Genomic DNA, 72089 nt, shown 5'->3' with positions numbered 1-72089 from the left:
AAGAGGAGACTAGGGAAGTGAATCCGCCTCCATCCCTATACATATGCTAGATTAGACCTAAATTGGGGGAAAAACAACATATGATGGTCAAGACTTACATAGCAACACATGGTTGCCATGTAAGTAATCAAGAGGTACATTAGGTCTCAAACAAGTATAATCCATCAAAAGACAAACATGCTTAGACTACCTAACTAAGGTGTAGCTTATACACATTTACTTAAATGAGAGACTATCAAGTTCTTGACAAAATGATAAAGCACATGGAGTTAGAGATTAAGCATACACCATCAAAGGATTTCCTAAGCAATGGTCTATCAAAGTCACCTATCAACATGCCATGAAACCATTTCATAACCTAGCTTCCACTCTCACCATGAAAACTCAAGCAATATGATTACTCTAAGACATCATCTAAAACAAGATAATCAACTTAAAGGAATCATCCATACATGTATCAACATTCATTACAACAAATGAGGTGCTCTTGGTTATGAAAAGACCATAAAATATACATGGCAAATCCCCAAAATAGACTATCCTAGGACGTGCTTACAAGGGAGGGACTTCATCACCTCCCTAGAGAAAGAGTTAGTTACCCATTGCTAAGCTAGAAGATGGAAGAAGTTCCATCCAAGACTCCATTTTCGTGCTCCTACTGTAGCACTCAAGAACACCCTCTTCCTTGCTCTCTTCTCTCTCCTCTATCCTCTATCTTGCTAGAATATAGGATCCTGTAAAGTGTGTGGCCTCCCTCTCTCTTATCAAGCTCAAGTCAAGGCTCTCTCTCCTCCAAGGAACACCTCCAACCACTTCATAAAGAAGGAAGATGGCATTGAGGAAACCAATGTGCAAGTGGCTGAAATTGAGCCATTACCGAGTGCAATCTGCCAGAATTTTGAGCACTCGAAGGGTGGTCTCGAGCACTCTAAATTAGTGTAATGTGCAACATGCTCTTTTTGTTCAGCACTGACCTACTTTGGTAAAATGGCTATAACTTTTTTCCCCGAACTCCGAATGATGATATGTTTAAAGATTTGGAGAGCTGATTCAGTGTTTTAAAAACTTCATGTTTTAATGAAGACCCAATTCTCAAGTTTGGTTGGTCGAAAATGGGGAGAAAGGCAGTACTTCAGTGCTGCCAGGCAGTTCTGCGCACCTCTGTTAAGAAGATCATAGCTCTCTGCTCCGAACTCCGAATGACAAACCGCTTGAAGATTTGGAAAGTTGATTCAGAGTTCTAAATCTTTCATGTTAAGATGGAAGTCCAGTTCTTGAGTTTGCTAGGTCGAAAATGGCAACAAAAGTCAGGTTCTGCTGCTGCCAGAAATTCAGAATTGGCACCCTTTTTGTTCAAAATTCCACAAGGCATCATTTTTGCTTCCTTTTTGCACTTTAACCTAAAAATGTACAAAAACATGCAAATGGATTTAATCTACATAAAATAATCAATTAATGGACTTTGTTAATGTAATTTAGGGCGCTTGAATATACAGTATTCAGCGCTTATCAGTACACAACTCGACGAAATGTGAAAATGAATCTTGTACAAGGATCCAGGCTCAAAACAAGACATTTTGCAATAACTTTCATTAATTGCACAATGGCCCCTCCAAAAAGTGAAAACTGCACTTATGGCCCAAAATAAAAATATCTTCCAAAAATATTTTCTTAAAAACCCCTGAAATAAAATATCTTTAAAATATATTTATGAAAAACACCCCAAGAAAAGAAAATAATTTCAAAGAACTTTGCATCCATGCCCCTATGGACACCGGGAGTAACCAAAGTACTTTCTTGCAAAAGTAAAGACGCGTATTTCGAGGAAACCACTCAAGATGAAGGCACGTGAAGTCAAAAACCAACTCCGAGCATGAGAAGTGAGGTTGTGCCAAAAACTGACAAACGGAGATAAGACGAAATAGGAAAAATGACAGAATAGGGAAAAGGCGAAATAGCGTATAGAGTCTGAAAAATGAAAAATGCGAAAATGATTCGATCCTCAAAGGAAGTTGTCAATTCACATGAAAGAGTCTCATAAACCAATTCTGAGCACTCGAGATGACACTAAGCGACACGAAACAGAGCTCAGAAAAGAAAATTAAACGAAAAAAATTCATTCGTAAAATTTCAAGAAAAAGGAAAGGGAGGCAAATAATCGGGTCGTTACACTTAACGTACTAACACTAGGAACCATCACTGCACGTTGGATACCGCGTCCCATCCTACTCAATAATCTCCCAATGAGAAACTCTATGAAATACAACGACACATGATCACCTATTCCACCTCTACCTTTAAAGGCGACACTGCCTCTATCATCGTGCACATAAGACCCGTAACCTCAATCACAACGACTCACTGACTCTTCAAAAGAAAAAGATGCCTATTTGGCAACACTGCTCTCACTGGCTCTAAGGACTAAACTGTCCATAATCACCTCAATTGGCACACAATCCCATCACCAACCTAACAACATACAATAACCAACTCATAATCTCTACGTCACATTCGAATCACACCTTAAACTGTTCTACTTCTTAACACTAATTAACACACTATAACACCTTTACTGCCGCTCATTTAAGACAACGGCTCAAACCTATCATCCCATGAGACCATCAAGCCACTGCCAAACGATTCTTCTTTCAATATCCTTAAGATAACACCATCATAACAATAGAATGAGTACCACACTCAGTACTTCCCACAATGACCACTATTTACCTCTTGAAAAGAATATCCATACGGTAAGGCCATGCCGACAAATCCTTAAAATAAAAATGAGCAAAAAAAATCCAAAATGCTCAACACCCAACTATCTCCTTAAAACAATCAACGATGCAATTAATCACCACTTTCTTCCTAAATATTGAGGTCACCCCAAAACTGACTTACTCTCCAATACAGGAACCTTAAGTACTAATACCTCCATGATCATTCTTCCTAAAATAACTACACAACTCCAATCCCCTGGAAACAACGAGCCTCTATTAATCAATCGTTCATTCAAAAGTGATACCAACCCAACACGAAACACACACATTACTCATGATAGCCGACACCATAGTCAACAACCTGTTACAAGAAAATAAAAATCCTACACGGATGCTACAAGAACAATCCCTAAGAGGGATAATAGACACCATGCCAAACGGTCAACCATACAAACTACACTCTACGAAAACGACAAAACAATGGTCTCTCATTGGTATCTAACTGGACACTCAAGTCATACCTACAACTGACCTATCCGACCAAACAAAAGGGTTATACAACTCCTACGCCCTTAACACTATCATTTTCCAACCAATCACTACAATTACTATACAACTCAACGGAATGTCCACATCGATTTCATCTGAGTTATGTGCCTGCAACTAGCCCAGTATGGTAGCCTTCTGGTGCCACCTGCACATGCTCATGCATACCCGCCCACAGGGCCACAAAATAAAGAAATCAAATAGAATAGGCCACCAAGCTCAAGTGGTCACTCCTTATCCTGGCTCAACACAATCTGTGACCAACACTCTATGGTCACCAAACAACATCACATTAAGCTTCTGCCTTCCTCACTGGAAATTAAAACAAAAGGTGCAACCTACTCATCTCGTTACCAACTCAAAGTCAACCTCAACTCTTACTCCCAAAACGGCAATCTAAAAGACAAACTCTCAACCTTAATATTAGTAAACTTCTAAATAAAAATCCAAATACAAACCTTGTTCAACCCGTACAACACCTGAACCTTACAAGCCATACACTACATATCACCTCACGTCCTATGACATGTAATCAACTTTGCTTGCATGAAAGGGTCCCATGACTCACACACCATACCCTACTAACCCATTATCCTAAGAGTTCACTCACTACACTGAGAAAACACAACACAAACTCTCGCTCGTTCACGAATATGAGAACTTTCGTCCCGGAAGACACCTAAGATCAAACCCTATCACCGTTACCAGTCTCTAGGGAAAGGACTCCTAATAGAACCTTGTCATTTTAGCATGCCTTAAAAATTTAACCATGGAATTAATCTCATGAATATTGTCACTTATCATTAAATACTTAAGCATGCTTTAATTCAATAAGTAATTAACACCTAAGCAGATAAGCAAATAAGCAATTAGGTATGCTTTTCAAAAAAAAATTAAACACTGAGCACATAAGCATATAAACATGCAATTCAACTTCCCATACAATCCTAGGTAGGCCTCTACCTGTCATCCTAATGGTATTCGAACCATTGCTCTAATACCAAATTTATAACGACCTTAAACTGATACCATTTACAAAAAAATTCGGCATGACCTCTGCTAAAAAGGGGCCTACAACAACCTGCTTAATTAAAAAAAATGCAATGACCTTTCTTAGCCTTTCAAGACTTATCCAACTTGTCCCAACACACAATACAAAAAAAAATATAATACATTCCCCAATACTTCCGCATCAACAATTTGCTCGAGTTGGCCCATCATCGTCATCCCATTCAACCTAAGCATTTACATAGTCTCAATTTACATCCAAAAATAGTCAAGTACTTTAGTTATGTTACATGGCCATGATAAAATAAATTAATACTCTTTTCCATAATTTGAGACTTTAAAAAAAATGAACCAAACACAAAAGGTATCAAAATAGATCTTTAGTTCTCTTCATGCTTGAGAGGGATCAGCATCCACTATTTCCTTTCCCGGCCTTGAAAAATGTTAAATAATGGGGTGAGTGTAAAGCTTAGTAGGTAGTGCCTAAGACGCACCTCTTGTGACCCCGTGAACCCAAATAATGAATAGGACAATAGGGAGAGGGGTCATGCTAAATCGAGGAAAATACAATGTAAATCTGCAAGTTCAAAACAAATGAATGTCGTGCCATGAATGCAATGTCATGCATGTCACTCCCCATTTTCAGAAAACTTCCATCACTTCATAAACTATTAATATAACCCACCCTTTGGTGACTCCGCAGCGACATGAGAGAAGGATTGGCTACTGTCCTTGACCTTTGGTACCTCCGCAAAGTCATTTGGGGCCCAGATAGCTCAACCACGCTAGGGCAATCTCCCTAATTCCCTCTAGGCTATATTAACACACCGACCCTTTGGAGACTCCAAAGCGACCAGGTTTTCTCAAAACCATTTCATTAAATTCTCCCCAAAAATCCCCTTTTTCATTCTTATCAAATCATTGTACCCTTTTTCATGCCCATGCCATGAATGCATATTACATGTCTTTTTAATACTATGAAAATTGAGAGAATTATTATCACACAATTAACATACTTCCACATAAAATTTTCAACAAATTATTAAGCATCATAGGTATGGAAAAATTAACATGTTAAGCATACTTTACAATAATTCTAAGAAAATTTTCATAAGCTTCCATGTATCATTTTTAGCAATTTTGTCAACACAATAACGTAAAGAAATTAATAATGAAGCATGCTTTTTATACAAATCAACAATTACACATATAGTCATGAACTTTAAACCCACAAGAAAATCATTCTAGAAGTAATTAATTTCAATTAAGCATGTTGGCATCAAATAACAAGAATTGACTCACAAAGGAACAAGAAAATGCAAATTAGAGATCCTTACCTCAATTTTATGCAAAACTCTCAATTTTTTGTCATCTCAAACCTTATGATTTCAAATTTCCCGTAGTGCACCAACTATGGAATTGTTCCTATCAACTTGTAGGTCTTGCCGTGAGCTTCAATTTGCCGTAAACAGTACTTAAAAATACTAAGAATTGAGAGAGGAATCAATGATTGAAGTCTTGAAGTGAAAAAAAAAGGAAAATGAAAGCTGAGAGTAACAAAGAGAGAGCAGCGGGAGAGAAAGAGAGAAATGAGGCTAGAGATGGTCTCTTGACCATTAAAAATAAAGGAAGAGTGGGCCCCACCATTTTCTTTTTATTTTCCCTTTTTCTTTTACTTTAATTTACACCATACATAAACATATATACACATACACATATAATAATTTACAAGCACATAAAATACATTAAATAAAATGCCTGGAATGCTAATGAACCCGATAAAAATCCCCGTATGCAAAAATTTCGGTAGCGGGTTCCACACGGGAACGTCCAGTCCGAAAAACTGAAAAATGCCAAAATGATCACCCTTACATTTAGAATCCTGGACTCAATGACATGTCCCAAACAACTCTAGGACATAACCAGCACACTCCATGGTGTTCGGCAGACAAAATGACAAAAGACAAAAATGCCCTTGCGACTATAAAAATCTGGAAAAATAGAAAATTGTGAAAATCGGAAACATCACATTTTAGGACAATGAAAAGAGGTGACGGACGACGATCCACCACAAGTTTAGACGAGATTGGAGACATGTTTTATTTTGCTATCTTTTGTATTAGAATTCTAATATTTTGTAAATATAATCTTAACTATTTTGTGAAACTTTAATTTAATTGGTATAATGTTGTAAGTTATGGAATTTTAAATTTTAGTTATATTTTATGGACTATAACTTGATGTAACTAAAGTGTATTTCTTGTTTGGATGAGATGGAGGAACGAGACTTTTTATATGTATGTAATTATTTTGGAAATGTGGTACATTATTTATACTATGCATTGGGACATGATAGATTAGTCTTAAGGCCAAGTGAGGTCATTTCATTTTTATGTATTTCAACAAGTTGTATAGGAATTTTTTTTGCGGAGGTCATGCCGAAATTTTATATATTTTATTATTATTATTATTATTATTATTATTATTTTGGTATCTTTTGAGTCGTTACAATAAAAGTCAACTTTTTCTTGATATTCCCTCCTCAATTTCCAAATATACATAAAAAATATATATATTTACGCATTTATATATATATATATATATATATATATATATATATATATTTATTTGGTTTACATATATATACATTAGTTTTTCTTTTTAAATCATGCATAACCAAACTAGAGAATGGGAATGGTCATTTCATTCTCTGGTTCATTCCATTTCTATCTTATTTCATTCCTTCATACCAAACTAGCCCTAAGTACATTTATCCATTAATTCTCTTTAGATATATCTCTCTCTCACACACGCGCGCGCGTAAAGAAAAAAAAAATTAGTTAAGAATATTGGGATGGATTGGGTCTTCACATAAACCCCTTTGCACACCACTCCATACTGTAGGGATAATTTGCAAATTTCTTATAGTTTAAAGGAGTTTGCACACGAAAGTAATTTGGAAACTTTTTGTGCACATCTGACCGGTCCCTAAAAACAATTAAGCCATTGATCTTATATCCAAGCAATTTTGTATATTCTTCATATGTTCTATTAGTTAAAACTGTCTTTCGTACTTTCTTCAAAGTTTTCTCTTAGAGGGTGTTAGTTACTCTATGAATATACAATTTGTTAAATCTAACTTTGATGTTTCGATTGCACTCGGGAGAAACATCAACTATTATCTTAAAAAGTCATTACGCGCCTTAAAGCTATGATTTGAAATTATATGTAATTTTTTTAATTATTTTGTTTCAGGATATCATTATTTATTAGCACATCTATATTTATAATGTGAACATTTGTTGCAACAATTTGACGATATTATTATTGTCTTAATCCATTCTAACAATTTCTTTCTTACACAATAACGACATATATATGATCTACTTTTCATACACAAACTTGGGATTTACGATCACAAATAAGAACAATTCAGCAGTCAAGGGATCTTCATCTATCAGACAGAAAGGGTTGTTGCAGAGCATCCTCAGGACTCCTTTATTCATGAGATGCCATAACGTTTGATGCATGAGATGAAGGTACAATCATTTTAGCTGCAGCCCCCAGCAGCAAACCCAATCCTTGAATTGGAGACATCATAAGCCACGATATATGTCTGCAGTTGAATGTTCCCAATAATGGTCGTGCCACCATTGTCCGAGTAATCTGCGAAGGCCAAGCACAATGTGCCCTCCTCATTCCCTTCTACAAGAACGTTTTGAGGCGCAAGAGTGAGTTCAGCCTCTCCTTGAAACACCATCCGAAACTCAGGCACATCTGATGACATCTCCTTCAAACTACCTTTATAACATGTATCTAGAAAATCAGAAGGCGAGGTAGTTAGGATAGTCTTGTTCTTTGACGACATGATGCTCCTGAACTCCTCACGGAGAATTGCATACACTGAAGTAGGCAAGCTCGTGACCACCGTCCCAGAATCTATAATTGCTGGATCCTTATTGTAATCCACTCCCAGTGTCCTGCCTGCCACTACAATCGCGGTCAAATTCAAACCATAAAAGCTGCTATCTTTGGAATTAGTAAGCAATGGAGTGAACTTGTAGGATGTTCCCATCAATGAATCCTTTCCTATGGACAATGAGCCTACACTGCCTCTCCGTGCTGTTGGGAGGCAGTAGGAGAAGTCCTGTCCATATTTGGCTGACAGCTGAGAGATCATGGAGAGCTTGTTACGAGCCATGCCAACCAGGCCAGCAGACTCACCGAAGAAGTCCATCCGGTTTTCATTGTCCTGCCCACACCCGTACACAAAACCAGGCAATGTTTCTGATTGTGTTAGGGTCAGTGAATCCCGACTCAAGTAGCCAACGGAGAAAGATTCATCCACATAGCCAGCATTGTACTTGCACTCGCTAGGACAAGTGCAATCACGGCCATCTGGAATGGCTTCCCCGAGTAAATTGCACTCGGTTGTTGAGCAGGGTAACTTTTTGTAGGTGCTGGATGTAGAGGGATCGAAATTGGGAAGGTCAGATCCGTTGCAGTGCCAGCAAGGCTGGCATTGCACCCAGGAGAAGGAGCTGTCAGTGTCGATGATCACCGGATAGAATTTGGGTGGAGTGCCAAGGCCAATGTTGACATAGTAATTGCCCTTATTCAGAGGAACAGTTTTAAAGAGTGTGCTGATGAAGTCTGATCCAAAGGGGTGTTTTGATTTGTGAGTCATGTCTGTGCACATGATACAAGGGCACGTGCAAAGTTGAATGGTTGAATCCTTGCTCTGCTTCTGCCCAAATAAGTGAAATACAAGAAAGTTAATTAATGTCCCTTCTCAGCTATCAATATTGTTATGCACGACATATAATACTTATATGGTCATTCCCAATAATAAAAACTATATACATCTCATATGTGAACAAAGAAATTAAATGTTACATATATATATATAGGTAGATATATGATATGATGCAAACAACACTGAACCAAATGAGATTAACCACATATATCACATACCTTGATGCCTAGCAAATGATTTGCCTTGATGCCTTGCAAATGAAGATGTTGTAAGCAGAAGAAAAGAAGCCAGGAACCAAACCAACCCCATTTCTCCTACACCTTTTGTAATGCTACAAGTAAATTTTATGTACGCAATTCTTTATATATATATATATATATATATGCATATATATATCACACATGAAGAAAAGCAAAAGTTTGGATAACAATTTTAGGACGACTTGAGTGTTCACATTACTTTATGAACGCGTTTGCGACGACTTCAGCTTTCACATGAGTCACATGACTACGAACAATTTTGGGACAACTTGGGTCTCAACCAGTCTACCAGTTCTAAATTGAGAGGGGTCCATTCCACGATAAGAAAGAGTGAGTATAGAAAAGTGCAGGAGTGTTCTTTAAGAAGAAAGTTCCAAGAAAATCATATGCAAACAAATTTTTTAACAAAAATTTCCGCCCCAACAGTAATAGCATTACAAATTTTTATTTATTTATTTATTTTTATCTAATGTTTCAAACGCTTCACAGAATGAAAGAAATAAAAAGATAATTACCAATCCTGAAAACTTTTAGTACCTAAATTCATTGAAATAAGAATAGAATGCTTTACATTTTTCTTTTCATAATATGTAAGGTCCACAAGGGCAGCTTTGTCCTTGCTCATCTTTTCTCTTTTCAAAGTGAGACCGACCCCCCGTGAGCTCCAATAATTTATAAAGGGCAATGATCTGTTTCGGAGACGCTACCATTTTTCATTAATCATTTATGTGAAAATCATAATATGATGCAAGGACTATGCTGCAAGGACTACGTCAAGTCAATGATCCTAGAGAAACCTTTAAAATGATATTTTCAATTCAATTATTAGTTCCTTGAGTCTCTATAGTCTTAGGATTGAGCTTTCATCAAAATGTATCACAAATTATTATACATTGAATCTAGTTTTCACCAAGTGCCTGTAATACCCATAGTCTTAAACTTAATTGTCTTCAATAGCTTTGGGTTCCTTTATTTCCATCACCGCGGGCTAAGATTCAATTGAGGTTTACCTTTTTGTTCATCATATTCTTTGAATTTAAGATTAAAACTTGATTATCACACAAGTAAAAGAATATTAACATCACACTTTAATAGTTTGTTAAAATTATCTAGATGCCCTAGTGGAAACCTTTGGGTGAACAAGTTATTATTGTGGGAGAGGACAAATAATATACGGCGGTGACATTATACTTGTATTAGTATTTCATTTTTTGTTTTTTTTAAGATAATTCGGGATATCTAAGGCTTTACCCCTGACTATTTCCCGAGGACCCAGAAAAGGCGTCTCCCTATTCCAGGCCAGGTAAGTCGCTGAGTATGGCAACGAATGCGTGGCCCCAAGTTATGGTAAGTTCTTAGTGAAAATCGAATCACAAATCTTAGTGCTAGTAAGCACCCAATCCCAAATAATTTTACCAGTAGACCAACCCCTTAGAGTTTAGTATACTTGTTTTAGTAGATTAAAGGAAAAATTCTTTATTAACACATCTAATTTGAGTGTCGCTCAAATTTATTAGCAACATCAATTTTTACGAAATTATGGGAATTTAGCACATCAATTCGTATGAATGGGGATGTTGGCTATGTTGCATAACTTCTATTTAAATAATGAAATATATGGTTTGATGTTAGTTAAATCAAACAAATAATTTTTTTCTTTTTTTATAGAATAGAGTTTTAAAGTTATACAAAGAGGATTTTTTTTTTTTTTTTTGTTCCTCTTAGTTGGGACTCACACACACTTAAACGGGTCCTAACCCTCCCCAAAAACATCCAAGGGTAAAACAGTAATTTCACGTTAAAATTAAATATTATGGTCCAAAAAGGGTAAGATGGTAATTTACCACAATTCAATAAATTGAGACTCAAGGGTACAATGGTCATTAACTTGTATCACATAGTAAATAAAATAAGATTTGGGGCAATATAGTCCTTTCGGGGGTTAAAATATAATTATGGCATTTTATTGGGTCATAATATAATTACTTGCAACATCAATTGGGTGCCAAATGTAATTTAAGAACTTAAATTGGCAATTACATAAAAGGACAGAACCGGTCGACGTATACACCTTATACGTCGACTGGTTTGGGTTATGAACAGTGGGAAAACCTACTGCCATGATACTGGTCGACGTATGGGGAGCCATACGTCGACTGGTTTGGGACGTCAACTACTCAAACATACACTGTGAAGATACCAGTCGACTGGTTTGGGTAACTGTACGTCGACCGGTTCTAGAAAATCTTTACTCCCACCTTCCACTGTCGCCCTATACACCAACTTTTGGTCGTTAAGCCACCCACATCACTATACTTACGTGCAAAATTAATACATTTCAATAATAAATTCCAGTACAACAATCACGTTATTATCGTAATTTACCACACGTCACTAAAATACACTAGAGGATTTAGTGTAATTAAAAGTTAATTACATTTTAACATCAAATAAAATTACAACAACCATAAATAACATGAATCACCACACGTTACTTAATTACACAAAAGGCTTATGATTGAATAAAACTTAATTACGTTATCCAATGGCCTACATTGCAAACTTATTTACATTCTCCAAAAAACTATGATTATACGTGAAATGGCCGAATACAAAATAGCAAAAAACTCATCTTCAAACAACTTTCAAACTTGCGGAGGATTCTCATCCGCCATTTCCTTGCCATGACCTAAGAAATATAATATATAGTGGGGTGAGCAGATTGCTCAGTAGGTGACACTTAAACACACGTCTTGCGTCCTCGTGAATCCATACAAAGAATAGACCAATAGGAAATGGGGATCATACAATGTCGGGACAATTTAACATTTCGACCAACTCAATTACAAACGATGCAATGCCATGAAATGCAAATGCATGTTGATGTCACTCCCCATATTCATTTCTCAAAACCATCACTTTCAAACGGTTAATATAACCCGCCCTTTGGTGACCCTGCAACGATAAAGAGGAGGATTGGCTAGTGTCCCTGACCCTTGGTACCCCCGCGGCGTCATTATGGGGCCCAATTAGCTCAACCACGCTAGGATGACTCCCTAGTCCCCTCTAGGCTATATTAACCCTCCGGCCCTTTGGTACCCCCGCGACGACCGATTTTTTTCAAAACACTTTTAATCAAAACATTCTCTCCCAAAACTCCCCTTTTTCATTTCAAAAACAATTTCTTCTCATTTCCTTGCCCAATGTAATGCATAGATGCATTTATGTTATGTCAATATTCACCATTTCACAATTAGTTCAAGTTGTCTAACAAAGCATGGTTCACAAGAGTTGCTAGAGAATCCACAACATGCTCTCATAGAATAACATCTAACATTTTAAGCATTCAAAAGTCACCACATAGACATGTTTTTCACATAATTTGAATTAATACATCTACTCATGTATTTATACATATTCAACCAAATCAAAGTAAGCTATAATCAACACAATTGGGCTTGCTAGAATACAAATCAAGTGAATTGACTCACTAAAGTACAAGACATCATGGATTAAGGGCCCCTACCTTAAAATTGGACAAAACCCTTGAAATGGGTTCTCAAATTCGAACTCCAAAGGAATGCTCAAAGCTGAGATTGATGGTACTCACGCGTAAAGCTCGTCGTGCTCTCCGTTTCGCCTGAAACGTCACTCAAAAACTCCAAGAAGTGAAAAAGTTATCAAGATTCAAAGATTTGAAACCAAAAATGAAAAAGAAAAGCTAGGACCAAGAGGGAGGGAGAGAACTTACGGGAGAATGAAAAATGTGAGAGCAAAGATATGGTCTCAAGACCACATTTGAGGTAGTGGTGGGTCCCACCTTAATTTTCTTTTCTTTTTCCTTTTTCTTTTACTTCAATTCTTACACCACACACATAAATGTACCACATCAAGATGTTACATTATTCACATAATTAAGATGCACAAAAAAATGCAACTAGACCCAACCATAATCCCGTACGCAAAATGTGAAAAGACGAAAATACCCTTGCGGCGACAACATTCCGGAAAAAAGAAAAATGCAAAAAATCGGAAACGTTACAATCTCCCCAACTTAAAAGGATTTCATCCCCGAAATCAAGCCATACTTGGGGAAGAGAACAATTCTGGGTACATGGAGCGAACCTGCTTTTCCAGCTCCCAAGTAGCCTCTTCGACTCCATGGTGTCTCCAAAAAACTTTCACTAGCGATATCTTTTTACCCCTTAACACCTTCTGCAGTGTGTCAAGGATCTGAACTGGTCCCTCTTCATAGGAGACATCTTCATCAATGTCCACATCAACCCCATCCAAAATGTGAGAAGGATCCGGTTCGTACTTCCGTAACATCGATACATGAAAAACATTGTGGACTCTGTCCATCTGTGGTGGTAAAACAAGTCTGTAGGCAATCTCTCCTACACGGTCCAAAATCTCAAACGGTCCTATAAATCGTGGCGACAACTTGCCACTTTTCCCAAATCTCATCAAACCTTTCCGTGGGGAAACCCGTAGAAAAACATGGTCTCCTACTTCAAAAGCTAGCGGTCGTCTCCGCCTATCTACATAGCTCTTCTGTCGACTCTGAGCCATGAGCAACCTCTGTCTAATCAATTTAATTTTCTCAGTAGTCTCGAGTACAATGTCGGGTCCTAAAGCAACTGTCTCGCCTACCTCAGTCCAACAAACTGGAGACCTACAAGGTCTACCATACAACGCCTCAAATGGAGTCATCTCAATGCTCACTTGATAACTATTGTTGTAAGCAAACTCAATGAGTGGTAGATGATATTCCCAACTGCCACCCAAGTCAAGCACACATGCCCGGAGCATATCCTCCAAGATCTGGATAGTACGCTCCAACTGGTCGTCCATCTACGGATGGAATGCCGTACTGAGGTGCAACGCTGAGCCAAACGCTGCTTGAAGTCCTTCCCAAAACTTCGAAGTGAATTTAGCATCCCTGTCCGAAACAATGGTTACTAGAACTCCAAAAAACCTTACAATCTTCTTCACGTAAAGAACGCCAAGCACCTCTGCATCATCTGTTACCTTAATAGGCAAAATGTGAGCCGTCTTGGTCAATCTGTCAATGATGACCCATACGGCCTCGTTGCCTCTTCGTGACCTTGGAAGACCTGTCACAAAATCCATCGCAATCTGTTCCCATTTCCACTGCGCTGCAGGCAATGGTTGCAACAACCTTGCCGGTTTCTGGTGCTCGGCCTTTACCTGCTGATAGGTAAGACATTTAGCCACAAACTGTGCAACATCTTTCTTCATCACATTCCACCAATACTAACGTCTTAAATTGTGATACATTTTGGTACCACCTGGATGTACTGCAAAGCGGGAAGTGTGAAACTCCTGAAGAACATCCTCACGACAAACCGTGGGGACAACCAACAAATCTCTAAACCGTAGACCCCCATCTGCATGCAAGGTCCAATCTTTCACTGTCTCACCACTGGAGATCAAGGTGTGAATGGCATCCAAATCCGAATCATGTCTCTGTGACTCAATCACTCTTCCGACTAGAGTAGGCTGAGCCACAAGACTAAACAAGAAAGCTGGTTCACTGTTACCATCATCGTCAAAACATTGCAATCCCATTTCTGCCAAACTTTCAAGCATCCTCCACTTCCGGATAGCCAAACTGGCCAAAATGCCACGAGATTTCCAGCTTAAGGCATCAGCTACAACATTTGCCTTGCCTGGATGATATTGTAAATCAAAGTTGTAATCTTCCAAGTACTCAACCCACCGTCTCTGTCTATTGTTCAAGTCCTTTTGGGAGAAAAGGTACTTGAGGCTCTTGTGATCCGAGAACACTTCGAATCGCTCACCATACAAATAATGTCTCCAACACTTTAAAGCAAACACGACTGCCACCAACTCCAGATCATGAGTAGGGTAGTTGTACTCATGAGTCTTCAACTGTCGAGACCCATAAGCCACTACTCTACCATCCTGCATTAACACACAACCCAGACCATCACGCGAAGCATCACAATAAATCATATAACCCAAGCCACGCTCAGGTATCACCAACACTGGAGCTGTAGTCAATCTTGTCTTCAATTCCTGAAAAGATGACTCACAGGCTTCATTCTACGTAAACTTGATCCCTTTCCGGGTTAAACGAGTCATAGGCGCTGCCAATCGTGAGAAATCTTTCACAAATCTCCGATAGTAACCCACTAGACCAAGAAAACTACGGATCTTAAACACATTCTTTGGTTGCTCCCAAGTCAAAACAGCTTCAATCTTCGATGGATCAACCGACACTCCACCTTCCGAAACAACATGCCCCAAAAACTTTACCTCTTGTAACCAAAACTCACACTTCTCATATTTGGCATACAATCGATGTTCTAGCAAAATCTGCAACACGATACTCAAATGGTCCTCGTGCTCTTCCCGAGTCCACGAGTACACAAGAATGTCATCCACGAAAACTACCACAAACTAGTCCAAGTAATCATAGAAGACGCGGTTCATTAAATCCATGAATGCCGCTGGAGTATTAGTCAAGCCAAATGGCATAATAAGGAACTCATAGTGTCCATACCGTGTACGGAACGCTGTCTTTAGGATATCCTCATCCCTAACCCTCAACTGATAGTAGCTAGATCTTTAATCAATCTTTGAGAAACAACTAGCTCCCTTCAACTGATCAAACAAATCATCTATCCTTGGCAAAGGATACTTGTTCTTAATGGTGGCATGATTCAACTTCTGGTAATCAATGCATAACCTCAAGGAACCATCTTTCTTCTTAGCAAATAAAACCGGTGCGCCTCACGGTGATACATTCGGTCAGATGAAACCCTTTATCCTCAAGTCATCAAGCTGCCTCTTCAATTCTTCCAATTTAACTGGTGCTATACGATATGGTGCCATAGAAATCGGTGCGGTACCGGGCATCAAATCAATAGTGAACTCCACTTCTCGGTGTGGAGGCAACTTCGTCAAATCCATTGGGAACACATCCAAAAAATTACAAACAACTGCCGGATAACTTTCTTCCACAACATCATCTTCCTCAGCTAGAAGACTAGCCAAGAAATAATCGCCATGACACCATCCATGAATCCCATACAACGATAGAGGCTGGGAATCACTCTGATCTCCCATGAAAAAGAAACAGTCTCCTTCTGGAGTGCAAACTGCAATTCTTCCTTTGAAACAATCAATCGTTGCCCAGAAGAAAGCTAACCAATCCATCCCGAGAATGACATCAAAGCTAGTCATCTCTAGGAGGATAAAGTCAAACACGAAAGTCCGTCCGACTATTATAATGGGATAATCCCGCACAACTCGGCTCAAAGACACTGAAGCCCCAGCTGGCGTATCAACATACAACGCCTGATCCATAAAACTGACCTCCAACCTTGATACAAGTGCAAATGATGATGAAATGAAAGAATGAGATGCACCAGAGTCAAATAAAATACGGGCCCAAGAACCAAACACTGGAAATATACCTCGGAGAACTAACGGTCCAAGAGATGGATCAGTCGGTGCAAGTGTAAAGATACGTCCCTGCTGTACCTATCCTTGAGAACCACCAATCTGAACACCAGATTGCTGTGCCGACACAGTAGGAGTATCCCTTCTAGCTGGTCGAGAACCTTGAGAAGACATGGCAGGTTGTGGTGGTAGCGGTGGTCTAAAACCTGACTGAATTGTAGCCGACTGTGACGGCCTCTGTCGTGACCCTCTGCCACTACCTGCGCCCGCTCCCTGACTAGGACAATCCCGAATCAAGTGACCCTACTGGCTACACCTATAACAAGCCCTTGGAGCTGAAGAAACTGAGGACGATCTCATAGGACAACTGGACTTGTAATGTCCAGGCTGTTGACACTGAAAGCAAACAACTCCACTTTTGTCAGACCCAGCTAGCATAGGAGTGGTAGGAGCAGATCGTGCATACTATTGCCCTTGAAAGTGAAACGGACCACCTTTATTCCTCTTCCAAGAAGATCCCTCTGAAGATGGCCCTACACCTCTCTTTTGCCTCTCTTCTTGCATCCTTCTCTCTATTGTCAGCCTCCAACATCAAAGCCCTTTCTACTGCTTCAGAGTAAGCCTTAATGAACTGTGCCGTGATCAATGGCCTCATCCGATTATTAAGACTGAAAACAAACTTTCGAGTCTTGTTAGCTTCATCTCTCACCATTTCTGGAGCAAAACGGGAGAGTGAGGTGAACTTGTTCTCATATTCTGCCACTGACATGTTCCCTTGAATAAGGTTATGAAACTGGTCTTGAAACTCCCATCTTTTGGAAAGCGAAAAGTACTTCTCATAAAACAGCTCCTTAAACCTGTCCTAACTCATCTCTTCAATCTTGTACTGGTTGGTGACCGACTTCCACCAAACTTTGGCATCCTTAGTAAACTTGTAAGTAGCTAGGATGATCCTTAAGTGATCCTCTGTCACATCCATTGAGGTTAGTTGAGTCTCAACTTGATCCAGGTAGTCGTCTGCTACCATTGGATCCGCTCCGCTTTCAAACATTACTGGTATCAACTGAGAAAAACCTTTGATGATTTTGAGACGCTTCTGAGCTGGCATCTCATCAACTTGAACTGTAGGTTGTGGTGCCGATTGCGACTGAGTAGCAATCGTTGCCCTCACGGCACTTTGCAACAAACGATTCAACTCCAGTGCTACAGAACCTTCACCCACTTCTACGGGTGCTTCAACATTATCCCTCCTCGGGGGGACAACTCTTGGGGGAATCAAGTCCCTAAGAAGTGTGTCCTCATCATTTAGCTCCTCCGGATTAAAGCTGGAGCTTTCGCCAACGTCACCCCTTGTTGGCCTAGGGCCAACTTCCCTTAACACTTCACGTCGTGACATCGTGCTATAAAATGAAAGAACGGTTCAAAAACATGATGTTAAAGTCCACCGTGGACGACTCAACAGGAAATGATAATGTACCAACATTTAACATGCACAATTATGCAAAAAAACGCTAAACATTTAGGCACGTAAGCACATAGACAATTAAACATACTTGTTCAAATAAATAAACACGTAGCAAGGAATCACGTAAACAATGCAAACAACACCCCACGCAACTCTATGTAGGACTCTACCCATCGCCCCAAAGGTTTTCGAAGCCACGCTCTGATACCATTCTGTAATGACCCAGCTCCTCATGGATTCGAATCATTATACGGGTCCTAACCCGGCCCAAAAACATCCAAAGGTAAACCGGTAATTTCACGTTAGAATTAAATATTATAGTCCAAAAAGGACAAGATGGTAATTTACCACAATTCAATAAATTGAGACTCAAGGGTACAATGGTCATTAACTTGTATCACATAGTAAATAAAATAAGATTCGGGGCAATATAGTCCTTTCGGGGATTAAAATATAATTAAGGCATTTTATTGGGTCATAATATAATTACTTGCAACATCAATTGGGTGCCAAATGTAATTTAAGAACTGAAATTGGCAATTATGTAAAAAGACAGAACCGGTCGACGTATACACCTTATATGTCGACTGGTTTGGGTTATGAACAGTGGGAAAACCTACTGCCATGATACCGGTCGATGTATGGGGAGCCATACGTCGACTGGTTTGGGGTCAGGATACCGGTCGACGTATGGGATGCCATACATCGACTGGTTTGGGACGTGAACTACTCAAACATACACTGTGAAGATACCGGTCGACTGGTTTGGGTAACTGTATGTCGACCTGTTCTAGAAAATCTTCACTCCCACCTTCCACTGTCCTGTGTAGCCTCTATACACCAACTTTTGGCCGTTCAACCACCCACGTCACTACACTTACGTGCAAAATTAATACATTTCAACAATAAATTCAAGTACAACAATCACGTTATTAACGTCATTTACCACATCACTAAAATACACTAGAGGATTTAGTGTAATCAAAAGTTAATTACATTTTAACATCAAATAAAGCTACAACAACCATCAACAACATGAATCACCACACCTTACTTAATTACACAAAAGGCTTATGATTGAATAAAACTTAATTACGTTATCCAATAGCCTACATTGAAAACTTATTTACATTCTCCAAAAAACTATGATTATATGTGAAATGGCCGAATACAAAATAGCAAAAAAATCATCTTCAAACAACTTTCAAACTTGCGGAGGATTCTCATCCGCCGTTTCCTTGCCATGACCTGAGAAATATAATATATAGTGGGGTGAGCAGATTGCTCAGTAGGTGACACTTAAGACACATGTCTTGTATCCCCGTGAATCCATACAAATAATAGACCAATAAGAAATGGGGATCATACAATGTCGGGACAACTTAACATTTCAACCAACTCAATTATAAACGATGCAATGCCATGAAATGCAAATGCATGTTGATGTCACTCCCCATATTCATTTCTCAAAACCATCACTTTCAAACGGTTAATATAACCCGCCTTTTGGTGACCCCGTAGAGATACGAGAGGAGGATTGGCTAGTGTCCCTGACCCTTGGTACCCCCGCGGCGTCATTATGGGGCCCAGCTAGCTCAACCACGCTAGGACGACTCCCTTTGGTACCCCTCGACAATCGATTTTTTTCAAAACGCTTTCATCAAAACATTCTTTCCCAAAACTCCCCACTTTCATTTCAAAAACAATTTCTTCCCATTTCCTTGCCCAATGTACATGCATAGATGCATTTATGTCATGTCAATATTCACCATTTCACAATTAGTTCAAGTTGTCTAACAAAGCATGGTTCACAAGAGTTGCTAGAGAATCCACAACATGCTCTCATATAATAGCATCTAACATTTTAAGCATTCAAAAGTCACCACATAGACATGTTCTTCACATAATTTGAACTAATACATCTACTCATGTATTCATACATATTCAACCAAATCAAAGTAAACTATAATCAACACAATTGAGCTTGCTAGAATACAAATCAAGTGAATTAACTCACTAAAGTACAAGACATCATGGATTAAGGGCCCCTACCTTAAAATTGGACAAAACCCTTGAAATGGGTTCTCAAATTCGAACTCCAAAGGAAGGCTCAAAGCTGAGATTGATGGTACTCACTCGTAAAGCTCGTCGTGCTCTCTGTTTCGCCTCAAACGTCACTCAAAAACTCCAAGAAGTGAAGAAGTTATCAAGATTCAAAGATTTGAAACCAAAAATGAAAAAAAAAAAGCTAGGAGCAAGAGGGAGGGAGAGAACTTACGGGAGAATGAAAAATGTGAGAACAAAGATATGGTCTCAAGACCACATTTGAGGTAGTGGTGGGTCTCACCTTAATTTTCTTTTCTTTTTCCTTTTTCTTTTACTTCAATTCTTACACCATACACATAAATGTACCACATCAAGATGCTACATAATTCACATAATTAAGATGCACAAAAAAATGCAACTAGACCCAACCATAATCCCGTACGCAAAATGTGAAAAGATGAAAATGCCCTTGCGGCGACAACATTCCGGAAAAAAGAAAAATGCAGAAAATCAGAAACATTACACACATTGTCTCCACTGAGGTTCGAACCCCTGACCTCCCTTTCGGAAGTAGGAGCCTTAAACTAATATAAAGAGGATTTTTATTTACTATTCTTATTTTTTAAAAGTATGCTAATTAAAATTCAATAGGTGACAAAAAAAAAAAAAAAATCAAAGAACTGGGATCTTCTATTGGCACAAACAATATTTGCAGATAACAATATGATTAATCGGTCAACTGAAAAATGCTATTGTTTACTATCATCCGCCAAGGCATGCACTTGATTTTGTTTCGCTACTGAAACAACTTGGAAAAAATGTTGTTACAGAACTTATGATCGATCGCATCTAAGCAATCTAGGATGAAGTTTAGAAGCACCTTGAAAAAGCTAATGTGAAATACAAAGAAGCAGCTGATCACAAAAAAAAAAAAAAAAAAAAAAAAAAAAAAAAAAACAAGAAAGTTTTTCAAGAAGGGGATTTAGTGATGGTGTCTTTGTACGGAATAAGTTGTTGATCTTCCTGAAGACGTGACTATTTTTCCTACATTTAATGTTACTAATTGCCAGATGAGACGTCATATTTTAGTTTTAACTCAAGGATGAGTTCTTAAACTGACGTACAATTGATTACTGAAACCTATATGACCCGTGAGATTGCCGAAGCCTATATAGTCGCCAAATTGCCAAACTAGCATGCTGACACTTTTTTTTTTTTGGTAGTTTCAATTAAGCCTTTTTACCCAAAAAGACCCAAATTTGATTGGAAATGAGCCAATACCAATACTCATAGCCACATCGTGAAGTACAAATTTTTTGGGCCAAATTTTATTGTTAAGGGCCTCAAAACTCCATTTTTTTTGTTACGCAAGAGGCTTGTTGATTATTTTAAAATTTTTGTTCATGGCCTAAATGATCTCGGATTGTTCTAAGTTTTTATATTTTGTAGCTTTTAGTGATTACATTTCTTATCATGTTTTAATTTTTGAAGAAAGTTGAATGTTAGGCTTATTTTTAATGTTAATTTTATATATTAGATTTTCTTATGTTGTAAGATTTTTGATGGTGTTAGTTTGCTTATGATTTTTTATTTTTTTTTATTTTTTATTTTCATTATAAATGTATGTATGTACTATAATTTTTTTCTTAACAAAGTTGTTCTTTGTTCATGCGTGAACGTATCATACTTTCACTACATCAGCTTCCTAGTTGAAGTTTCATTAATAATTTGTTTCCTTGATGAGCTATATGATCAACAGATCAAGTGATTTTAGAAGTTGGAGCTCATGTATTTGATGCATTTCTTGATTAGTTACTTGTTGGGCCATCTAAATCAATATGGCGGGTGATAGGTGTATTGTAACTCGGGTAACGAATTAACGGCCTTGGGCTCCACAACTAAATATATATATAAACTAAATCACACATGAACGAAGGGCCTGTAAAAAGGCCTATGGTGAGCTCATGTACACAATGTTAAGAAGTTGAGGTTAGTTCAAAACAACTGTAAACTAATCACCCATTAACAAAGGCCTGTTAAAAGGCCTACGGTGAGCTCACACAATGCGAAGAAGTTGTGGTTAGTTCAAAATATAGCAAGTGAGATGATCAAGTTTAATTCATAGAAATTCTGGTGAAGCTTCAATGAAATCTCTGGTGAAATGTCCATAATTCGGAGAACTTTCGGTGAAGTTTTCAGTGACAAAACCTATTCTGGCGAGGTTTCGACAACGGAACTAGAACTCTAACCAAGTTTTGATAACTAAAATATGAAAATTTTAGGAATTCTAATTTGGCGGTGTTTCTAAGTTCTACACTCACTATATAATTGATATATTTAATTTTAACATATAATTTCTTGAAAAATATTTTATTTCGGAAAGATGAATACATGGGTCACAAAGGTGCTAATATGTGAAGATAAAAATTTTAAAAGTGGCTTAGTTGAATATTAGAAGATGGGAATGTCATTTTGATGTTTTAATTGCATTTTTAAAAGGTTTCAACTATTTTCAAGAAAATATAATTAGTGCAGCTAGTGCTACACATCTCATTCATGTGATCTTGAATTTGATGTGGCGATAATTAAAAAGATATTAATGTCCTCTAACTTCATACATATTACACTATAGTCTTTTGTGCATTTGTATTTTCCACAAACTAAACTAAATTGTCAATTGAAGGAAAAGGAAAGAACAAATAATCACACTAGGTTTTCTCTCTCTATTGTTAATTTATTTTCCTCTACTAATCTTTTTCAATATATATACAAGTGTATGTATATATTCTCTTCTACACTTTCTATGTTTTTCAACAACTCTATATCTTTGTTGGTATATATTCTCTTCTACACTTTCTATATTTTTTAACAACTCTATATCTTTGTTGGGTATGTTTTTAAAATTTAATCGTAATTAGAAAATATCAAATTAGAATACAATTATAAAAAACTTTTAAGTAAATTATGTAAATTAAAATTCTTATTCACTAGAAAGAGATTACTAGAAAGAGATTAATCATTCATCGTAAAAATTTGTAACTTCTAATTTTAATTATTTAAAGATTTAATAGACAGTCTCCCAAACAAAGATATAATCGCAAGATTGAATTCAAGTTATTAAGTTGTACTAAGGTTTGGATTCCATAATTGTAAGTTTTGTTATTTTTTCTCTCCTTTCTATATTAAGATCTTTCCTATATTAAAACTTACTTTTAAAACAAACACATCAGCAAATAAGTTGACAAAAAAGCAGTCAGTTAATTCAAGATAAATTCACAAATTAAAATTTGTGAAGTATATAACATTTTCCTTTCAATTATGTTATTCCAAAACATTACTGTTTATTGCATATATATATATATATATAGGTGATCAATATTTGTTCCAACAATTTGAAGTTGTTGGTACTTTTCTTAATTCATTCTAATATTTCTTTCTTATACAATAACATAATATGATACACTCTTCATACATGAAGTTGGGATTTACAATCCCAAATAAGAAAAATTCAAGATCATGGATCTTCATCTATCATATAGAGAGGGTGGTTGTATATGAGATGCATTATTGATCGATATATGAGATATATAAAAAGCACTATATGTCATTTTAATACCTAGCTGCAGCCTCCAGCAGTAAACCCGATTCTTGAATTGGAGGCATCATAAGCCACACTATATGTCTGCTGTTGAGTGTTTCCAATAACGATGATTCCGTGACTGACTGAATTTTCCGCGAAGGCCAAGCACGAAATGCCCTTCTCAGCCACATCACACAGAACGTTTTGAGGCGCAAGAGTGAGGTCAGCCTCTCCTTCAAACACCATTCGAACCTCGGGCACATCTGACATATCCTTCAAACTCCCTTTAAAACACGTGTCGAGAGTGCTAAAAGCCGGGGCAGTCTCGTGCTTTGAGGACATAATCTTTGTGAATTCATCACGGAGAATTGCATAGACTAACACAGGCAGCCGCGTGATCACCGTTCCAGAATCTATCATTGTTCGAGCCGCGTACTCCGCCTCTGCCACAGCCAGTGTCCTGCCTGCAACTGTAATAGCAGACAAACTCAAAAAGTACCAGCTGCTATATTGGTAATTAGCTAGAAAGCATTGGAGTGAACTTATAGGTTGGTCCCATCAATGAATCCCTTCCTACGGACAATGAGCCTCCACTGCCTCCATCTGCAGTTGGGAGGCAGTAGGAGAAGCCATTTCTGTAGTTGGCTGACAGCTGAGAGACCATGGACAGCTCAGTACGACCCAGGCCAAAAAGACCAGCAGACCTACGGAACGTCCCTGAATTGTTCTGCCCACACCCGAACACAAAACCAGACAGTGTATCTGATTGGGTTAAGCTCACTGAATCCTGACTCAAGTAGCCACTAGAGAAAGATTTGTCCCCGTAGCTAGCCAAGTAAACACACTTATTAGAATAAGTGGAACCAGGGTCATTCATAGTGGCTTCCTTGAGTGAATTGCACTCGAGTGTTGTGCACGAGAACTTTTTGTTGGTGCCGGATGCAGAGGGATTGAAATAGGGAACGAACTGTGGGTAGCAGTATCCGGCACAAGGCTGGCATTGCAGCCAGGATAAGGAGCTGCCTGTGTCAACAAGCACGGGATAGTAACTCAGCGGAGTGCCAAGATCAATCTTGACATAGTAATCGCACCAATAGACAGACCAGGGTTCAGGGGTGTGGTGATGAACTTTGGTCCAAAAAGGTGCTTAACTCGTGCTTGATCATGAGAGAGTAACTCGGAAAAGGATGTCAGACTGGGAGGTTAGAGGTGAGCCATGTCCAAGCACATGATACAATGTCAAGTGCAAAGCTGAATGGTTTGAGTCCTTGCTCTGCATCTGCCCAAAAAAGAGAAATAGAAGAAAATTAATGTCCTTTTTCAGCTATGAATATTATAATGCACAACATGCATATAATACTTATATGGCCATCCCCAATCCGTAACATCCATGGAATCAGAAGAACATGTTATATATATATATATACATATATATATATATATATATATATATATGATGCAAACAATACATTGAACCAAATGAGATATCAACATCACATGCCTCGATGCACTGCAAATGAAGATTCTGTTGAAAGCAGAAAAAAAGAAGCGAGGAATAAAACCAACCCCATTTCTCCTACACCTTTTGAAATGGCTATGTTGATTTTATATATATACATCTCTCACACACACATGTATAAAATGTTTTAGTTTGGTGGGCCAATTACCCAGGCACGTCATTCGTGACTTTGTGTCACAGAATTTATTTAGAGAAGTTAAGGGCCTGTTTGAGCATTGTTCTACCATGTTCTACTCCCTTCCCAACAATGCAAAATTCTACTGTTTTGGACCAAAACGTGTTTGGCATGGTTTGTATTGTTTTAAACAGTGCTGGAACATTTGGCAAAAATGGGCCAATTGTTGGAACAAAAAATAGGTGTTCTTGCTTGTTCCCAAACTGTATCGGCCCACATAATACTGTAGCGGGAAGAACAAAATACTCACTTTTGACCACAGCTATAAAAAATCGCAGAACACTTTCTAGGGTTCACGAAGCAAGCCGTTCCAGAGGCGAGTCATAGTGCTCTTCTTGTCACTACAGTGGGGTTGAATCAGATCTGAAGGTCGTCTTCTTCATTCTTTGGTGAGTTCCTCTGCTTCTTCTTCTGGTTTTCCTTGTGCTCTGTCTAACGTGGATTCCGTTGTTTAAAGATCGGGCTTCAAATCGACCATGTTTGTATGAAGATCTGACCTCTGTCTGTCTCACCTCTGTATTTTCCGACGAAACCAAGCTTCGCTGCTGCTCTCTGCACTCTCGGTTTACCCAAGCTCTCTCTCTATTTCCTCTTCTCTCTCATCTTGGTATGTTGAGATTTCTTACAATTTTTTATGTTATTTCAGTTAATATTGATGAGAAAATTCTCAGAACAAAGAATGCAGAAGTGGATAATCTTTGTTAATATTTCAATAGTATTGCTCATTCTCAACTTGTCTCTCTCTAACTTTTTTATGTTTTGGCATTATTTCTTTTCAATTGTTTTCGTCTTCTTTAGGGGTCTTTCATTTGTCACTGCCTATTTTAGCATTGTTCCAGAGGCGAGTAACAGTGCTCTTCTTGTCACTACAGTGGGGTTGAATCAGATCTGAAGGTCCTCTTCTTCATTCTTTGGTGAGTTCCTCTGCTTCTTCTTCTGGTTTTCCTTGTGCTCTGTCTAACGTGGATTCCGTTGTTTGAAGATCGGGCTTCAAATCGACCATGTTTGTATGAAGATCTGACCTCCGTCTGTCTCACCTCTGCATTTTCCGGCGAAACCAAGCTTCGCTGCTGCTCTCTGCACTCTCGGTTTACCCAAGCTCTCTCTCTATTTCCTCTTCTCTCTCATCTTGGTATGTTGAGATTTCTTACAATTTTTTATGTTATTTCAGTTAATATTGATGAGAAAATTCTCAGAGCAAAGAATGTAGAAGTGGATAATCTTTGTTAATATTTCAGTTAGTATGTTATTTCAGTTTTGATTATTTTGATTACTTCTTGTCATACAAGGTATGATAATCTTTGTTTGATAAAAAATGGTTTGAATACTATATAAATAGAGGTGGAGTTGGGTTAAAAAATGGTAGAGAACAAATTTTATGTATAGAAGAACATGGGTGAAACTCAGAGGGTGTGGAAAAGAATATGAAATTTAGACTTTTAAATGTCAAAATAGTCGTTTAAGAACATGAAAAATACATCTCTGTATATAATTTATACATCTATGAGGTGATTATATCTCTATATATGTATGTTAGATGGTTTTGTGATGATATGATTCAGTTGCGCTTGAATGAAAGGAAATTTTTTAATAATCACCAAAAATTGCTATAAAAAGAAATTGCTATAAAAAAAAAATTTCTCGTAATATTTGTAACACAAGTTTGGGAAGGAGAGAAAAAACCCCACCCCGTTCTAAATTGTCTCAATTATTAATAAAACATATACTTCATTATTAAATTTATTTTGAAAATTATTAAATTGGTATTATTATTTTCTTTCATTAGTTTTCCTATTTTTAAAAATATGGAGTGATTATTAAGCATTTGTCTATACTCTGTCTATCTTTTAGTTTCTAATTTTTTTTGAAAAAATGTGCCTTTTCTAATTACCAAGTTATCTATTAATAATTATATAGATATATATGAAAAGAGAGAGCCAAAAAGACAGAGTTAAAAAAAAAAAAAAAAAAAAATTTAAAAAGTGTAATAATCACACAACACAGGAAATTATAAACTCTCTTAAATTTGAAGGGTGAGAGTAAAAGAAAATAATCACAAACTTGTTTCCATGTTCCATAAATCTAAATTTATAAAGTTAAAATTCCTAAAACTATACAGTTTGAATATATCAAATCATTTTAATATGAAAAACTTCCCTAATTACTTATTTTAACAAAACAAATACACTATTATCTATATATCTCTTATGTATTGCGATTTAAGATTTTGGTAATGGGGAAGATGGAGAGTTTTAGAGCATGTATGACCCTTTTAACACATTTTTATTAAAACTATGTAATTAGATGGATATCAATGCTGACAATGTCATGGGAGAAGAAATAGAGGACCTTACAGACAATACCGATGATGGAAAACTAGTACGAGATGATTCTCAAGTTGAAGCTTTCATCATCTGTATGGAGGAAGAAGTGAAGGCTGGTAATCGGAGTAACACAACTTTTAGTGCAATTGGTTGGAAAAATATACTAAAAGGCATGATGGTCCGTATAGGCAACAATCTTGTACTGAAATAACTTAAGAGTAAATTCAACCACTTGATAACAGACTACAAAGCGTTTGTGAGTCTGTTAGGAGAAACAGGTGTGGGATTCAATGCTGAGACAGGCATGGTTATAGTTGAAAAAGAAAGATGGAGTAGATTGATCAAGGTTAGTTATTAAAATAAATGTCTGTTGATTTTACAAAAAAGTATACTTATCTTAATATTAATAGTAATTTAACAATTTGTAGGTGAATGCCCAATATAGTAAGTATCGAAAGAAGCCATGCAATCATTTTGACAAGCTCACCACCGTATTTGGAGGCACACACGCTACAGGTGCATATGTCCATACTTCGTATAGTCCACCCATTATGAACCAAGCCCCCGCACACCATGCAGACATACATACCTCATTTGACCTTAATGATGATTTTGCTGAGTTAGGCGGTCATGATTTTAGTCCTTCTCCTGAACCTCGTGGTAAGAAACCAAAAAGAGAGAGTTTTGCCTCCACAATGAGCGAGCTCATGCACTATATGAAAGAGAGAGATAGAGAGAAAGCAGATCGAATTGAAAGAGCTATAGTCGCTTCTTCATCATCTAATATGATTACAGTTAATGAAGGAAATGTGGAGGTTGAAGTCAATTCTCCCGACAAGACAAAAAGTGATTTTAAGTTATGTTGTTATATTTTGAATAACTTGGAAGGTGTTAATATGAAACAATATAGTAAGGTCACGCAGATGTTACGTAATGATGAAATTTGGAGGGATTTCTTTCTTAATAACTGTCCTGATGATAAGAGGGTTAGTTGGATCAATGGACTTTAATTTGGTATGTTGCTTTTATTATGATTTTGGATGACTGTACTATTAAGTATACTTTAGTTGATGTGTTGCTTTTATTTCTTATTTGGTGTTGTTATGACTTTAATTGATTGTAATATTAAGTACACTCGTATTTATGTTATTTAGTTTGAAGCTCATGACAATATAACTATTTAATGAACTGATTTGACTTTATTTGTTGTCTTGCTTTTATTTATTATTTGTAATTTCGCTTGGGATGATTGTAATTAATCTCATTTATTAAATTTTGACTTATACAGATGGATATTAGGACAATAATTGATTTGTATGACGATGGTGATGAAGAGAATGATTGTGTCATCGTAATGGCATGCATGTTGGAGTATTATAGGAAACATTACGATAAACAACCTTGTAGGGATTCTCTTTTAACTGGGGAAGCATATATAATGGAGATCTTGCAGGGGCATGAAAATAGATGTTTTGAAAATTTCAGGATGTCCACCCCTGTTTTTTTGAAGTTATGTGGAGAGCTTAAGTCATTAGGGTTGAAAGACTCTACAGGTGTAAGTGTTTATGAACAAGTTGGCATATTCTTGCTTACTTTAGGTCATAATGAAAGAAATTGTGTGGTCGCAGAAAGATTTCAACACTCCACCTATACAATTTCAAAATACTTCTATGCAGTTTTACAAAAAGTCTGTGATTTAGGGAAACAGATTATTGTCGCCCCAGATTTTAGCGAAGTTCCTAACCATATAAAGAAGAACAAAAAGTACCACCCTTTTTTTAGGCATTGCGTAGGGGCAATTGATGGAACTCATGTCCATGCGAACGTGCCTGTGGACCAGCAAATACCATTTCGTGGTAGGAAGGGAGATACCACACAAAATGTAATGGCTGTTTGTGATTTTAATATGATGTTCACATACGTCGTAGTAGGATGGGAAGGGTCTGCTAATGATTCTAAGATATTGAACGAGACCATTAATAATGAGGATTTGCATTTCCCAATGCCTCCAGATGGTAAATGTCATACATGCTATAATTTTGCAATACTTATTTAAAATATCATGGTAAAAAAATGTGGCTTATAGTTTGTAAAATGGCAGGGAAATATTATTTGGTGGACTCCGGGTATGCCAATCAACCGGGTTTCTTGGCCCCCTACAGGGGCCAACGGTACCACTTCCAAGAGTACCGTAGAGCTTCTCACCAACCCCAAGGTAGAGAGGAAATATATAATCACAGGCACTCGTCATTACGAAATATAATTGAGCGTTGTTTTGGGTTGCTTAAGATGAGATTCCCCATCTTGAAGCAAATGCCCCCATAGAAGTTTGAAACTCAAGTTGCTATTGTGTTAGCCTGCTGCACACTTCATAACTTTATAAGAAAGGAGGCGCATGTAGATCCAATATTTAATAATGCAACTGTGGAGGCGATGATAGATGAAATTTTTGGAGATGATGAAGTTGATGTTCCGCCTAATGCATCGCAGTCTCGCTCGCGACCAATGGATATTTTACGCGATAATATTGCTGACACTATATGGAATGCAAGTCAGCACCATTGAACAAGGATTTACATGTTTATCATGTTTGGATAACTGTAAGAACTACTTTATACTTGTTCCATTTGTTAGTATTTGGATAACTGTAATAACTACTTTATTTTAACTATTTGTATGGATTTGGATAACTATAATAATATATTTATTTTAACATTAATTTACGATTTCGATAAATGTAAAAGTTGTGGTAACTATATGATTATCTTTTTTATTTTATTTTAATTTTTTGTTTTAACTTTTTTGGATCAGTTTAATAACTTGTATATGTAGTCATGTATAAGATACAGGGTGACGGGCCACCGTGTGCATGTGGAAGGGGTCGAATGAATCTTTATACGACTGCAACTTCAAAGAATTATGGATGTTCATCCTATAGATGTCCAGCTTGGGAGGTATACATTTTTTTTTTAATTAATAATTTTTTTTTTTAACTACATGTGTGTGTCACAAGTGCACTCTAATAATATACAAGTCTTTGTTCTGATTTAGTCACATGCTCGTGCATTTATATGGGTGGATGACATGCACCAACATCTACAAGTGGGTGGTCATGTAGAGGAAGAGTTGGAGGATGTAGTTGCTGTTATGCAAGCTCAACAAAATCGGCAAAATTACATTATCTATGGTTGTTGTTGTTGTCTTACTATAACTATATTCTTTATGTTATTTCTCATGTTGTTGTTGTTGTTGATTATTGTGGTTGTTGATGAATGATGTAATATATTAGTTTAATTTTATTTTGTACTCGCTTTTATTGTGCATGTTGACAAATGATGTAATATTTATGAAACTCATGTTTGTAATATATACAATTTCATGTAATGTGTAATATATTGAAAGTTTATTTCAGTTCGATATTGAAATAATGCTGTCAAAATAATATGCAACATTAATAAGTTTTAAAATTTAGAATATATTTTATTGGTTTTTATAATAAATTAAGAAAATTTTTTAACAATATATATATATATATATATATATATAGATAAATATATAAAATGTTATATTAATTGTATATTAAAATAATGCAATAATTAATTTTTACTATATATTTAATTTTTAATAATATTTTTTTTATTGATTTTGGTTACATTTTAACTTTGCCAAACATGTTTTGTTCTCATAATTCTTAGAACGAAACACATTGCCAAACATGTTCTACCATATTTTTGTTCCAAAATTCTCAAAGCAATTGTAACGCGCCAAACATGTTTTGTTCTCGTTTCAAAACACCACACTACAAAACACTTATTCTGTTCTAGGCTAAAGCACTACACCACACCACACTACAAACTCCAAACAGGCCCTAACATTTTATCTTCACTAATATTTTGTTTCAAATGTCATATTTTCACTTTTAACCGTAATCAACAGCAGTTAGATGTTTGATCTCAATGTGTTTAGATGTGTTAATTGATTAATCATCCTATAAAAAGGCCTATGGTGGCTCATACAACGTTGAGTCCAAGAACACAACGCACAAAATTGGTATTTACGATCCCAAATTAGAACAATTGAGGATCGTGAGACGTTCATCTGTCATATATACAAAGGGTTATTATATATTCATTAATACATATGAGATAAAGTTACTATCATTTTAATAACTAGCTGCAACCCCCAGCAGCAAACCCAATTCTTAAATTGGAGACATCATAAGCCACATTGTATGTTTGCTGCTGAACGCTTCCAATAATGGCAGTTTTATCATCGCCCGACATTCTTGCAAAGGCCAAGCAGCACACGGTGGTGCCCTCCTCGTCCCCATCTACAATAATGCTTTGAGGCGCCAGAGTGAGGTCGGCCTCGCCCTGAAACACCATCCGAACCTCAGGCACATCTGATGACATCTCCTTCAAACTACTTTTATAACATGTATCGAGATAAGAAGAAGTCGTGATAATAGTCTTGTACTTTGAGGACATAGACTGACAGAGGCAGACTCGTGAATGTTGTCCCAGAATCTATAATTGTTGGAACCTGGTAGTACTCGGCCGCTGCCACTCCTAATGTCCTGCCTGCCACCACAATTGCGGTCAAATTCAAACCGTACAAGCTGCTATCATTGGGATTAGTAAGCATTGGAGTGAACTTGTAGGATGATCCCATCAATGAATCACGTCCTATGGACAATGAGCCACCACTGACTCCGCTCGCTGTTGGGAGGCAGTAGGAGAAGGCATATCCATATTTGGAGGACAGCTGAGAGATCATGGAGACATTGTTACGAGCCAGGCCAAATAGACCAGCAGACTGATTGAACGACCCAGAATTGTTCTGCCCACACCCGAACACAAAACCAGGCAGTGTTTCTGATGGTGTTAGGCTCAGTGAATCCTGACTTAAGTAGCCACTACAGTAAGAGTTGTAGGCATAGCTAGCCGTGTACACACACTCGTTAAAATAAGTGCAATTAGAGGGATTTAGAGTGTCTTCCTGAAGTGAATTGCACTCTGGTGTTTTGCACGATAACCTTTTGTAGGTGCCGGATGCAGAGGTATTGAAAATGGGAATGACCTGTTTGTCGCAATCCCTGTCGCAAGGCAGACATTGCACCCAGGAGAAGGAGCTGCCAGTGTCCACAAACACGGGATAGTAACTGGGTGGAGTGCCAAGGCCAACGTAGACATAGTAATTTCCAGGACCAATAGACAGGGCAAGGTTGACACTGCTTGTTCTATTCTCAGTGAGTCTGGAGTTGAGACGCTTAACTCGTGCTTGATCCAGAGATACTAACTCAGAGATGGATGGTGGAGAGTGGGAGGTCAGAGGTGAGCCATGTCCAAGCACATGATACAATGTCAAGTGCAAAGTTGAATGGTTGAGTCCTTGCTCATATTCTGCCAAAAAAAAAATGAGAAATAGAAGAATGTTAATGTCCCTTTTCAACTATTAAATCCATGGAATCAGAGAAAATGTTACATATAAGAAATGACACGCGCAAACCGTATAGGGAACCAAATGAGATAATCACATCACATGCCTTGTTGCCCTGCAAATGAAGATGTTGTTGCAAGCAGGCAAAAAAAAGCAAGGAACCAAACCAACCGCATTTCTCCTACACCTTGTGAAATGCTTGAAGCGCCCGTTCACTATCAGGAAATGATTCCCACTTCTGCTATCGCCCCAAAGTAAAATCGTGATTTTGATTATTGGAGCTGAAATAGAAAGTAAAACAAGTATAGTTAATGTCAATTCTTTTTAAAATTTTGAAAGAAAAAAAATAGAATGCATGTTCAGTAATTTTGTTTCATTTTTCTGTTTTCTGAATTAGAAGTACATGTAGACTTGTAATCACTACTAGGGATTGTCTATTACATCACTACATTCTCTATACTTTATGAAAAAAGATAAAATGCTCAGATAAAGGTATATTGGCTTCATTGAATATATATGATAGGATCAGAATGCATAGACAGCAAATATATATCTATGTGCGTTTATGTATATATGAGATTAGATTCAAATGTCAATGCAAATCATGGGATTATCTAATTCCTACTTCTAGTAGGTACAGATCTGAGCGAGCAAACACACAGACCTCTCAAAGTTCTAGTTGTTGCAGATTTGAGAAGAGAGAGAAAGTGTGATGAGACACACAAAGAGCCCTCTCATAGTTCTATACTTCTATATAGTTGTTACAAATCTTTGAAGAGAGAAGAGTGATATGAGCAAAAACACACAGAGCCCTCATTAAAATTTTAAAATAAAATAAATGTAATAAATTTTTTATTTCAATTCATTTTAAGTAAATATTTTTAATAATACTCGCAGCATTTTTATAAATGATATGAGAAGAAAAAATACTGAAAGAGTAATAATTGACATAGGATAAATGAGATTGTCAAAGTGTCCATAGCATGCTTTTTCTTTTCTGTTAATTCATAACAAATAATTTATAGTAGATAATAGATGTATGAATGGATATATATATATATAATATAATATAATATGGTTTAGACTTTAGATGGCAAAGATTTCAACAATTATTAATACGTTTTTCACTAGATTTAAATTTTTGAAAGCAGAAGTAAAAAGGGCCGTTCAAATAACCTTTAATAAATTACCTTCAATGGCCATAAATGGTAACTATAAAATGATTTTTAAAAACAAAATTGAGGGGCAACTTTAAATTTTTTTTGGGTCCAGTAAGTACGCATGTATCCGACTTTAAGAAGCAAAGTCATAATTAATGGCCATAAATAAGAAGCATTAATGATGTTTTGAGAAAATTTTGGGGGGCCACCCCTCCCTCCACCCCTGAAGTCCTCTCATAGTTCTAGGTGTTACAGATCTGAGTGGAGAAAGAAAGTGAGATAAGCCAACACACTGAGAACTCTCAAAAACCCTAGTTTTTTCAGAAGTGAGAGGAGAGAGAAAGTGAGATGAGCAAACATACAAAGAGCCCTCTCTCAGAGTTCTAGTTGTTGCAGATCTGAAAGGAGATAGAGAGAGTTAGATGAGCAAACACACAGAGCCCTCTCATAGTTATAGTTGTAGAACTGCGAGGAGAGAGAAGGTGGGATGAACAAACATACAAAGCCGTCTCATAATTCAAATTCTTATATAAATGAGAGGAGAGAAAAAGTGAGACAGTAAATTCACAAAGCTCCCTCATAGTTCTAATTGTTAGAGATCAGAGAGGAGAGAGGAAGTGAGATGAGGATGAGAGAGAAAACTAACCCGTCGGCAGTGGTGTCGCCAGTCTGTTACTGTGTGTGAGAGAGAGAGGTTGCTGTCCAGAAATTTATGAGGGGGAAATTTCAGTAAAGGCAATTTTAAAATTTTGTAGGTATTTTAATACCCAAAAAAAAAAGAAATAGATATTTAATAAGAGAGATGTTATTGACGCACTACAAAACTCCTATCAGGCTACAGCTTTATTCTCAACAAAATTGTAAATGACACAACAGACCCTATACCCATTTTTACAGATCCTATTCTTTAACATCATATTTTCTTCTCATTCTTCCTCCTTTTCTTTTCCCTCCTCCTTCCATGGCCAACTCCACACCACTTCCCTCTCTTTTAATTTTCCTAGCTTCGTTAGACTAAATTTTGATTGGAAATTTTTTAAAAAACAAAACACAGGGTTTATATTAAATCTGTATATTTGGGTTGTTAGCTCTTTTAGATTTGGGATTCCTTTCAATATATTTCTTCATCCTGTGAATAAAGTACTTAAAAAGAAAAAGAAAAAAAAAGTGAAATAAACATAGCTCAATTCTAATCAATATTTTTAACTTTTCAATTGATTTAGTTGGTACTTTTCAAAAAAAACAATTGGGTGTTGTCCAAAAAAAAAAAAAGGTACTGAAGGAGAATAAGGAGTTCCATGCAAACTGGGATCAAGCTGCAAAGTTAGCAGCAAAGAGAAAGCTGGAGGAGAATACATCTATTACGTTACTTTTCGGATCACTATGAACAAAGGAAGGAAAACAACCACAGATATAGACCGGTATATATATTAATATATTTAAGAATATATAAGGGTTCTTTTGTTATTTAAATTACCTGAAATAAGGGTGAGGTGGAGCGTCAAAGTACATTTGTGGTGTCGAATAAGAGTTCCTTTAATAATAGGGCATACATATATATATATATATATATAATACTCCCTCTTACCTATATAAAAATATATATTCATCTTTTTTTTTGGACTGTTCCAAAATAAATGTTTACTTTCCTTTTTCAAATAATATATTTTATATCTTTCCACATATATTCTTAAAATTTAAAATTTTAAACTTGAATATTCAAAACTCAAAGAGAAAGTCAATAACTTTGCAAGTGACATGGCCCACATGTCCCCTTAAAAATTTTCTCTTCAAAACGGACATTTTTTTTGGGACAGAAGGAATATATATTTAGGGGGGTTGCGTAGGGAAATTGCCCCCACTACCTATGTCCATCTCTATATATGGAGAAAGTCTATAACAATTTCGGGCGGGTATTTATCATGTGGTGTTCCCAGTTAATGAGCAACCACACTTCTTATTGAAAACTCACTTTCTCTTGCATCAAGGCAAAATGAGAGTTTTTATGGCTGTCCATGTCCATTCCTGAAGACAAAATGAGAGTTTCATGACTATGCATGCGGACAAAATAAGAGTTTTATGACTATGCATTGGCTGGGAACCACGTGTGAGAGAAAGTCTACAATACACCAGGAGTATTTATCATGTCATACTCCCAGCCAATGAACAAACATATTTTTTATTAAAAAAATCTCAATTTCTTATGTATCCAAACGCAATGAGTGTTTTCGTAACTGTTCATTGCTCGGGTTAATTCCCACTACAATAGCAGGACCGTTCTACACGGGGAGCAAGAAAACATAAGTGAAAGTGATTTCTAAATTGTAACAGTAAAATCACTTTATTAATTTAAATTTTTGAGTTTGATTTTATTTTTAGGAGTTGACAACAACAAAAGCAGGAATCACTTCATGAATGTGGACCACTGACGTGAAACAATAACAGTTGAACACAATATTGCATAATCAGAAACGATGGGTATATATATACTCACCCGTGAAAATCACAAGTATTGTTTATTTATTTATTTGATTTTATAGTTAAAGAGAACATATTTAATTGATTCATATAAGTGATCGTAATGGTGTACATCCTTACTAGTGAGAAGACGTAAGTATTATCCCACACATATGAAAGAAGGAAAAAAAAAAAAAAAAAGAAGTTTTGGTGACATAACTATATTCTGGGGTGGCCCCTCCCCCCTAATTGCTCCAACTCAATTGATTTAAAAAAAAAAAAAAAATTAATTACCTAATATGAACTCAATCCAATAGCAATAAAATATGAGCACTCTTTGTAAAATAATCATAGCCTACATGAAACATGCATTTACTTTATTTTAAGCTCAATACCATAGCAACCTATTATAATATAATATTTTTTCAAATATATATGTAATATGTAATATAAGATTTTAAATCTGTCAATTGATCGGATTCTAATTCGAATTCAATCCTATTAGTCGAATATGGATTGGGAAAAAAAAAAAAATCGATAACCCAATAATGATTCGAATCTGACAATCTGATTTTTAACAAATCGGATATGGATTAAGGGTGATTGATCCGATTAAAATTAAATAATATATATTCCAATATATTATATATTTCTTAATAATCTACCACCATTGGATGAATATGGTTGCATGGTTATACGATGCACCGCCTGTATCTTACAATTCTTCACTACTTGTTAAAGCTGTAAAAGTAGACTAATAATCAAAGAGAAGCGCGGGACTCTAAACAAACACTGATTCAAGTTTTAGGGTGACGAAGTGACAAAAATGGAGCTCGTCGATTGGCCGCCGGAAGCACAAATCTCTTGCCGTGAGTTTCTATTATTCTTTGCCCTTTTGCTTTTTTTCTTAAACCCTAATTTGTGTTCGTTTTTTTTTTTTTTTTTTCCCATTTCACACCAGATTTTAGTTCGTAATTTTTCTCTCTTTTTCTCCCTCTCTTCTTCTTCTTTTACTTGCTCGTTACTCTTAATGATAATTTTAGTTATTTTACAAAGTTTAAACAACCTATTCAGCTCTTTTAAAACCTAAATCCAGAATTTAAATTTATATTCAGCCCTTTTCTCATAATAGGTTTTTAAAACTCTATTATGTAATTATTTTATCCATAGATTCTCTCTCTGTGTCATATTTACTCACTATTAATGGAAATTTTAGGTCTTTACCCAAATTCAGAAGTTTCTCACTAAAGTTGTTTCATCTCATGCATGTTGATTTGAGGAATTGTATACTTAATCGAATCAGATTATCGGATCGGTTATTCGATAAGTTAAGTAAGGGTTAAGGATTCATTATATAAGAATTCTCGGATTATCAAATTGGATCGGACTCTTTATTATGCTTATTGGATTCAGATAGGATCAACCATGAACCGGTCCAAATTCGATCCCGGTCTAAGTATAACCCAAGTTACATAACAAAACATAGACTTGAAAAGCACAAAAAAAAAAAAAAAAAAAAAAAAAAAAAGAAGAACTGATTGCAGCGGTCCAAACTTTTATAAGTTGTATGAATTTTTGCAGTATGTGTTTAATGGTGGGGAGAAGATAAAAGATCAAATATCTAAGCTCATCTTCCTTAATCCTCTTTCACCTATTCCTCTTTTTCTTTATTATAAAATTTACTAGTTTTTCATTCTTCGAAGCCCTAATTCTATATTTCTTTTTTGGTTTTTCAATACTTTTGTTTTTTTTGAATATATATATACACACACAATATATAGGATATGAATATATTTATGAAATTGCAATTAATTATTCACTTGTTCGGTAGTTTCATTTGAGAGTCCAGTGCTTGTATATTTCTCTTGAACTGTGTGCACCCTTAGGCTAGGCCAAGCTAAACTAAGGATGACTGTAAGACCCCAATACAAAATTAATTTCGTTAGCATCATTTAATTTTAATTTGACATGATTTATATATGAATAATTTATGATGTGGGCTGTTTTGTAAAGTTTTGTTTTGCGTTAAATATTATTAACTAAAGTAATATCAGCCAAGTGAATGAAAAAGAAAAGAAAAGAAAAATAAATAAAGAAAATTGTTACATGTTGGTATGGATGATGCCACATGTGGTGGGTGTTTGATGACCGTAAATAGTAAAATTGTTAAAATTGATGAATACCTTTAGTATATATTATTATAAGCAACTCCAATGCTCTTTCATTTTGGGCTCTCAAACTCATAATTTGAGAGATGGGTAAAAAGTGGACTCTCCAAAGGGCTTTCATTTGGGCTCTCAAATTTTGAAAATTTCAAATCTGCTCTCAAATATAGGAGCTGCCAAATTTTTTTGGGAAGTCTCTTTAATTGCCCTACAATGCCGTTTCTTCCTATCTCTCTTAATCCCCTTTGTTGCTTTCTCTGTCCATCTCTCTCGTCTCTCTCTCCCTCTCATTTGCAATGACCGGTTGTGGCTTCTACCATTACCGGATTCTGAACTTCAACGGCGGATTTGACGATCTGGGCTCACTGGAGGACTCCAAGGTGCTGCTCAGGTTGCTCATGGTGGGTCTCGGAAGAAATTGTTGAAATCCATAATCGTCCTGAAGATGATTACCATTAGTAAGGTTTGGGTTGGGTGTATTATGGATTGAAAAGGATAGTAATAGAAAATTGGTCTTGGACTTGGGGCCGCAGAGAGACCTAGTGGCGGTGTCGTAGGCGCGTGCGGTGGCGTCCGCGGAGTCGAAGGTGCCGAGCCAAACTCGGGTCTTCTTCCAAGGGTCTCTATTCTCGGCGGCGAATTGCCCCACGGCCTCTTTTGCACGCCTCGGTACTTGGGCACTTCGTCGGGGTTTCTGGGTGGTCCGATCGTGGCTCCCTCCACCGCTGCCGTCGCCACATTTGCTGTCGCTATGGTTCTGGGTCGTGGCATGAGCTTCGGTGAAGAGGGCAGCGGCGATGATGATCAAAAATCGACCGGAGATCAAATGAATATGATGAAATCTTGTTTTTACAATATGATTTTCATCTTTTCAATTGAATTGGTAATCTCCTTTCTTTCTCTCTCATCTCTCTCTCATTAATCTATTTGTTTCTTGGAGAATGGAGTCTGTTTCCTCTGTCTATCGCTATCTATATTTGCAATGAAAAAAGAATTGGAGTTGAAAATGGAAGTTGGGAATGGTAGTTGAAAAAAAAATGTTGGTTGTGTCAAAAAATAGCAATGCAAAATTGAAGTAAAATTGTTAAAATATAGCATTTTAACACTGTAGTAGCTCTCAAAATATAAATTTGACATGTAAAAATAGCATTTTGCATTAGAGATGTCTTATTATATTTAATACTTTTACATTTAAAACTTATCTTTTTATGTTGGTGACTAAAGACGAAGCTGCTAGCACTAACTCACATACACAACACGTAGCTATAGATTGATATGTATATATAGGATTGATAAGAATGAAGTGTGGTGGAACATTTTGTCTTTCAAAGTTTCTTTTTAAAATAAAAGATATATACATATCTGATGAGTCATGGAACACGTGTTGGTATGGTGTGTGTAGTTGAAGGTGAGTTGGTGTGTGCATAATTATTAATTTTTAAATACTTTTGATTGGAAGATTTTAAAGCGCCTCGAACAGGTTATTTACTATTAGTACTAACGAGTAAAATAAAGAAAAGAAAAGAAAAAGAACAGAACAGGGGGGTTTTCAGTCGTAGAAAAAGAAAAGACAGAAAAGAGGGAAAGGAGAATAATAAGAGAAGGAGATTAAGGAGAATTTTTCACCGAATTACATTAAAGGCAGAGAAATGTTGGGATATGTGTGATTAAGTATAGCAAATTCTTATTTGGATTGTAAAAGTCATGGTTCCTTATCAGAATATTATTATTAAGGCATTATACAATTGGTGAATGGAATGTATTATTTTTTCGATTCATTATGGAATTGATTGTGTCCACTTGATTACAAGATATATTTATATATGTATGTAATGGTAATTAATACTAAGTTTAAATTAGTAAATCATAAATGGTTCAAAGTCGGTAATTTTGAATGAACATTTAATTAACTAAGACTTGAACCGAGTCCTGATAGGTTGGGATATATTGCGAGAGCCATCGTATGCAATTGCTCTCTATCACAGTCATGGTTTTTGACTCTCAAGCATGAAAGAAGTATAGACTCTTTTATTAATTAATAATTATTTTGATTTGTTCGGCGGATACTTCGGGATCCTTAGACCGACACTTTGGGTAGTTATGTAAGTAATAGTTAGAGAGTTATATTCTCAATATTTGCATTAGTGCTACTTGTATTTATTTTGTATTGATTATGGTTGATTACAAATTAAATTTGAAAGCCTTCGTATGTTTTAGACAAAATATTTTCTATATATTTATTTAGTAAATTATTATTTTTGTTAAACAAATATTTTATTGTGATCAAACCGGAAATAATCAAAGGTAACAAAATAATTATATTAATTATGTTGTCGGATTGATGACTTTATAATCCAATAAATAATTATGCATAGAGAGGTCAAAGTGTAACATTGACTTAGAGGTTATTTACTATTTAATTAGAGTGCAATTAATTTCTTTAGTGGAGTAGAAATTAATTTATGAATTAATTGAATTGGGTCCGTGGTTTAATGGATCAGACCAATTATTAATTTATAGTGGCCAAGAAAATAGTAAGCCCAAAGGGTTCTCACCCATAGCCCAACTTGATATTGGAGTCCTATTAGAATTGAAATATATGAATTAGAGATTGAGAAGGATTTATTGTTTTATTTCCTTATCTTTATATTGCCTATATATACATGGGGTCCATGTATATTTTAAGGTAGACTTTTGAAAGAAAAAAGAAATATTTTTTCTCTCTCTAGTTTTTAGGGTTTGCTTTTTCTTCTAAAGGAGGCTACCACAAGCCTTGCCTTCAAGGTCATTCATCGAGGTATATTGGTGATTTCTAAAGGGAAGATCACTATCAAAAAGAAGGAGAAATGATCTTACTAAGGGATCTACAATAAGTGAGAACATTCACTTTAGAGAAAGATTTAAAGGTTTACTTAAACTTTTGATGTAAGTATTCAATCTATTAATTGAATTATACATCATCTTTTATTTTATTTTTGTATAAAACTTGTCTCTATGTGATGAATCAAGATCTATATATGAAAATTCCTCAAAAGGTTTTTAAAACTTGTACGTTTCCCAACAAGAAATTCATATCTGAATTTATATGAAAGTTTATTCTTAATTTTTCACAAGTTGAGCTAATTAATTCTTTTTTATTATATTTTATTTAATTTCATTATTTTTCTCTTGAGTGAGTGATTTTCTATGAAGAGATACAAATCTGGCTGGTGTGTAAATTAGATATGTATTGATACCTTTAATATATATTTAATTATTGTGAAGGATGAGATTGAAAAGATGGTCTTGGAAGCTTTGTGCGAAGAGTTTTCTATCTAAGAGAAAAAAAAATAAAATTTTAGCATTTTGTGGCCACTGTATTGAACCCACAAAATTAACTAAAAGAGGAAATCTTTGGGAAGTAGTGGCTGGAGAAAGAGTAAGGAGGAAAGAGATAGAAGGGATTGAAGGAAGGAACCGAAAATTCTCTCTGAAATTTCTGGTAGCTAGTACTAAAGGTAAAGAATATTTTTTTATATTGAAAGTTTATAGTCTGGTGTGCTAATGAGCAATTGGGTTAATGAGTTTTACATAAATTATATCTATATTATTTATTTTATTTGATTCAAGTACTGTAGTATCTAAGTTTAAATAATTGTTAGTTAATGAAATTGTTGAGCTGAAGTTAATATTATTATTATTATTAGAATTTCCACAATATTTGTGTATGGAATTGAGATTTGTTATGAAGTTGATAATTATTGTTCAACTCTTTCTAGAAATGAGTATGACATGGTTATAATATTGTTTAGGCAAGGAGGCAAAAAGGACCACATCGACAGTATCGAAGGAAAAATAAATAATTCGGGAAGTAACTAAGGTGAGTATACTCACTAGAAGTTTTACACTTCACTTGAATGTGTTAATTGAAATATTGAAGATGTTTATGTGAAATAAAGATGCTTATATAACTTAATTATATTGTATAAGGTCCATACTCTGGCCTGGAAAGAGAGTAATATATTATATTGGTTCATACTCTGGCCAAGAAGGAGAGTACTATATTATATAAGGTCCATACTCTGGTCTAGAATGAGAGTACTATATCATATAAGGTCCATACTTTGGCCTAGAAGGAGAGTACTATAATGCTTGTAAAGCTGGAAGTGATATGTTAATAAAGTTTAATTGAAGTTATCAAATAATATTTGTTTATAACTCTGATATAGTAGTGTTGCATTCACTGGGCTTTAAGCTCACTCCTTCCATATCTATTTTTTTTTTCGGGTACAAAGTTAGGTCACTACTGTCAGGTCTAGAGTCTTGAGTGTGGATGGGGAAAAGAATAATGGAACGTCTTTTGTATAAGATATAAATATTGTAGTAGAATTTAATAGTGTAACTTGTAATTAACGATTTAAGTTGTCAAAACTTGCATAATGGGCCTATAGTTTGTCTTAATTGTAAACTGCTAAGCATGTACTCTGATATATAATGACATCATGTTTGAATGAGATTAATGCAGATGGTTAGATACATTCCAATTGTTCAATTTATTAAATAGTGTAAATTAGGTTGAGTGTGTCAATTACACTACTTTAGAGTAGATTTAAGGTAATGTTGTGTTACTCATTCTATTAGGGAAATGGAGTTTTTCAAAAATTAAGAAGTTTTTTCATCTTTAGATATTGATTCATATCTAGAATCAATTTTAATGTAAAAAAAAAGATGATGATCTTTACACAAAGTGATAGAAAACTTACATAAATGTTTGAGTAAACCTCACAACTCTTTGTGAGATATATATATATAGGGGGATTGTGAGATATATATATTTTGTAATTGACTCATTTCATTGTCAAAACAAGTCTGATCGAGTTATAAAATTTCGGTTCAAAAATTTCAAGTTCGAAGATCAGAAGCGGATTTGAAGAAATTCAAATGTTCATACTTTAATATACTCTAGGATGATGAGAACAATGTTTTAAAAATGCATGTGAGTGTGTGAGAACACTTATGAAGTTTTGGAAGTTTGAAGTTTTTAGGAAGTTTACATTCCGCCCATCTTGAACTAGTAGCCAATTAACGAACAAGTTCAATTTGAACTGGTAACCAATCAAGGAACATGTTCACTTTTGCAGATTAGTAATTTTCTATTCTGTCCATTGGAACCGGTAGCCAACTCTTGCACCGGTAGCCAACTGCTGAATTATTTAGGTAACTTCAGTTTCCTGATCTGTTTTGATTCCTTTTTGGTCCAGACTTCCTTCCAAAATCCTATGCATGAAATTGACTTGTCTTCCAAGATTAAATAGGTTTTCAAAAGTATATAAATATATTTTTTCTCACTTAAACTTTTAGGGCTTGAAAATATATATATTTTTTTTATTCAGAAAATCAATTTGATTTTTCTGATTTTATTTTTAAGAGAACACACATAAATACAAGAGTGATTTGGAAGTGTTGTTCTCTGTCTCATTGGAATTGGAGCATAATTGAATATTCAGAAATTTCGAAAAGCAGAATTTATTCATTCTTCATCAAATTCAGATCTTGAAGAAAAGGGGTGAAATGATCACACTTTGAATGGGTCAAAGCATTCGTGGAGTGTTGTTTGATTTACCTGGAACTTTTCTACAGAGATCAAGAGTAAGTCTAAGGTCGAGATTGTCAGCGATTGGTTTTTGGTGGAACGATAGGGTGTGAGCCTGAGTCAAAGTTAAGTGTACTTTATTTCAAACATAGTTGATCGTTTTGCTCTGAACTGCACAGTCCATGAGGTTTTTCCCATTACAATTGGTCTATTATGCCAATTGGGGTTTCCTCGCTAAAAATTCTAGTGTGATCACTTAAACTTTATTTACTTTACTTGCACTTTATTTTTAATTGCTTTGTGGTTTGATTAATTTAATTTTATTTTGGTAAATTTAATTTAAGCAAAAATCGGATAAAAGAACAAGTTAAACCTAGTTATTCACCCCCTTTAAGTAATTTATCCATATTATATTCCACAACCATTCCGTTGTACACAACTCACAAGTGGTATCAGAGTGAACCTCTACACATTGAGTTGATCCTTGTGGAAGGTTTTTTTTTAAAAAATAAAATTATTTTTGTTTTCAAAAATTCATGATGGAAATTAATCCTGTGAATAAAGGTGAATTGGATCTTGTTTTTTATGGTTTAAGCTGTGATAAGGAACTTTTCTATTATCTAAAAGATATGGAAGACTCCTTAAAAATAGAAAGAATAAAAATTTTAGTAAAAATGATTCTTCTAAATTCAAAGATAAGAAAAATAAGAAAGATACTTCTAGTTCTTTTCTTGCTCATGTTGATAATGATATTGCTAATAATTTTTTTTTTTGTATATAGGAGATTCTAACAAATTTGGGACATTGAGCAATGTTGGTTCTTATGATTTGGATGATAAGAAAATTGATGAAGAACTAAGTGAAAACAATATGTTTAAAAATTTTGAGCCAATGCCAAAGGCTAGTTAGAAGCCATCTAAGGAACTAGAGCTAATGAAAAAGGAGAATGATACCTCGAAAAAGGAGAATAAGCAAAAACAGAAATTGCTTGAGGAGAACAAAGTTAAAATTCAGAATCTTCAAGGTAAAGTAAAAATTCTCGAGAGCGAGGTAAGTCAAGCTAATTCTGTTAGAGAATCTTTTATTGCCAAATTTAATTTTATTGAGCTTGAATTGAAAAAGTCACAAAAAATTTTGATTTCTTTTACTTCTGGGCAGATTAAGCTTGATAAGATGATTAGTGTTGGTAAGCATGTAGGTGATAAAACAAGATTAGGTTTTAATGAGTCTTCGTCTAGTCAAACTGTTTTTGTTAAACTCAAGAACTTAAATGTGTCTATTATTAAGCCTAAGCATTTTGTTGATCCTATGCATGCTAAGAATGTGTTCAAGGTGCTTTATTGTTTTTATTGTGGTAGAACTGGACATAGTCAACACTATTATTATAAAAAGAAAAAGGGGTAATTCTTGTTACGATTTTCATGGTTATATTTTCTTTGCACAAAATAGGGTTCATGCTATAAAGCAAAATAATTGGAATAAACCTAAAAATTTTCGTGCTAAAAGGAATTCACATAAGAAAAAGAATGTTAATGATGTTCCTAAAAAATCTTTTTAAAAGTTGAAGGTGAAAGCTGTTTGGGTAAAGAAAGAGGATTTGAAATTGTATGTGCCTATTGATGCTATGGAATTTGTTTTTAATAGGTCATTGGGTGCAAAACTCCTAGAGTAAATCCTAAAAAGTTTTTGTGCTCATGGATTGTATTTTGATGTCTATTTTATTTCCATTGGACCATATCTTGTAGTTTAGGATTTAGGTTTTGTTTTCATTGAAAATGAAAAAGTCATGTTTTTCTGCGTTTTATATGAGTGATATTTATTTCTCTTAAATTCACTATATTGTTATGAATGCAAATTGGGACACATGATTATTTGATTAATAAAGTTCTTGATGTGTAATCTATACTTGTGAAAATCAATTTGCTATGATTATTTATTTTTAGAGATGAGTCTCCTGAGTTCATATTTTTCATGTGCACTGGTCCAACTCTAAAAAAAATTAATTAAAAATCATTGCAAAGTTGACTAAGTCATATTGCTCATAAAAGTTATAATGGTTATTGCTTAAAAAAATAGAGCATGTGTTTGGAAAAAAATAAATAAATAAATAAATAAATAAATGAAAAATGAAAAAAAATATATCAAAAGAATGCTGAAAATTTTTGTTAAGGAAAATGCTACTTATTGAGATGAGTTCAAAAGCTCCTACTAGACTTTGAGGAGGTGCTAATTGAGTAAAAAGAAAGGAGGAAAAAAGTCAAAATAGGGAATTGCTTTCTATTCTTTAGAGTGAAAGCCGCCTTACTTAGAAAAGTGAAATATATATATATATATATATATATATATATATATTGCGCACAAAATAATTTTATCTTGATACTTTTTGACCAATATTGTTTAGACAATAGAGCAATGTGATTTAATTGAAATTTGATGAGTTTGGATTGCACACACACACATGAACTTGCTAGACAAATTTTTAAATTTTCATAAATATTTCAAATTGAGATTCTTGTTGTGATTACATACTTGAGAATGAATTTTATTGCATAATATGTGAGTCTTAAAATTTCATGTTCATAAAATGTTTTGAATTCTTTAAAAATTTCTTAGACCTCATATTTGGCTTTTAAAGATTGATTGATGCATTCTTATGGTCATTTTGTTTGATTTTTTTATGAAATAAAATCAAAATAAAAATAATTGAAAAATCTGAAAAATTCAAAAAGATTTTCATTTTAATTTTTATTAGGAATTTTCATTTTTGACTGAATATTGATATTCTCTCTCAATTTGTTCTTTTTTTTTTTCTGCATAGTTTGTTAATTAATTCTTACAGAAAGGGGGAAAAGAGGTACTTCGTGTTTAAGGGGGAGATATCATGTGTGATTTTGAATATGATTGGTTCTATTTATCTTATGAATGGAACATGTGTTATCTAGCTTGGATACTTGTCTTTTGTTCATTTGCTACCATATATCATCATGTTTTTGTGCTTCTTACTATATCTTATACATGGATGATAGTTTTGATCTCTCTTCTTGTTAATTCTCCCACATTATTTCTTTCCTTCTTTGATAAGTTTATTTGTCAATTTGTAACAAAAAGGGGGAGAAGTGTGCATATTTGAGGGGGAGACATATAAATTGATATATTCGTATTGATATATGTTGTTTATCTTTCTTGATTAAGTTTCATGGGTAACTTTGTTGAGTTAATGTGCAAATTACAAGTTCGAGATGCTACAAGTGTTGAAGCTTCATGTGGTTCAAGAAAAGTTCTGCATTTTATTTCTTTGACAATCATTATAATTTGTTTTTCTGCTTGGGTAGATTACATGTTGTTTTTAGGTTTTGTCACGAAATTGTCAAAGGGGGAGATTGTGAGATATATATATATATATATATATATATATATATATATATATATATATATATATTGAAGAGATTGTGAGAGATATATATATTTTGTAATTGGCTAATTTCGTTGTCAAAACAAGTTTGATCGAGTTGTAAAATTTCGATTCAAAAATTTTAAGATTGAAGATCGGAAGCAAATTTGAAGAAGTTCAAGTGTTCATACTTTAATACACTCTGGGATAATGAGAACAATATTTTAGAAAGGTATATGAATGTGCAAGGACATTTAAGAAGTTTTGGAAGTTTAAACTTTTTAGGAAGTTTAGATTCTGCCCATTTTGAACTAGTAGCCAGCCAATCAACGAACAGGTTCAACTTGAACTGGTAGCCAATTAAGGAACAGGTTCAGCCTTTGCAGATTAGTGATTTTTCTATTCTGTCCATTGGAAACCAGTAGCGAACTCCTGAATTGGTAGCCAACTGCTGAATTATTTAGGTAACTTCAGTTTCCTGATCTGTTTTGATTCCTTTCTTATCCAAACTTTCTTCCAAAATCCTATGCACGAAATTGACTTGTTTTCTAACTACAATTAGGTTTTCAAAAGTTTATAAATATATGTTTTCTCGCTTAAAATTTTAGGGCTTGAAAATATATATTTTTCTTATTGAGAGAATTGTTTGAGAGAGATTTTTGTTTAGAAAATCAATTTGATTTTTCTAATTTTATTTGGGAGAGCACAAACATAAATACAATAGTAATTTATGAGTGTTGTTCTCTATCTCATTAAAATTAGAGCATAATTGAAGATTCAGAAATTTCGTAAAGCAGAATTCATTCATTCTTCATCAAATTCAGATCTTGAAGAAAAGGGGTGAAGTGATCACACTTTGAAGGGGTCAAAGCATTCGTGTAGTGTTGTTTGATCTACCTACAACTCTTTCACAGAGATCAAGAATAAGCCTGAGGTCTAGAACTGTTGGATGGGAGAGTCGCAAAGTCAGGGATTGTCAGCGATTGATTTTTGGTAGAACGATAGGGTGTGAGCCTGAGTCAAAGTTCAGCATACTTTGCTTCAAATATAGTAGATTGTTTTGCTCTGGACTGCACAGTCCACGAGGATTTTCCCACAATAATTGTTTTATTATGCCAATTAGGGTTTTCCGACTAAAAATCTTGTTGTCATCTCTCAAACTTTATTTACTTTACTTGCACTTTATTTTTACTTTGTGGTTTGATTAATTTACTTTTATTTCGGTAAATTTAATTTTAGAAAAAATAGGATAAAAAAACAAGTTGAACCTATTCACCCCCTCTAAATTACTTATCCATATTATATTTCACAACCATTCCGCTACGTACAACTCACACTCTTCTCAAAAGTGAACATTCTCACTTATAGAAACTTGATCTCCACTCCTTAGGCCTCTTTCTTCCTTGTAGGGGACTTACCTTTAGGAATTCCAATATGCCTTCATGAATGACGTTGGATGCATAGCTTGTGGGAGCTCCTTGAAGTTGAGTTCACTCATACCCTAATTGTAGAGAAATAAAGTATTTGATTAATCACACTCTAATGGTGCCCAAAGGCTTGCTAATAACACATGGCATATATGTATTTATAGACACATGGAGTGAAAATAACAATATACTCTCAATTTTTACGATAAAAGTAGTAACTCCGATCTCATTAGCCTCCAATACCAAGTTGGGTTATTAGTGAGAATCCTTTGGGCTTACTATTTTCTTGTCTCCAATGAATGAATAATTGAACCGATCCAAGTACCATGGACCCAATTCAATTAATTCATAAATTAATTTCTATACCACTAAAAGAAATTAGTTGACCTCTAATCAAATAATAAATAATCACAAAGTCAATGTTGTACTTTGACCCTTCTATATATAATTAGCTGGCGGTTTGAAGCCATCAATCTAATTGCACAATTAATATATTTATTTTGGTTTTTGATTATTTCCAGGCTTGGTCACAATAAAACATTTGTTTGACAAAAATAATAATTTAATAAATAAATACGTAAAAACATTTTGTCTAAAACACACAAAAATCTTCGAATTTACTTTATGATCAATCATAATTAATACAAAATAAATAAAAGTAGGAATAATACAAATATTTATAATATAACTCTCAAACTATTAATTACATAATTACCTAAAATGCAGGTCAAAAGATCAATATATCTCAACTTATCACGATCCGATTCGAGTCTTAGTTAATTAAGTGTTTATCCTTAATTACTAACTACGAAATATTTATAATCGTTATTTATACTATTGTATTGATCGTCATCACATACATATAAATATCTCTTGTAATCAATTGAACACATTCAATTCCATAATGAATTGAACCATAATACATTTGTATTCATCAATTGTACGTATAAAGCATAAATATCATTTAGATTAGCAAGGAACATAATGTCTTTCCAATTCAAATAAAAATTCGTTATGACAGGGCATACAAAGGGAGGGGATGAGGAGATGCAAAAGGGGTTTGTAGAGATACAAAATTATATGTTTAGCTTATATGTTGGTAAACAAACAGGAAGATTGTCCTTGTGTTAGCCTACCTACGGGCTTAGGCTCAAAAGCATTTAGTTTTGGTGCAAACCCAATGCTAGTTCCACAAACGTCCAAGCTTCCTTTTCATCTTGATGTAATTTTAGGCTTCTCGTTCAACACATGTTGTCAGTAGAACCCTAATGCTTTGCCCGGTTGGAAGGAAGGAAAAAGGGTAGAGGGAAGATAGAAATGAAGGAACAAATTTTCTTTATTCAGTAGAGAGGAGACAATGAGAGAAATGATAATAGGAGGGATGAGTCATCCTTCCTCCTTTATAAATTTTCATCCCTCCAAATATGGGCCGAAGTGAGGAGGGAAGAAAAGGGGGCTATTATGAAAGTTTTAAATTGCAATACTATCCTAAATTATACAAGTTTTAAATTACCATACTAAATTATACAATTTTTAAATTAAAATACTATCCTCAATAATTTACAATATAGATGGTGTTGGATATAATGGTAAGAATAATTTAGAATTCTTTCTCTTCAAAAGATAGTAAATTGTGAGCTTATTCTTTTCTCTTCCATCCAACTGAACCAAAAAAAGGGAAAAATACAATATGTTCTTTAGGGATGACTAATCCATCATTTCTTCTCTCTCCCTTCCATCCAAATTTTTTATTTCCTACTGAAAAAAACATTAAGGTCAGAACTTTGTAAAATGACAATGCAATGGTATTTCCTCGCCTTCCAGGTAGAAATTTAAGGGTTCAAATCCCTGCAGAGACAAGTGCATGTGTCAAAATACAAAAATTTTTGAGGATGTCCCCTCTCAACAGGTTACAAATAGTCAAAGATTTTTAAGAAAATAATATTAATAAATCCATATTTATGCTTTTGAAACAACTGCATAAGCGTCTTGAATTATTAAAAGATTTTCATATTACCATATATCCTAAAATTAATGTGCAAATTTCTTATAATTCCAAGGGAGTTTAAGCTATAAACCTTAAGAAGTGGTTTTTAAACAGTTACCTAACGAAAATTAAGAAGTCTTAACCAGACGAGCATTTAAGATTGGGCTAGCCGGATTCTGTTTCATTCCGTTGGTAAGGTCATTTGAGATTGGGATAGGGCCTATTCAATGAACAACTTTTGCTTCTATGACTTTCGGCCTTGGGCTTTCAAGACTGGTTGATTGTCTAAGCCCCTTAGCCTTTCACATTACATATTTACAATTAATAATTTAATACAATCCACCTTGAATTTTCTCGGGAAAAAAGAAAGAAAATTACGATGTTGGCCTTATTTGGGAAATCTAAACAATTCAAGAAGGTTAATTTTATTCTAGGTAGAAAGTTAGAAACGTGCAAAATTTTGCAGTTCATAGATTTTTGCAATTAACCTCTTAATTATTTATGTTTTGAAAATATATGACTATCAAAGTATCATGAAATACAAAAAGATAAATAATTAAGAGGTTAATTGCAAAAATCCATTAACTGTAAACTTTATGTTTGAACAATCACAATGGTCATGACTTTTAATTGTATAGCTCTTTATTTATTTTTATTTTGATGCAAATAACTATCATAGATTACAATCCAAGCAAAACATGATATGTGGTGTTTGGCCTGTACATAACACCTACAAAACCATAGCCCACAAAATCAACAAACTAAACTACCAAAACATGGGAGGCAGCAACATCAACATATATAATTAGGGCATCAACACTACAACAATTATGGTTGCTGTTAGAAGTAAAAAAAATGCTGCCATAGCTCCTTGGCTGCATTTATAGGCAGCATTTGTATTAGCTGTCATAAACTTTGTCGCGATAGGCATGGCAGCAATTTTATTTGCTGCCATATATGAAAAACATATAACAACAAATATAAATGCTGCGAAAAATGACACATTTTTTTAAAATGATATAACAATATATTTAAATGAAGCAAAGGAAAATTCAATTTCTTATAATCAAGGTCAATTCATTTATAAACCAAATTTATTGATTAAATAAACTCAATTTACAACAAAGTCAAGGAAAAAAAAAAAAAAAAAGGAATTACAATGCATTTATTAGTGTAGCTATGTCTTAATAACTAGGGAAATAAAAGAATTTTTAATGTCTCATAAAATCGTTAAAAAAAAAAAAAAGAGGAGAGACTCCATATATATCTTCCAAGTATCATCATTCTCTACGAGCAACCTAAAATAAAACATATAACGTATTAGAAACCAATAACTAGTATTCGAATTAATACAAACAACAATTGTGCTTCAAATAAGTCCTAAATAGAAAAATAGAAGAAAGAAACAATCAGATCACAAAAATAACAGAATGAGCCAATAGGAGTCATCATCAACATCAAGCAATTCCGACCTAAGATTCTGTTGCGGCCTGCTCTTTATTATCTGCATGAATACCTTTTCATTATTTCGACACACTATAACTATATTTCCTATTGCAGAAAGTGAAGAAAGGCTTACATGCAATTTATCTACACATCATGTTAACAGAAAAATAATGCACAAATTATATCATGTCAATATTAGAATGATCTCATTGTAAAATAATTAGCACACAATTCTAAATTTCTAATACTACCAAGCTTAACCTTAGTACAATTTAATAGAGGCAAATACTGCTCACTTCTCACCTGAAGACAACAGTAGTAGAAGATTATCCCATGCCATTCCCAATGAGAAACCAAAGCAACCAATGCCAGACACATCAAATGCACAAAAAAGGAAGCCCTTCCGCCAATGAAGAAATATTTGATGAGAAGATTAAAATTTGTATGCATTAGACACGACATCCATAAAAAAATATTTTTTCAATGAATGTGTCTTTAGACAAAGTTGCAAATTAATGAGGAGAAGCTCAATATCAACTCTGTTTGTTATATGCAGATTGAGTTTCATCCATTTATCATCTTTGTTATCCACTAAATATCATCATTCTCTATATATAACCTGAAAATAAAATATTTAACATATTAGAAACCAACAATTATTATTTTCTAGTTTCATATCACAAGCCATTTTCAAGTTCTGCTCTAACATTACAAAAATATTGCAGCTACAAATGAAATTCCAATCAAAGCTTCAAACTACAGAGTTTATCATTCACATGATTACTCTCAATTAACAAAAGACTGTTGTACCATCAAAGTGAGAGTGCAGAATGTAAGTTCAAGACAAAGGACAGCAATTTATGTAAATAATGTAAAAATTTAAGCTTACACTGAATCTATCTGTACTGATACCCTCAATTAATGAAACCAATGCAAATCACAAAGTTGCAATGCAGGGGAATAACATTATCTTTAACTTAACCAATTATTTTATAGATCGACAATAGGAAAGCATAACAAGCGTAACAGCATTATCCTTGTCATAAGATCAAAAAAAGAAATCTAACTCTGGAAGTGAAATGAACTACCATTCCACCACATTCTCTGATTTGTTAGTTTTGTGGCTCAAAATTCATGTGCAGAAAATTAGTTTCCTTTTTCGTTTTGGAAGGTTGAAATTTGTAGAGGAAATTGTATCACATTATGTTTCTATTTTAGAGTTTTGATCATTATGGTAACTTCTTGTAGGCAAGTTGGGGAATACTTGTCCAACAAGGAATTAGGTTTGAAGATTTTATAAATAGAGATGGGTGTGAGGGTTTAGAGAGAGAGGGAGATGAGAGAAAAGATGTAAATTAAGGGTTTAAGGATGAGTGTTGTAAGGAAAGAAGTGAGTATATATAATTTCCGAGTGTATACATGTAGCCTTATAAGAGATGATGAGTGACTGAGTGGGGTTTTAACATGTGGTTGTATATTCTCTTTCGTGATTCATAATAGTGAAATCTTTCTCTCTCTCCCATGGACGTAACCCTAGAGTTGGGTGAACCATGTAAAATATTGTGTTGTGCGTTGATGTGTATGATTGTTATCTTCATATATACTTGTGTTGATGTGATGCGATGATGCTTCCACTGTGTGATGAAGTAGGGATTTAACTCTCAACAACAGTCGATCGTTGAGTGGGTTGGAGGAAGTTAATTATCCCCAACAACTGGTATCAGAGCCGATGGTGGGTTATAGCCTGTGATTGGTCCTGAAGATTAGTATAAGAAGATTGCTGTGAAGTTTATTAGAGCAGAAGATGATCGTGAGGTATTATGGAAATTCAATCAGAGTTGATGATGACATGAAGGTATGAAGAACGCGATAATGTGAAGCCCATGAGGAACAAGTTTTGGAACAAGCTAGAGGATGCTCGTTTTCAAGATGGGGCAAAGGTGATAAAGATGAAGCCCACGAGGAACAAGTTTTGGGGATAAGCCAAGTGGTGCTAGTTTTCAAGATGGGGCAAGGGGTGTGAAGAATGAAGGGGTTTGCTCTAAGCCCGATAAAAAGCAAAGGGGAATATGAAGATTGAAGAGGAGAGGTTTGTTGCTTTAAGCCAGAAAAGCAATTGATAAAGATGAGTTGAAGATTGGTTGGCTACCATGCATAAGTAATTAAACACCAACGGGGTGAATAGACAATATAAAAGAAAAAAAATGAAGAACAATGAATTTGGGAAAAAGTGGAGATTGTTAGAGTGTTTCTTAAGTTCATCATAGTGTTTTATTTGAGGTGGAGAAATTTTCAGTTAAGGTAGAGCTATAAAAAGATCCTTGTTCAAGGCAGAGTTATAAAGGAACACGTGAAGACAAATTTTGAGCCAAGGTGGAGATTGTTAGGTTTGTGGCTCAAAATTCATGTGCAGAAAATTAGTTTCCTTTTTCGTTTTGGAAGGTTAAAATTTGTAGAGGAAATTGTATCCCATTATGTTGCTATTTTAGAGTTTTGATCATTATAGTAACTTCTTGTAGGCACGTTGGGGAATCCTTATCCAACAAAGAATTAGGTTTGAAGACTCTATAAATAGGGATGGGTGTGAGGGTTTAGAGAGAGAGATAGAGAAGAGAGAAAAGATGTAAAGGGTTTAAGGATAAGTGTTGTGAGGAGAGAAGTGAGTATATGTAATTCCCGGGTGTATACATGTAGCCTCATAAGAGATGATGAGTGAGTGAGTGGGCTTTTGACATGTGGTTGTCTATTATCTTCCTTGATTCATAATAGTGAAATCTTTCTCTCTCTCCCATGGATGTAACCTTATAGTTGGGTGAATCATGTAAAATATTGTGCTGTGCGTTGATGTGTATGATTGCTATCTTCATATATACTTGTGTTGATGTGATGTGATGATGCTTCCGCTGTGTGTGAAGAAGGAAGGATTCACTCTCAACAACAGCTGACCGTTGAGTGGGTTGGAGGGAGTTAATTATCCCCAACAGTTTCTCCTTTTATCATCTATATTTGAGAAATCTATCAATTTTTTTCCATGCACTAATGACAACGAGGTGGTGCATCTGAGTGCACCCAACTTATTTCAAGTATGACCAAGTCTCTATTAGAATTCCTACAAATAACTAATGACACAATTGCATACCCAATTATAGTCCTAAATGTATACTTAAAAAATTAAAATATAATAAAGAAAATACAGGACAAGCGTCAATCGTGGCTTAGAATTATTTATGTTTAATCATCTAATTTCGAATCTACTATACTCAGAAATTCAAAGTTTAATTCTAGCAGATGAAATGTTGTGTGATTATATACTGAGCTATGGTCTAGGCCAAGGACAACAAATGGCAGGATATAGACGTAAATTAAAATGATAACTCCATCTACTAACATTTTCATTCTACTAATCATGTGCATCATATTTTATCATTGAACTTGATTAATTTGCGGCCTCCCCAAAAAAATGGTAAAACATGGCTACAAATTGAATCTCAACAAATCCAGTAACTACTGAAAATTGATATACACAACAATGTGTTTTGCAATACCCCTAATTCTCAAAAGGATATAATTGGAATTTAATTTCATTTTTTTTTGAATTATGTGCTTATTTGCTTAATTGGTTAATTATGTATTTTTTTAAATTAATTGTTTAATTGAAATTGTTTGTTTATTTAAATTAATTGTTTAATTATTATTTGATTAATTGGTGGTTTAATTGACGTGTTTTATGTAGTAGCTTATATGGTTTATTTGTTTTAAATCTGTGTATGCTAGGGTTTTATTTTTATGTAATTTTGGTCGCCGACTTATAATTTAGTTTGGGGTTTAGAATTAGGTTTTAGTGGAAGCTTATATATATACACTGTTAAATCCGAAAAAAGGTTTAGACACTTATATATATATATTCTTGTTTACCTCTGCTAGGGTTGGAAAACCCTATTCACGACTGGAGAGGTAAAACAGAGGGAAACTTGAGAGAGAACAGAGAGAGGCTTGAGCAAAACATATAGAGGCTCAAGGAGGAAGAAAAGGAGTTGCTCGTGGGTGAACCAAGAGACAAAAGAGGAGGAGAATAGTGAATTGAGGTGGAGAATAGTCTTGGAATTCTAAAATTTAGAGACGACGTTGTAAGGTTTCAAACCGAAACCTAAAAGCAAGTTTTATTCTATCTCCTTCCAGAAAACTTTTGTTCTGTGCATTCTCAGTAGTCTCCAGGGGTTTAATTAAAGTTAAAACAAGTCGTTTATACATGTGTTAACTATATTTAATTTTGTTGAATTAAACTGGGTTGTAAGTTCTTACAGTTCTGTTAACTGATGCATGCTTTATTTGAGTTTAAACTTAGTTTAATTAACGTCATTGATGCATGTTGATGCTTTATAACTATTATGGGACATTGATTAAACATTAGAACAAGTGTTTAAAAGAATTACAAAGGCCTGGATATCGCCGGAGGCGAGGAAGACGAAGCAGAAAACGCAGAAAAACTTCAGAGAGTGAGAGAGAGGGCTCCCTAAAGGAGGGAGCCAGCTCCCTCATCAATGGAGACATCTCCAAGGAGCATGGAGCAGGCTCCTAGCTGCTAAGAGAAGGCTCCCAATGTTAGGGAGCCGTCTCCCATGCCAAAGGAGCAGGCTCTCAATTTGAAAGAGCCTATTCTTGCCCAGAATTGCTTATGGTTGGTTTTTAGGCGCTGTTTGGACTGTGCAGGGTATTTTCACTCCGTTTAAATTGTATTAAATGGTGTAATTAATTGTTATGAACCTGTAAAAGTATGGGGAAACATTAACTCATAATTGGACTAAGGAATGGAGCAAGATGGATTTAGAGAAAAACCTGTAGACTGCACACTATTGTGGTTAATTAAATTACTTGCTGGAACTTAGAGCTTCTGTTATATATAATTTAATACTATGTAATTATATCTAAATAGAGTTATAAGTATAGTGAATTACTTGAAATTAACTATGCTTGGTTAGAATAAATATGTATTTATTTGCTGTTAATTGTATCAATTTATGGACTATTTGAAGGATGTAAATGTTATGACTTGTTTTAGCAATTTAGTGGGTTGTAGTGTGGACTCCAAACATTACATTATGCTATAATAGAATCCACATCGCATAATTAGTGTCTTTGTACTCTTGGATTTAACAGTAGGAAAGTTTAACTGATCTTGCATACTGTTAACGGATAGACATGATTAAATTGTTTGGTCTTGTTTTAACAATTTAATGGACTGTGGAATGATTTATAAATCATGGTCTGGATGCCTAATAGGTTTATTTAATTATCGGATTTGGTTTATGCTTACTTTGGGTTTTAATTGCTGAGATATTAAACTTTAATCTGCAATTACATGGATTACGGTTTTGGAATTTAATTGCTGAGATATTAAACTTTAATCTACAATTACATGGATTACGGTTTTGGAATTTAATTGCTCAAATATTAAACTTGATTCTGCAATTACTTAAATTATTGATTTGGACTTTAATTGCTGGACTATTAAAATATGTTTGTCAATTACATGGATATTGTGCTGGATTTTAATTGATGAACCATTAAATACTGGCGTTATCAATTATATGGATATTGGGGATGTATTTGATGTTCAATTGAGTGTGCATCATTTATGGATCATTTGCATTGTATGCACCAATATGGGACGGTCGCATATTGGGGATGGATTAGATCAAAACGCTAATTTCTACCTATTCATACATACGGAATGGATTAACTAAAACAGTTAAATCCTACATGGATGTATGTCCTGTCAACTAAAACAGTTGAACGACATAACGGATGTTTGCTTTACTTTTCTCCTGATCACGGTTAGGGTGCGTATATTGCCTTGGATGGATAACTGGACCTAATGACATTCCCTGTTAGGTCTAGGTGTGCATGACTACGCTATGTGCGTTTTGCGTGTTACCTTCTACTCAAGTGTGATGACTATAGGTTAGTGAGCGTCCTATAGTGTGTATCTATATTTATATGGACTATTTTAGATATTGCCGAGCTATTTAGGATGTATCTGCATAACGGGTTTATGTATGGATTGTAGTAGGATATAACTTGCATGTGGGCCTGATCCACTCTTATTTTTTCAGGTGTTCGTCAGTACCAAGCTTAGAGCTTGATCATGATGAAACAGATACAGTAACTCACTCTTCCGACTACATAGGAGTTTCGTTCTTATTTTAGTTTTGGATTTTGGTTTTGTAATTATTTTTCATTTGGAATTATTAGGGGTCCACCGGATGGATTCCTGAGTTGTACGGATTGGAAAGATTGAGTTATATTAATCTATTTTTTTGGAGGACTTTTATATTTAGAATTCTTTTCAGCGTATTATTTTATTTTTAATTCTTTTGTACTCTTGCTTGTTTACATATTAATTGTCTGATATCCCTCGGATCTGTGCTCAGACTTGATCACCCGTGGCTCTCGATTGAGGGGTATCACATGTTTAGCTAAACATAAATATGATACCTCATTTAGCAAGAAAATCCTTATTACTTCATTTTACCAAAATAAGATAATTGAAGTTATACTTACATAAGTAGAATGCCAAGAAATACTAGCTCCAGCTGTATCTCCAATAGTTTTGAAATGTGTAAAAGCAATATATAATGGTTCTTCTCGCATGATTGGAATGGTAATCCCAATTATGATGTCCCAATTCAATGCTCCTTACTTTTGAATGCGGGTTCTTACTCAAAATAATTCCTCGAGCTACTACGACATTGGGCTTTTTGAGACTTAACAAAAAAACTTCACCCATGCCCTATTAAAACAAAACAAAATTTCAAGTTAATAAAAATAATTCAAGATAAATCAAATGCATATCACGTTAGCTATATCCATTAAGGAGAGGGTAGATTATAATGAGATAAACTTGATGAGGTAGATTAGAATGGGATAGAATGATTACCTGTCGCCTTTTCATTGGCTGAGAACAAGCAACAAATTATTCATTTGGAGCAGTTTATTGGTGTGGGTTATCCAATTGGATCTACCCAAAAATGAGGTTCAGTTAAATGACAAAAAGATAAGAAATTTTTTGAAATTTATCATTTTGCTATGAAGTTACCTAACAAGTATTGATAGGGTCAGTTTGAGTGGAATATGAATATTGTTCAGTATAAGCAGTGGGTTGGTTTTCGTTATCTCTACCATCCATCTGGGCCTTCATTCCAATTCTTAGTTATTTTTGTTTGAAGCCCTAATGCATTACGACAATTGATGGATAATAATGTAACATCAGTGAAGAGCATTATCCATTGCTTTATTATATCGGAGGTTTTCATTACCTGCTATCTTTTCATAGGCTGAGAACGAGCAACAAATTGTTCAATTGGAGCAGTTTGTTGGTGTTGGTTATACCCATTATCCATCCGGCCCTACCCAAAAATGAGGTTCAGTTAAATGATAAAAAGATAAGAAATTTTTTGAAATTTATCATTTTGCTATGAAGTTACCCGACGAGTATTGATAAGGTCAGTTTGAGTGGTATATGACTATTGTTCAGTATAAGCAGCGGGTTGGTTTTCATTATCTCTACCATCCATCTCGACCTGCATTCCAATTCTTAGTTGTTTCATTTTTGTTTGAAGCCTTAATGCATTGTGATAATCGATGGATAATAATGTAACATCAGTGAAGAACATTATCTATTGTTTTATTATATCGGAGGTTTTCATTACCCGCTATCTTTTCATAAGCTGAGAACGAGCAACAAATTGTTGAGTTGGAGCAGTTTGTTGGTATGGGTTATACCCACTATCCTTCTGGCCCTATTGGGACAAAGAACAAAACCTTATTTATTACAGAATTTTATATGTCGTATTAAGTTGTCATGCAAATGCACGATTAAGTACATATAGTAGATTAATCCTATTGATGCTCAAACATCCACACACATAAAATAATTCTACGATAGGAAAAAATTTATCATTTACTTTTTCACTTTATATGTAAATTAAGTAACTACTCTCATCTCACACACTCTTGACACACAAACCTTTTATCAATTGAATAATACAAATTCTGTTTGTGCATATATAGAGTTATAGACAAATATATATATATATATATATAAGGCTCTTTGATTCCACACCAACGATTGTGTGAATGGAGATCCCTTCGACTTACCCTAATCGAACCAGTCACCGCTCTTTTAAAAATTACTACACCCTAACAATGATAGGAAAATATCCCCTAACCCAGTACTTCTAACACATAAAAAAAACAAAGCCCATAGCTTTGTTTTAATTAATAAAATATTGAGTCAGCTGATGAACGCTAAATATTGCATATTCGAGCCCCTAAATATATGTATGTTAAGGCCTAAAGTGATACTTCTATCCATTGTTAGACTGATTTATGTTTAATGTGTGTTTATAGGTACTTTCCCAAAGAAACAGTTAAAACCAGGACTTTATGATGAAAAGACTGATATCGAAGCTTACAGAGTCGTTGCCGGTCATTCAATGCAAGCCGGGAGCTTAAATGGTGAAGTTTGGAAGAATTCAAGAACCAAAGCTCGAGCCCTACAAAAAAAAGAAGAAAAATCCACAAGGCATTGAAGCTCGAGCCTTGTAACTTTAGAGCTCGTGCCTTACTCAGTGGTGCTTAAGCCTAACTTCAGGGTGCTCGAGCCTTGGCCATCAGGCTCAAGCATGAGGCGTCGGAATTTGAAGAGTTGATTTAAAAGAAGAACCAATCTCCCAGGGCCTCGTGCTAGACCTCAAGGATCAAGCACCACCATTCAAAGCTTAAGCCTTGAGTACCTAAAGCTTAAGCTTGGTACCTAGACCTCGAGCCTTATGAAGCTTAGATCGAGCAATGTTAAAAGAAGAGAATCCCAAAATATTCTAAGTGTTAAAGGAAAAGACGCTTCAGAAAATAGTTGAAGAAATTTGACTGAGTGTAAAAGTGAAGATCGAGCACCTTTCTTTGAAGCTCGAGCAATAACTCAATGAAGCTCGAGCCTTTCTCTCAAAGCTCGAGCCCGAACCTCAAAGCTCGAGCTCTACTTCCTAAAGCTCGAGCTTTCCACGACAGATCAGATTTAAAGTTGCAGGATTATTCTTTTTAAAGTCGTATTTCATTCCAAATGGGCCAGAAGACCTAAAAGCCCACCAGACCTTTATTTTCTTTTATAAAAGAAGGCACGGGCCTTGATAGAAGAAGTCCTTTTTTCTCGTATTATTTAGAAGGCTGATACTGTGGTGGTGGCTTTTAGGGTTTCCGTAACCTTAGAAGGTGAAGATCCTGAGAAGAGAAGTGTCGTCCATGATGATGGAGATGAATACAACACAGATGATATTCGGCATCCTCATGAGTAGCTAATTCGTCTCTTAGGGCACTGATGTAACCCAATCTAGTACTATGGTTTGATTGTTTTAACTCTAGGTTATTTTTAATATATATTATGTCTCTGATTACATGACTATGAGCAATTGAGACAACTCAATTGGATTTAAAGTTCTAAATAGTTTTCAAATTGTTATTACCTTGTCTTAGATATAACTGTTCATCTTTTATTCTCAACCTATTCTTATTGGACGGTATCTGGCGGAGCCCTGCCAGACATAAGAATGGAGGTCATGTGATGGTGTTCCAATATTTTTTATAAATGAATGTTTTCATAGTCTATGCTTAGGAAATATGAATTATTTACAAAATTAGTTAGAGTAGGTAGGTGGATAGTCTATGCTAACTGCAGATAGGTTATAGTTAACTGCAATTTATGAAACATCTTTCTTAAAAAACCGAATTGAATGAATGTTATTGAGTTCAATTCATTTGAAATATAATTTGTTAAATCCCCAGAGTTGAAATAGTTAACTATAGTATGAAGGTTGTGTTGAAGTCAAAGCCCTAAGACCTTTCTCTCTTTGATCACTCTAGTTTAATTTTAGTTTAATTTCAATTTATAATCATGACAACTAATCAATAAATTCAACCAGTTACCTATAAACCAATAAAGATTAGTTAAAAGCAAAACATAATATACTCATCTCCCTGTGGGTTCAACACCCTCTCTATAGTGCTATCCTACAAAGATTTGTACTATTGCGAGTGGTTATTTATTATTGAAGTAAAAACTAACGACAATTCCAACCTATGAAATATTGGACCTTTAGGAGACCTCTTTATATATGGAAAACCTTTTTGGTGGCAATGACATGGTTAACAAGACCCACCACCAAAGAACTTTATATTTATGCTTAGCACTAAACAATTCTCATACAGAGAGCAATGAATAATAATACATCCACCATATATACTAAAAATGAATTTTGATATATAAGAAACCAATGCAATTAGTGTCTGTGATAAAATCACTATTTCTCCATCCAATCCATCATTTCCTGCACTCTAGACATTCTATACCCATAGATCTGTAGTCAGATAGCACATAGCAGCCAGTTACATATTTATCTTCAGAATGACGAGAATGCTAAAACATACTGTATAAGATGCTGATAGGTTTCCTATCATGATGAAACATATGAACAATGTAATAGCATTGTTTGTTATGAAAATAGAGGCCAACAACCAAAAATATCAACTTTGATGAATTAAATAATAGAAACCCAAACCTATAACTTTGTTCTGAGGAATTGAAATTGCAGTAATATCTAAAAAATCACAAAACCAGAAAAGGGCCCTCATTCTACAATACCTCAAAGCAAAAGAAAATTGCTAAAAAAGTCCAGTACTTTCCTAGAAAAATCAATATATCACTGAACCCAAAAGACTGTTGTAATTGGTAAATTCATCATTAGACCATATAACAAGGCCCTTGGCATATATAGGAAAAACTGTTGTAAATGATAAAAAGATAAGGAAGTTTTTGAAATTTATCGATCATTTGTCTATGAAGTTACCTGATAAGTATTGGTGGGGGCAGTTTGAGAGGTATATTGTTCAGTATGTGTAGCCGGTTGATTTTGGTTATCTCTAGCATCCATCCGCCCTGTAATCCAATTATTAGTTGCTTCAAATTTTGCACTTCTTTTAAATCATGAACTTCTTCTTCACAAGCACTTCTATCCGCTGAAGCCATCTTCATTGACTTCACACGACTAGGTGTTGTGCCCCAAAGATCTGAAGGAGAGGGACCTAAGCCATATGTATGAACCAGGCCATATCTATCTTTGCTAACTACTAGGGAAAAGATGTCATCTCTAGCAGCACCACGTTGTGAAGTTTCTGGTTGCTGAGTTGCATATTCTTTAAGCTTTTTCTACATAAAAAAAGGGCAAATATATGCATTATCAATCACAATATAAAGTAAGCAACAATTTAATCTTATATGTATTATTATAAAAAAAGAGTCCATTACAAAGTCCAAATTCCACGAACATATCTTACAATAATTTTTGTAGATGTTTCATCCATAGGTTGTCCATTCTTCTACGTGTGCGTTAGTATATACATCTCTTCCCAAGTTGGTTCCTCTCCATTAGGCCTCTTCTTACGCTATCCTCAAATAAATAATTAACATTAAAGTTCAGAATAATTATTTGGAAATTAGACTACCAAAATATTATCACATAAACATAATGCACAAAATAGCTTACCTCTTCCTTGCATATTTGTGCAAAGCTTTTTGACCCTACCGTGTGAGTATATTTTTGCTTAGAACGACTGATAGTATTAGTATTGCTACGCTCCTAAAAATAAGAAAAACATGTTAAAACATTTTTTAGAGAAAGATAAGCAAAATAAAAAAGGGAATGTGTGCTTTACAACGTCAAATTCTTACATGATTCTTGAACCAATTTAGAAATGTTGCACTATGCATGCGTTGTACTTCCCTTGGTCGTGCTCCACGATTGTTTGCCATAAATTCATCTTTATGTTTTCTGGATTTTACATAAGGCTTGTAAGTCATACTATATACTTACATTGCTAATACATTTTTATAGCATTAAAGAATCAACTTACATCTGAAATGGGGCAATTGCTTCACAGTTGAACAATACATATCGATGTACTTGTGTTAATGTCATCCGTTTTAACACGACCATGTTAGTCTTTCTAAGAGGACGACCCCTTAATGGGAACATTTTACCTGAGTCAACATCATTACCCTCAAAATTCTTTATTGGTCGACTTAGCCTTGTCTCAACACCATGCATGTAATGTTTCCAATTTTTGTCATTTTTCATTTTTTTGAAATTTTCTATTTTTGCAAGGGCATTTTCGTTTTTTCTCGTTTTGCATGCCGGACACCCTGGGGTGTGCTGGGTGTGTCTGAGAGTTGGTTGGGGCATTTCGTTGAGTTCAAGACTCTTAGAAATGCAATGATTGCCATTTTGACATTTTTTCGTTTTCAGGCCGGAAGGTTTTGTGTGGGACCCGCTACCGGAATTATTGCGTACGGGGGTTTTGTTTTGGTCCATTTGCATCTCATTCATTTTTATTTGTTGTGTTTTATGTGGTTATTGTATAGTTTGTTTGTGTATATATATATATATATATATGTGTGTGTGTGTGTGTGGTGGAAATTAAAAGTCAAAGGTGGATTTTTCTTTAGTGGTGGGACCCACCACCACTTATCCATTGAATTAGTGGCCAAGAGGCCACATATCGCCTCAGATTTTCTCTCTCCCCGACTATCTCTCTTTCTCCCTTGTTTCTTTTCTTTTTTCTTTCTTTTTCTCCACAACTTCAATATTTGATTAATCTTCAACCATTAGGAGATTTTTGGTGCCGTTTACGGCAAATCGGAGAGCTCATCGAGGCCGTCACATTGATGTAAGCAATTCATCATTTGGCCACCCTTGGGAAATTCAAAAATCTCTTTATTTTTGGGGGTTTTCATCCTTTTGAGGTAGGGGTTCTCTAATGATCAAGTTTTGCCTCTTAATTTGAGTAAATTCATAATATTATTGTTATATGCCTATAATTGCAAACTTTGACATGAAATCAAGAATTTGGAAATGTTTTGCTTGTTGAAGCATGAAATTGTATGTCCTTTACATGGTAAATTTGCTTGTGAATGGTCCTTGTATATGTTTTACTTGAGATAATAATGCCTTGTTGTATTGAATTCCCAAAGTATATCATGTTTTTAGATGATTATTATAAGTGCCATGATAATGTGTCCTTGGTATAATGATGAATTGAGATTTAAATGATGAGAGTTACTACATTACATATCATGGTATAAGGGAAGGATTTTTGGGGGAAATTTGAAATGAAAGGTTGTTTTTTGAAAGTTGGGTTTTCTTTTAAGGAAGGGAAATGTTTTCTTTAAAATGAATCGGATATCGCGAGTCCGGGGCTAGCCTAACCTAGAGGGAGCGCGGCTCGGTTTAGGGCCAGGCATTGCCAGAATTGCCAGAATTCCAGGCATTGCTAGAATTAGAGCCAGGGATAATTATCAATCTCGCCTCGGTAAAGTCAGTTAGCGGATTTCCAAAAGAGTGGGTTGGGTCGGTGTAGACCAGATCTGGGACGGCTGCATCACATCCCATTTCATGCATTTCATTTGGTGGAATTGTGATAAGTATTGAAATTATTTTCTTGCTATATCGTTTATGATGTATGCATCCCCTTTGCATGATCCCGGCATTTTTTTAATTCCATTGTATATTATTAGCTCAAGGGAGTTCAAGACTATTGCCGTTGGTAACTTCTACTGAGCTTTATGCTCACTCCAATATTTTTAACAAATTTCAGGTCACGGAAAGGAAGTGGCGGATGATAATCTACCACAAGCATGAGGAGATTAGAAGTGTGTTTTGTAACCGTTTTATAGACTTGAGCCATTTTTGTAAAGCACCATTTAGAAATGTATTAAGTTTGCTTAGCATGGCCACGAAGTGTAACTATGAGTATTTGACCCTATTTTGGTGTAAATTGGACAAGTTGTAAAGACGATGTATATTTCTTGTATGAATAGGTTTAATGAGGTTACATTGTGTTAAATTGTAATGTATTGGGCCATGGAACTTAGTATGTCATATTACATTATGTTAGAACATGTTTTAGATTTATTTCATAACCCATATTGAGTTTTCTTCATTTCCATCATTTTCAGCAAATCTAGCAGCAGGTTTAAAGCTCGCAGGGTCATTTTGGCCTACCGAAATGGGTATTTCGGTCAACCAAATATTCTAGTAACTTTAACTACTGTCTGGGTTACAACCGACTGACTGAAATGGCCATTTCGGTCGACTGGTACAGGGGTCACTTCAGGGGCCATTTTGGCTGACTGAAGCTCCATTTCGGTTGACCAAAATGGTACTGCATTGTGCACTTTGTTTTCTTTTTTGGTTTAAGTAATCCCGAGCCTTGGAAAGTTGTTTAGAGCCTTCCTGAAATTTATCTAGGATGCAAGGATATTGCATTAACACTAGATATGATATGGTTTGACTTAGGTGACCTTAGGTTCGAGTTAGGACCCAGTTAACGGTTCGGACCCATGAGTTCGGGTCGTTACAATGCAAGTACCTAAAGCAAAATGTTAGGCATTCCTCAGCTAGGTATCCTTCAGCAATTGATCCCTCTGGATGACTTCTATTACGTACATAACTCTTAAGTCTGCATAAGTGCCTATAAGTATACAATTGAATTAATCTTAAATATGTTTGATTACAATTCAAAGTACATCATATGAAAATTAATTACCTCAAATAATTAATACATACCTCTCAATGTGATACATATTTCGATAGTGTACAGGTCCACCAAGTCTTTCCTCCCCTGCTACATAAACGGTCAAATGCACCATTATGTCAAAAAAAGGAGGGTGGAAAAATCCTCTCCAAGTGACAAAGTACTAGTGCAAATTGAGCTTCTAACTCTTCGAAATCCTTTGGATGTGCAACTTTTGAATACAACTCCCTGAATACCTGACAATATTTAATCAAACTTGCAACCACATTCTTAGGTAAAACCTTTCGTATAGCCAAGGAAAGTAATTATTGCATCAAAATATGACAATCGTGACTCTTGAGTCCCGATATCTTACAATCCTTGAGATGCACACATCGTGAAATATTTGTTGCATATCCATTTGGGACCTTAACAGACTTCAAAACGGTACAAAACATCAATTTCTCTTCTCGAGACAAAGAGAAACATGCAAGAGGCAAATATGTCTTGTTCCCTCCTTGCTAAACTGGGTGGAGAGATGGTCTTATGCCAATATTTTGTAAGTCAAGACGAGCCTTGAGATGATCTTTAGTTTTTCCTTCTATATTCGTAAGTGTTCCAACCAAACTTTCACATATTTTTTTCTGTGTGCATTACATCCAAATTGTGGCGAATCAAATTAGACTTCCAATACTCCAACTCAAAAAAGATGCTCCTCTTTTTCCAATTATATATGATATTTTTTCTTTCACCCCCTTTGCTACTATCCCCATCCTTGCCACGATTTGGCTTTACCATATATGATGTTTTGACCTTGTAATTGTTCTAACACATCAATCCCACGAATCAAATTAGGAGGATCTCTCCATTCTTGGTTACCATCGAAGGATTATCTATCCCTCCGAAACCTATGATTAGAATCAAGGAAGCGATGATCACCCAAATAACAAAATTTATGATAATTTTCCAACCATAGATAACTTGTGTCCTTGTTATAAGGTGGACATGCCAATTTACCCTTAGTGCCCCACCCAGACAAGTCTGTAGATGCTGGAAAATCACTAATAGTCCAAAGCACTGCTGCTTTTATTTTAAACATGGCATTATTTAATGCATCAAATGTGTCCGCACCAACCTCCTATAATTCCTTTAACTCTTCTATCAAAGGTTGTAAATAAACAACAATATCAATTCCTGGCCCTCGAGGTCCTGGAATGAGTAGTGACATGATGAAATTTGGTTGCTTCATGCAGATCTATTGGGATATGTTGTATGGGATCAGAATAACAGGCCACGTGCTGTGGGATGTGCTCATGGTGTTAAAGGGATTAAATCCGTCAGTTGATAACCCAAGTCTGACGTTACGAATGTCATTAGAGAAGTCAGGGTGCTCATAGTCAAAAGTTTTCCATGCACTAGATTCAGCAGGGTGCTTAAGGATCCCATCATCTATACGTCATTCGGCATGCCATCTCATTTCACTTGCTGTTTTTGATGCCATGAACAACCTTCGAAGCCTTGATATTAAAGGAAAGTGACGTAGTACCTTGGCAGGAACTTTTCGAACTGTATCAGAAGAAGATGATGCCTCATCATCAGAAAATGTTTTCCATCTAGAAGTACCACATGTTGCACAAGAATCGTGATTGGCTGTCTTCTTCCAATATAACATGCAATCATTATGACAAGCATCAATTTTTTAATAATCTAGGCCTAAGTCTCCAATAATCTTTTTGGTCTCGTAAAAAGACTTTGGTAATCTTTCACCCTCTGGAAATGCTTCTTTTAACAACTCAAGTAACATTGTGAATGACTTGTTGGTCCATCCACTAAGACAATTTATATGAAACAACCGAAAAATAAAAGAAAGCTTTGTGAACTGCTTATATCTCGGGTTCAATTCCATTTCAGCATCTTCTACCAACTTGAAAAACTTCGTAACATCTAAATTGGGTCTCTCGGTGGCTTCATACATCGAATCATCCACCTCATCGTTAGGACTTCTAACTCCAAATACATCATGCAACATCCTTTGTATGTCATCTTGTAGGTCTAAATCCTCATGCTCTATTACGTTATTAACATCTCTTGAAGAGATTCTTTCCCCATGGAACACCCAACATGTGTAATTAATAAGAAATCCATCTGCAATAACATAATTAAATACTTCTCGACGATTCTTCCAAAAACAATTGCTACACTCAGTGCATGGACATAAGATCATCCCCTCTTTACCTGCATTTGTAATATTTCTGAATTTTGTTATTTTCTAATATTTGGAATTTTCTAATTTTCAGGGGCATTTTCGTCTTTTTCTCATTTTGCGTGCCGGACACCGTGGGGTGTGCCTGGTGGGTCTGAGGGTTGGTTTGGACATTCCATTGAGTTTAGGACTCTTACAAATGCACCGGTTGCCATTTCAGCATTTTTTCATTTTTCGGGCTAGACGGTCCCGGGTGGGGCCCGCTGCCGGAAATTTTGTGCACGGGGAATTGTGTCTTGGGCCATTTGCATATCATACATATTTATTTGTGTATAATTTTAATGTTGTGAGTTAATTTGTGTTGTTGTAGTAATTAGAGCATGTATATATGCATTTTGTGGTAAAAAATCAAAGTGTGGGATATTTTCTTAAGTGGTGGGACCTACCATTAAGTTTTAGTGGCCTCTTGGCCAATTTAGACCTCATTCTCTCTTTCTTTCCCCGGCTATCTCTCTCTCCCTCTTCACTTTCTTTTTCTTTTTCTTTTTCTTTTCTTCACAATTTCAAGTTTCAATTACTCCCTCATTTATGAGAATTTTTGGATGCCGTTTGTGGCAAAACGGACAGCACGGCGAGACCTACATGTGGGTGTAAGCAATTTCAGTTTTGGTGCACCCTAGGGAGTTTGAAATTAGGGCTTGGTGTTGGGAATTTGGGGCTTTTCTCAGTTATTGAGATAGGGGTCTCTAATACATGGTCTTCTTATACTTTTGTGAATTAATTTCTTATAAATTGTTAAATTGCATGCTTAATTAGTATAAGTTCTTGGAAATTGCTTAAATGCCATATATGAAATTGTGACAAGGTTTTAATTGATATGTATGTGAAATGGAATTTGTGATTCGTATGCTTAATATGCTAGAATAATATGGAATGAAAGCATGAGTTGTGTATTTTAGTAATTTATTTGTAAAAGTATATATAAACTTCTATGGTTGAATTGATGAATTGAAGTATAAAGCATTCATGCATCCATTAGGAAAGAAAAAGGGGAAAAAATGTTTAAAACAAATGAAATTGTTTTGGGAAAAGGGTTTTCTAAAAGTGTTTGCGAAAATCGAACGCCTAGGAGGCACCTAATGGTCCGTGGTGTTGGTGTAGTTTAAAGGGGAGAGTGATTGAGCTAACTAGGCCGGATGCGACGCCTTAGAGGTGCCTTGTGGTCGTGGATAGTTAACCAACCTTCCTTTCGTGATGTTTCAGAAATGGGGATTACACTAATGGTTTAGAAGTTGAAACAGAAATGTTTCAAAAATGAAGAGTGACATTTGCATGATATTGCACTCCATTTACATATGTTGTGTGATTATGATAGGACGACATTTGTTATACACTCGCCATTATAGTCGTTGAAATATATTCCCTATAGCATGATCCCGTCCCTCTTTACCTATTCTTTGCGTGGATTTACGGGGTTATAAGAAGTGTGGCTTAGACACTTCCTACTGAGCTTATGCTCACCCCATTATTTAACATTTTCCAGGTTCAGGAAAAAAAGTGGCGGACGATAACCCACCACAATTCTAGACGGGATTGGGACTTTTGTTGAAGTTATGTTTTATCTGAGGAGCTTAAGTCCTTTTTAATGTTTTAAATGTAACTTTTGGACATGTAAATTTTGTAAGCTTTGTGTTCTTGTTAAAGATTAGTGAAGGATCATGTATAAATGTGTTGATATAAATCTTAGCAGAAAGTTGTAATCTTTATTCATCAATCTTGCATGAGTATGGGATGAACCTGCTTAGTTTTAAAGCTCCATTGTAGATTTTTATTCATTCCCTGGTTCATGGCATTTTTTGCAGAATTTCTAACTCGCGGGACCATTTCGGTCGGCTGAAATGAGTACTTCAGTCGACCAAAACGTCTAAAGACTCTAGTCACTATTCAGATTATAACCGGTCGACCGAAATGAGCACTTTGGTCGACTGGTACAGGTGCTATTTCGGTCGGCCGAAGTACCACGTCGGTCAACCGGTTTGCTGCTAGTTGCTCACTTTGTTTTCTCCTTCCAGTACAGTTATCCACGAGTCTTGGAAAGCCATTTAGGATCTTTGTTGATCATATTTTGTATATGTTAATGATGTAAAAACCCTAGACTTAATGGTGTGGACTTAGGTGGACCTCGGGTTTGGGTAAGGACCCGGTTAACGGTTCAAACCTACGGGTTCGGGTCGTTACAAAATTGGTATTAAAGCAATGGTTCAAATACCATTAGGATGATAGTAGAGGCCTACCAAGGATTGCATGGGGAATTTGAATTGCATGATTACGTGCTTTTATATTAAAGTGTTTTAGTGTTTGAAAAGCATACC

The 72089-nt window shown here is 35.2% G+C and overlaps 1 protein-coding gene and 2 pseudogenes across 1 annotated transcript; all 3 read right to left on the bottom strand.

The window, feature by feature from the left end:
• Nucleotides 1-7607: 7607 nt before the first annotated feature.
• Nucleotides 7608-9362, bottom strand: LOC132304830 (aspartyl protease family protein At5g10770-like). Its single transcript, XM_059802540.1, has 2 exons — nt 9246-9362; nt 7608-9018 (listed from the first exon to the last, which is right to left on the bottom strand). Exon 2 carries the CDS (start codon nt 8968-8970, stop codon nt 7822-7824), a length of 1149 nt encoding a protein of 382 aa, XP_059658523.1. The 5' UTR covers nt 8971-9018; nt 9246-9362; the 3' UTR covers nt 7608-7821.
• A 14504-nt stretch (nt 9363-23866) lies between these two features.
• On the bottom strand, nt 23867-26569 carry LOC132276931 (aspartyl protease family protein At5g10770-like; annotated as a pseudogene).
• Nucleotides 26570-32017: 5448 nt separating this feature from the next.
• LOC132276924 (aspartyl protease family protein At5g10770-like) lies at nt 32018-35805 on the bottom strand (annotated as a pseudogene).
• Between the last annotated feature and the right edge of the window lie 36284 nt (nt 35806-72089).

Source organism: Cornus florida, unplaced genomic scaffold (genome assembly GCF_030987335.1).
Source record: "Cornus florida cultivar Cherokee Brave unplaced genomic scaffold, ASM3098733v1 CherokeeBrave_3.0.0_Hap2_Chr01, whole genome shotgun sequence".
Lineage (NCBI taxonomy): Eukaryota > Viridiplantae > Streptophyta > Magnoliopsida > Cornales > Cornaceae > Cornus > Cornus florida.
Note: the sequence above shows the minus strand (reverse complement) of the source record. Positions and strands in the feature narration are given on the sequence as shown.

Coding starts and splice junctions, on each gene's coding strand:
- LOC132304830 (XM_059802540.1), bottom strand. CDS start 8,970: ATGTGCACAGACATGACTCACAAATCAAAACACCCCTTTGGATCAGAC.